This window comes from Stomoxys calcitrans, chromosome 4, assembly GCF_963082655.1.
Source record: "Stomoxys calcitrans chromosome 4, idStoCalc2.1, whole genome shotgun sequence".
NCBI lineage: Eukaryota > Metazoa > Arthropoda > Insecta > Diptera > Muscidae > Stomoxys > Stomoxys calcitrans.
In genome coordinates this window covers 65841922-65914010 of record NC_081555.1, presented here as the reverse complement: position 1 = coordinate 65914010, position 72089 = coordinate 65841922, and the positions used below count along the sequence as shown (strand labels likewise).

Here is a 72089-nt window from a genome sequence, read left to right as displayed (position 1 = left end):
GTATATATATTCTTGATCGTCATGACATTTTAGGACGAACTAGCTATGTCCGTCTGTCCATCCGTCCGTCTGTCTGTCGAAAGCACGCTAACTTTCGAAGGAGTAAAGCTAGCTGCTTGAAATTTTGGACAAATACTTCTTATTAGGGTAGGTCGGTTGGTATTGTAAATGGGCTATATCGGTCCACGTTTTGCTGCCATATAAATCGATCTGGGATCATGACTTCTTGAGCCTCTAGAGGGTACAATTCTTATCCGATTTGGCTGAAATTTTGCATGAGGTATTTTATTATGACTTCCAACAACTGTGCTGAGTATGGTCCATAACCTGATATAGCTGTCAAATAATCTTCTTGAGCGTCTAAAGTGTGCTATTCCTATCCGATTTGGCTGAAATTTTGCATGAGGTGTTTTGTTATGACTTTCAACAACTGTGCTTAGAATGGTTGAAATCGGTCCATAACCTGATATAGCTGCCATATAAACCGATATGGGATCTATACTTTTTGAGCCTCTAAAGGGCGCAATTATTATCCGATTTGGCTGAAATGATGTACAACAGCTTCTCTCATGACCTTTAACAGCTCCCCTATAAAACGATCTCCCTATTTTACTTCTTCTTTACCTATCTTACTTCTTCCACTTTAGGGGCTAAGTGAGCAATTTTTACTTGATTTGGCGAAATTTTACACAATGACTTATACTATGGTCTCCAATATTCAGTTCAATTATGGTCCGAAATGAACCATAACTTGATATTGTTCCAATTAAATAGCAATTCTTTTCTTTTATCCTTTGTTTGCCTAAAAAGAGATACCTTGGCAAGAGCTCGACAAATGCGATCCATGGTGGAGGGTATATAAGGTTCGTCCCGGCCGAACTTAGCACGCTTTTACTTGTTTTAAGTAAGACAGAAAATGTATTTTTTCTATGTAATAGCATTTGAAAATTGAATCCAACGTTTGACGTACATATGTGCTTATTATTGGCTTATTAATTTATTAAATATCAAATAAAAGGTGATGGTTTTCTTTCCTTGTGTTTTACTTGCGTTTAAAATTGTATTTGATTTATTTTTGTCAACTCATAAATAATTTTTGTCTTACTCTAAAATGACGATTTGGCGGGGAAGGCCAGAGGACTGCCGTCAATAAACTTGGTAACCTGAAAGCTTTCGGGTCGACGCAGTCCGTGTTAAGGTGGTGGGCGACGAATGCGCATGCAACCCTGTCGGCAAGTGATAGCATGTGTAGGGCATGCGTTTCCTTTGTCATTGCCCGGCGTTTGCGTCTAGACACCGGTACTTAGTGGGGACACGATACCACACATGAAACAACTTAGGGGCGTGGCATGGATAACAATTAAGGATTTTGTAAGTAGCATGGAATTCCTAATTGAGATTATCTTTTTCGAGGTTACTTTTTAGTTTTTAGAGCGCACAACAAGCTAATTACTGGCTTAGGTGTATGTCTATAGTGGCATGCGCAGATTAATATCAGCAAAAAAAAGTGTGCTCACTAATAGAGTTTAACAAAAATCTTTCCTTTTTTAACACATTTCCTTACGTAGAGAGTTTGGAATTTTGCGTTAACATGGCATTTCACTCGTCAAATTTTATTAAAGTCTTTCGTACACAACACTTAAGGAAATCATTATTCGCAAAATCTTTTCATTGTAGAAAGATTCTCTTAGAAGAAAATCAAAAATTAAAAAGTTAATTTTGATCATCTTTTCAAAAATACTTTTCTGTGCCCATATCATCGGTCAAAGCTTACAGAACTAATAAATTCCTACGAGTATCAACGCTACTTTCTACTGACTGATCGATATCGACACTTAATCACTATGAGCTCCATGTAATTCATATAAAGGTGATTTTTAAGAGCTATAGGAAAGTTTAAAAAAAACACATAATATTCAGAAAAATTCATTAAATCTTTATTTGAGTTTGAAGATTATTTCAAGCAAACGTTGATTGTGAATAATTTCTATTATAAATAGATCACAAAAATAGCCTTGCTTTTTAAGTTAGGCCGAAAAATGTGTTTTCTGATTTGTAATAGCATTTGACTGGTTTCCTAGATCGCGATTTTGGGTGTAACCACCCAAACTAGTCGGTAGGATTTCTCTAAAAGGTATGTCTTCTAGGTTGAAACTATGCTCTTAAGAATATTTGTGCGCAACAAGAAAGAAAATTACTCCACTTCATATGTCCGAAGAAGACATCCAACTATTACGAACAAACACACTTGCCCAACTGCTTCTCTAAGTAATCGTCGATTGCCATAAGTAAGTTTTCAATGTAAGCATATTTGTCTACACTGTTTGCCGCACAATCTTTATTGAAAATTTTTTTGGGAAAAATTCTATGAAATTTTGGCTTAAAGAAAATTTTATTAATGTTTTTTTAAACAATTTCAAAAATTTTTCTTAAGAAAACAATAAATTGCAATACGTTCTTCAATGAAAATTTCATTAAAATTTTATCTTTAAATATGTATGTTGAAATTAGTCTTTAAAAAATTTTAGAACAATTTCGATTAACAAGATGTTATTGAAATATATGGAAATCTTTATTTTATAAATACACTAGCTGTACCCGACTCGCTATGCTGCGACTTCATTAGCAAAACGTGAAAAATAAATTTCTTACTTACTACCATATGTATCTCCCCAGTAAATTTTTTTGAACCCCATGTAGCCATGATTGACAAATATTCACATTTTGGAAAGTTTTTTAAGGGATAGGCAACCTTTTTATACCCTCCACCATAAGATGGGGGGTATACTAATTTCGTCATTCTGTTTGTAACTACTCGAAATATTCGTTTGAGACCCCATAAAGTATATATATTCTTGATCGTCGTGACATTTTATGTCGATCTAGCCATGTCCGTCCGTCCGCCTGTCTGTCGAAAGCACGCTAACTTCCGAAGGAGTAAAGCTAGCCGCTTGAAATTTTGCACAAATACTTCTTATTAGTGTAGGTCGGTTGGTATTGTAAATGGGCCATATCGGTCCATGTTTTGATATAGCTGCCATATAAACCGATCTTGGGTGTTGACTTCTTGAGCCTCTAGAGTGCGCAATTCTTATCCGATTGGAATGAAATTTTGCACGACGTGTTTTGCTATGATATCCAACAACTGTGCCAAGTATGGTTCAAATCGGTTCATAACCTGATATAGCTGCCATATAAACCGATCTTGGGTCTTGACTTCTTGAGCCTCTAGCGTGCGCAATTCTTATCCGATCAGAATGAAATTTTGCACGACGTGTTTTGTTATGATATCCAACAACTGTGCCAAGTATAGTTCAAATCGGTTCATAACCTGATATAGCTGCCATATAAACCGATCTTGGGTCTTGACTTCTTGAGCCTCTAGAGTGCGCAATTCTTATCCGATTGAAATGAAATTTTGCACGACGTGTTTCGTTATGATATCCAACAACTGTGCCAAGTATGGTTGAAATCGGTCCATAACCTGATATAGCTGTCATATAAACAGATCTGGGGATTTGACTTCTTGAGCTTCTAGAGGGCGCAATTCCTATCCGATTTGGCTGAAATTTTACATGACGTATTTTATTTTTACTTTCAACAACTGTGTCAAATAAGGTTCAAATCGGTTCATAACCTGATATAGCTGCCATATAAAACGATCTGGGATCTTGACTTCTTGACCCCTAGAGGTCGCAATTATTATCCGATATGCCTGAAATTTTGTAGGATGGATCCTCTCGTGACCATCAACAAACGTGTTTATTATGGTCTGAATCGGTCTATACCCGATACAGATCCCATATAAATCGTTCTCTCTATTTTACTTCGTGAGCCCCAATGGGCGCAATTCTTATACGAATTGGCTGAAATTTTACACAGGTCTCCAACATATAATTTAATTGTGGTCCGAACCGGACCATATCTTGATATCGTTTTAATAGCAGAGCAACTCTTTTCTTATATCCTTTTTTGCCTAAGAAGAGATGCCGGGAAAAGAAGTCGACAAATGCGATCCATGGTAGAGGGTATATAAGATTCGGCCCGGCCGAACTTAGCACGCTTTTACTTGTTTCACTTTAACCTCATTTTTAGTGCCATATTCCTAATCTACTCCCGAAAACCTTTTATTTTGGTCCCATATCGTCGTGATTGTCTAGTATGACCACTTTGGACGGTTTTGGTTTTGGAGCGGCCCCTTGGTAATTACACCCAATATTTTACCTTCGGTAATCATATTCATGCTCTACTCTCGAAAACCTTTCATTGGAGTCCCATATGGTTCCGATATGTCCACTTTTGATTTTGGGCTTGGGACGGCTCCCTAAATACTTGGATCCAATTTTTAACATCATATTCATACTCTAATCTCGAATACCTTTCATTGGGGTCCTATATTGTTCCGATCGGCCCACTTTTTATTTTGGGCGGTACTCTTGGGGCTACGCCCTAATTACTTGGATCCAATTTTTGACACCATATTCGTTTTCTACGCCCGAAAACCTTTCACTTGAGTTCCATATTGTTCCGATAGGTCCACACTGATTTTTGGAGTGGTTTTGGGCTTTGGTACTTGGACCTAGTTTCAAATACCGTACCAATACTCTATCGTACCGGAGGCCACCGTAGCGTAGAGGTTAGTATGTCTCGTATAACGCTGAATGCCTGGGTTCGAATCCTGGTAAGACCATCAGAAATAATTTTCAACGGTGGTTTTCCCCTCCTAATGCTGGCAACATATGTGAGGTACTATGCCATGTAAAACTTCTCTCCATAGAGGTGTGGCACTGCGGCACGCCGTTCGGACTCGGCTATAAAAAGGAGGCCCCTTATCATTGAGCTTAAACTTGAATCGGACTGCACTCATTGATTTGTGAGAATTGTGCCCCTGTTCCTTAGTGGAATGTTCGTGGGCAAAATTTGCAAATTTGCATTACTTTTTATTAATGCAGTTTGTTATTGATCATTACTGATCTTCTAATCTAACACCGTGGCTCAAATTTTCTAGGCAATGTTATATTGTGACTTTCAACAACCATGACTCCGGCCCGGGTAAAGTGAGTGCAGTTTTACTTTTTTTAGATTTATCAACTGTTCGGCGATACATGTAAAAAAGGTTGAATCGAAACATTTGTAAAAATATAGGCGCAAAACGATTTCAATATTCACAGGCTATAAATTAAATAGACCCCCGTTGGGATTTCTATACAAATATTTTCTTTTAACGCACTTTAATAAATATTTATGAGCTTACAATGATATCATGAAGTAGCGAGAATTTTACGATTCTGCCCGCTGGCGTGAAGTTTTCACACCCATGAACATCATTCCCTACATTAAGGCTGAATGGGTTTATTTCAACCGTAGATGATTGCATTCATTCTATAAATTATAACGTAATTAACAACTCTAATAACTGTCAGGAAACACAAACTCCGAGGAATGAATGTGAACATTCACTTAAATCTAAGAAATCATTAACAAAAGGTGCTCATTTTTATTATGAAACCGCGTTGCTTGTTTACGCAACTTTTCATTTCCCGACCAACATCACAAAAGTAATAGGCAAAAGTGGGATGTGTTAAATGTTATAATTTCATTAATTATCTTATTAATCGTAACTCATTCCTCGAAAAAGGAAAGGATAATGAATGAGTTTTTATCACAACTTTTATAAAATTTTAGATCAAATGTTATGTTTACTTTCCTCTTAATTATAACCGAGCAAATATTTACTAAAATAGGTCTTCCCATAGTAATTAATAAAATTCGTTTGCAGTTAGTCTGCTTAAATATTTGGTTAATTCCACAAGAATTTTGGTTGCATTCCACTAGAACTCCAATACATCAAATACTTGTAAATTTTTACTTTTCATTTAACATTTAGTCCTTCTTTACCGCAGTAGTTTGAATTTGAAGGTAACTTTCGATTTAGGTTTGTTTTTATTTTGTGTTAATTCGGAAAGAGGACCCCAGATCGGTATATATAATATAATAAACATAAGCTTAAAATTGATGTCGTATTTATTGAGCTGGTGTTTACATTAACATTTGAATTTTTTGGACAAAAAGAAAACTTACTTTGAGACATTCCAAACTTTGTTTTGCATTTTAGTCTTAATAGACTTCAGCACTTTCTATGAAAACTCCGCACTATGATCTTCGTTTTAGATGTCTTCTCATTTCACACCGAAAGAATTCCAAGCACTTATTGGCAATTTTGTTAGCACGTAATCGTTATTTAATTAATTAAAACGGTTTGCTCATAACAATTATGCTTTAATTAGGAGAAGATATTAATTAATTACACAAACGCAGTTCCGTCTGTCTGACTGTCAGTCAGCCTGTCAGCTGCAACAGACAGAGGCATTGGGGCTGGCCATTATTATGCCATCGTTCTGAGCTAGTATACAATGCGAAAGTCAGACAGCCAGCAATGCAGCTAGATATTATGGGGAACTTGAAGGCAATGGAGTAGTAAGCTCATTGAGATAATGCAATTATGGAAATGCGTACACTGAACTATGATGTTGCACGCATGCACATTACTCGAAAAGTAGGCGAGCTGTGCTAATAGTACTAGACTTCATTGCCCACAACAAGGAAAATGCGAATTGCGCCACCGCTTCCGCACATATTCATCATAGTAAAGATAGTTAATGATGACAATAACAAATGTGGAAACAATGTTAGCATGCAAGCAACACATAAGTTCACCCAACATAATAGACAGTTACAGGGAATAGTTTAAAAGAGTATTTCTATAAATAATATGTTTTCAAGCGAGTTTTATATATTCCCATTTATCATTAAATCGAAGGAAAGTGCTTACGTAACTCTTGAAAAAAATTTGTTTTACTAAGAAATATATTTTCCGATATGTGTGACAGAACAATAATAACATTTTTATTGTAAGATGTTGAAATACGGATAATGATGAGGCCTAGTTATGCTCTCGTACACATACCGTAAATGTAGGAAAAATGTATCGTTAATGTAAAGAGGCATTTATGTTTATTATAAATCGTAGCATTTGACATTTCAAATAAACAAAGTATAAAGTGACCAATATTATGAACCATAACAAGTAAGAGCGTGCTAAGTTCGGCCGGGCCGAATCTTATATACCCTCCACCATGGATCGCATTTGCCGAGTTCTATGCACGGTATCTCTTTTTAGGCAAACAAAGACTATTGACTAAGAACTGTTATGCTATTGGCGCTATACTAAGTTATTGTCCGTTTTGGACCATAAAGGAATGCCGAAAATTGTGGAAGTCATTGTGTAATATTTCAGTTCATTCGGTTAAGAATTGCGCCTTGTAGGGGCAAACGAGCAAAATCGAGAGATAGGTTTATATGGGAGCTGTATCAAGCTATTAAACGATTCACATCATATCAGGCACGTATGTCGAAAGTCATGAGAGAAGCCGTTGTACAAAATTTCTGCCGAATCGGACGAGAATTGCTCCCTCTAGTGGCTCAAGAAGTTAAGACCCAAGATCGGTTTATATGGCAGCTATATCAAAACACGGACCGATTTGGCCCGTTTACAATCCCAACCGACCTACACTAATAGAAAGTAGTTGTGTAAAATTTCAAGCGTCTACCTTAACTCCTACGAAAGTTGGCGTGCTTTCGACAGACAGACGGACGGACATGGATAGATCGGACGCTCAGACGCACATTTCGAGGTGTTAAAAAAGGAATGACGGAATTAGTATTCCCCCTTTCTATAGTGGAGGGTATAAAAAAGAAGTGGTGAGATGGCTAAGATATGATGGCGATATATATGGCGCATGTAGTACAAAAACAAGCAAGAGCGTGCTGAGTTCGGCCAGGCCGAATCTTATATAACCTCCACCATGGATGGCATTTGTCGAGTTCTATGGGCGGTATCTTTTTTTAGGCAAACAAAGAATATTGAATAAGAACTGTTATACTATTGGAGCTATATTAAGTTATAGTCCCATTAGGACCATAAATGAATGCTGTACATTGTACAAGTCATTGTGTAATATTTCAGTTCATTCGGATAAAAATTGCGCCATGTAGGGGCTCAAGAAGCAAAATCGGTAGATAGGTTTATGTAGGATCTGTATCAAGCTATTGAACAATTCAGATAATAATGGACAGTTATGAGAGAAGGCGTTGTACAAAATTTCTGCCGAATTGGATGAGAATTGCGCCCTCTAGAGGCTCAAGATCCTAGATCGGTTTACATGGCAGCTATATCAGATTATGTCCCGATTTCAACCATACTTAGCACAGTTATTGGAAGTCATAACAAAACACCTCATGCACAATTTCAGCCAAATTGGATGAGAATTGCGCGCGCTATGGGCTCAAGAAGTCAAGATCCAAGATCGGTTTATATGACAGCTATACCAGATTATGAACCGATTTGAATCTTACTTAACACAGTTGTTGGAATTGATACCAAAACACAACGTACAGGCTCAAGAAGTCAAGACCCAAGATCCAACCTCAAAAAGTAAAGACCCAAGATAGGTTTATATGGCAGCTATATCAAAACATGGACCGATTTGGGCCATTTACACTCCCAACCGACCTACACCAATAAAAAGTATTTGTGCAAAATTTCAAGCGCCTAGCTTTACTCCTTCGAAAGTTATCGTGCTTTCCACAGACAGACGGACATGGCTAGATAGACTTTAAATCAGTCTCAGACGCATATTTCGAGGTGTAAGAAACAGAATTACGAAATTAGTTTACCCCATCCTATGGTGGAGGGTATAACAAGTAAAAGGGTGCTAAGTTCAGCCAGGCCGAATCTTATTTTATTCTACAAACCAAACTTCTGTCAAACCAGCAAAATTTATAGCTTCTAGGTTTACATGTTGGCTATATTAGGTTGTAAACTTATTTGGACCGTACGCACAGTTGTTGGAAGTCAAAGCAAAAGACTACATGCTCAGTTTCAAATCGGACACAAATTGCGGCTTGTAAGGGCTCAAGAAGTCAAATCGGGAGATCGGTTTATATGGGAGCTATATCAGGTTATCGATCGATTTAGACCGTATTCAACAAGTTGTTGGCAATCATGACAGAACACCACATGCAAAATTTCAGCCAAATCGGACTTAAATTGCGGCTTCGAGGGGCTTAAGAAGAAAAATCGGGAGACCGGTTTATATGCGAGCTATATCAGGTTATTGATTGATTGGACCGTACTTAGCGTAGTTCTTGGAAATCATAACAGAACACTACATGCAAAATGTCAGGCAAATCGGACAAAAATTGCGGCTTCATGGGGCTCAAGAAATCAAATCGGTTTATATGGGAGCTATATTTTAATCTGAACCGATATGGCCCATTTGCAATCCCCAACGACCTACATATAAGCTAGTGGACAAAATGTAGCGTTTGTTAACATTGTCGATTGTTCGTCTTTAAATCATAGAATAACATTTTTGAGGTTAACAACTCAAAATTCGCTCAAGATTAACAAAATATATACTTACCTTGAAAGACACTTCCATTTTTTTTTTTGGAGTCACAACACTTGGGATATGCTAGGTTACGTTATAAGTTATAACAGCGACAGTCTTAAAATATTGTCAAAGTGTATCTGATCACTTTGACAATTTTTTTCCATTGTGATAGAAAAATAAAAAATATTTGTGCAAAATTTCAAGAGTCTAGCTCCATCCAAAGTTAGAGTGCTTTCGACAGACAGACGGACTTTAATGGCTAGATCGACTTAAAATGCCATGACAATCAAGAATATACATATATACTTTATGGGGTCTAAGACGAATATTTTGAGGAGTTACATACAGAATGACGAAATTAGTGCACCCCCATCTTATGGTGGAGGGTATAAAAAACATGGTTCAAAAATAGTGTGGATGTCATGTTCCAGGGTCAAAAAATCCTTGGAATAATTCTATAATAATATTATATAATAATTAATATGGATATGGTTTCCAATAATTATGCAAAATTTGGAGACCCTAGTAGGTCCAGGGGCTGACATGGGACTTGAATGTAGGTAATTCCTACATTTAAAATTTTAAAGTGCTGCCAAATTTAGATAGAGATCCTAAAATCCTACAAAAAAACATGCCTTGATGCCTGCAATATCTATGACGGTAATGAGATATTGGAGTTAAATTTTTTTTTAAGATTTCAGTCAAGGTATAGCCGACATTTTTGGTATTGACATTATTTCTTTATCAATTGCATGTCTGATTACACTATTGGAAAGGTTGCAAATAATAAAAAAAATTATAAAGACTGCCCTTTCCTACGCTCCACAACTCAAAATTTCCGAAAAAACTAAATTACTATTAGTGATGAAAATTTTACAGAAAATTAAAAAAAAAATTTAAGTTTTGATTGGTAATTTTAAAATATTAAAGACTTAAAAATTAAAAAATAAAAATCTAAAACTAAAAAAAAAAAAAATTACCCCGTTTAGTTATTATTTTTCCATAAATTTTTAATTTGATAAGCCATAACTTAGCACCTTAAAGGCGTAGCGCCCTTTTCAAGCATTCATTTCATAGCCCGCTTCAATCATTCAATTATCTCATTCGGTTCAGAGGATATGATTTTTGCAAGAAAAAAACTCAAACCGTGCCTCTGTGCAGCGTGAAGGCACGGTTTGAGTTTGTTCCGTGAGATTGAACATCGCGGGTCGAAATCGGGTTGTCAAAATTATGCTCCCGCTCTTTACAACCTTATCTTTTGCTTGTAATAAATAACTTAACCCATTTAAAGATCTTCATTACATTCGTTAATTTATTTAATGAAACCCATTTTGGTTAATAACTTTTCTTCATAATTTATTTGTTCGTTTATGGGCACATAAACATTAAAAAAATTTTGCAAGCCTCTTCATTAATGCCTCCGTTTGGATCACATTACATCACTTTACAATCTTCTAAAAGTGTTTACTCCCTACTGCAAGGTATTTTCCGGCGTTTATTGTAGATTGAAAACATTTGTGCTTAATTAGTGACCAAGTAAACATCAATTTTCATGTTGCCAAGATATTATGCAGCGTTTGCATTCTTTTAGCAGTTTATGTTTTTTTTTTCTTGATTGCATCCCATACGGCACAGTTACACGCACTATAAACACACAGGGGTATATTGACTAACCGCTGTATTGTAGGAAGCCAACGGCTTACAGTGGTTTGACAACGAAGAAAGCTGTAGAAATATTATCGAGCCTTTGTTTAATTCATGTTGAATAATTATAATAAATAGAAAACTTGGGAATAATAAATTTTTCTTACTTCAATTTCTAATGTGCGCTAACCTCTCTGCAGTTTTTGTTCCTGTCCGATGATGTCGTCAGCAGTGTTGCCGTTTTTGGTAGGTTTTTATTCTCTTGGTAGGTTGACCTCAATTTATCGTAGGATTTTCCAACATATAGATACCAAGTTAATTGCTGAAAATACGCCGGTGATAACTCAAAATTGGTCTATGTGTCTTCGTTAAGAGTGCAGAGTAACACCATAGATGTCGAGGGGCCAAATTTTGTAACAAGGCGTCTCACTACTTAAAATTTCAGTAAAAAGGTAGGTATAATAGGTATCACTTTCAAATTTTCTAAATTCTGGGTAGGAAATGCGACTTTTGTGCGTTCAATACCTTCAATCGGAAAACAGGGCTATATGGCAGCAGCATACAAATATGGTCAAATCTGGTCCATACTCTGATGTTGAGTGGTGCATGCAACTCACTGTAACGGCGAAAATGGGTAGTAAAAGCGCATTTTGGGCATTTAAATCGGGAGATCGCTTTATCCAAATTCGGGACGGTTTTCCATTGAAATGAGGGCAAAAATACGACTTTATGAACTCAAGATTTCTAATAGGGAGATCGTATTAAATGTTGCTATATCAAGATAAACGTAATTTTTGAAGGGACAGACGGACTTACATGTCTAGTTCCTACATGAATAACGACGATCTAGTACTACTTTGTAGCGTTGAAAATATATAATGTGATGTGTAGCATATGGAATTGCAAAACTGCCAACTTTTCGTTGGGGGGTATAAAAACATATAGCGCATATTTGGCCTGTTGAGCATTTGGTCGGGTTTGGTAGGATTGTTCTTAAATTGTGGAAGGAAATGATTTTCATGAGTGACAGAATTATGTACTTATACTACATTCATTCAAACACAAAAATTTAATACACGTACATACATCATTTCACCCAAAACAACGTCAATATTCTGTTTTGTTCTGCTGGTTTAAAATTGATAGCGTTCCATGATAATATCAAACATAATATGAAAACCCACCATTAGTACCAGTCGTTCAAACAGAATTCATTTCGATGAACAATTCCACTGTGTACGATCCTAAGGTGAGCAAAAAATTAATAAGAGAATATAGCATAAAATAAACCCAGATACATACATATTTCACATCTGCCACTTAATGTGGCATATATAATGTAATAAATTTGCAAGCACCAAACTCACCTTAAATTTAAAGAACGAAGCCGAAGTATGGCGCATGCGTAAACCCATTCGAATAATGGTCAAGTGCACTATCGTGAATTAATGTTCGAATCGCTTTCATTAAGATGGATGAACTGCAAAAAGACCCCATCGCTGCTCTTTATATAGGGCAACATAGTATGCAGCAAATATTTGCCTGCGTTTCGATGCAGCAGTTTATATTTGTTTTAATAAATCAATTATTACAGTAATTAAGGATTCGTTACACAATCCCTCGTTGTCTGGTTATAATAAAATTGTTTTCACCGCAACTTTGGGAAACAAATGGATAGTTCATTTTTATATTTCCTTCAAACGACAGGCTTTCAACCTGTTGACAAAATGTACGGAAAGTAGGTTAAAGGTGTTAATTTGGGCCTTCTCATGGTTGTTTATATTGTCCCAACACAAAGAAAGGGAATATGGAATGTTAAAAAATTCCCTTGGCCAAGTTTAAAATTATGATCGACATTTTGTATGTATTAGAGTGTTGTATACACTGCCAATATCTATTCAAAGCTTAATTTATATTAAGACATAAATTATTCTTTTATACAATCAATTTGTTATAATACATTTAGGAGTGCAATGCCAAAATTTATATCGGAGATAGGTGCACCGAATTTAGTGAACTTTGTTTACATCCTCAGGTAACCCAAATTGATACAAAATACGACCAGGACAATATGTGAATTTTAGAGTTGAGTAGGAATCTGGTATACAAATTTGGCCCGGAGCCCCTGGGTGGCGACCTACCCAAAAAAAACCATCCTAGAAGACATGCTTACCAATTAAGATCAAACGAAAGGTATTTGAAAGTAGAGTATAAATCGGAGTATAAATCGCCAAAGGCGTCTGAGGGCCACAAAAAAACAACAAGTAAAAGCGTGCTAAGTTCGGCGGGGCCGAATCTTATATATCCTCCACCATGGATCGCATTTGTCGAGTTCTTTTCCCGGCATCCCTTCTTAGGCAAAAAAGGATATAAGAAAAGATTTGCTCTGCTATTAGAGCGATATTAAGATAGGGTCCGGTTTGGACCACAATTAAATTATATGTTGGAGACCTGTGTAAAATGTCAGCCAATTCAAATAAGAATTGCGCCCTTTGGGGGCTCAAGAAGTAAAATAGAGAGATCGATTTATATGGGAACTGTATCGGGCTATAGACCTATTCAGACATAATAAACACGTATGTTGATGGTCATGAGAGAATCCGTCGTACAAAATTTCAGGCAAATCGGATAGTAATTGCGACCTCTAGAGGCTTAAGAAGTCAAGATCCTAGATCGGTTTATATGGCAGCTTTATCAGTTTATGAACCCATTTAAACCTTATTTGACATAGTTTTTGAAAGAGAGAATAAAATACCTCATGCAAAATTTCAGCCAAACCGGATAGGAATTGCGTCCTCTAGAAGCTCAAGAAGTCAAGTCCCCAGATCTGTTTATATGACAGCTATATCAGGTTATGCACCGATTTGAACCATACTTGGGACAGTTGTTGGATATCATAACAAAATACTACGTGCAAAAATTCATTCAAATCGGATAAGAATTGCGCCTTCTAGAGGCTCAAGAAGTCAAGACCCAAGATCGGGTTATAGACCGATTTGAACCATACTTGAGATAGTTGTTGGATATCATAACAAAACATGTCGTGCAAAATTTCATTCCAAACGGATAATAATTGCGCACTCTAGAGGCTCAAGATGTCAAGACCCACGATCGGTTTATATGGCAGCTATATCAAAATATGGACCGATATGGCCCATTTACAATACAAACTGATCTATACTAATAAGAAGTATTTGTGCAAAATTTCAAGCGGCTAGCTTTATTCCTTCGGAAGTTAGCGTGCTTTCGACAGACAGACGGACGGACGGACATGGCTAGATCGACATAAAATGTCGCGACAATCAAGAATATATATACTTTATGGGGTCTCAGACGAATATTTCGAGTAGTTACAAACAGAATGACGAAATTAGTATACCCCCCATCCTATGGTGGAGGTTATAAAAACCAAAATGGACATGTCAGTCCAACGACACAAATTGGGTATCAAATAAAAGAGTAGACAACGAATCTGGCATATATGGTTAGAACCTAGTGTCTAGGGCCACCCCTCCAAAAAAAAACCCTACCAACGGAAATTTTACGCCAATCGAGAAAAATGGGACTCAAATAAAACTTATTTGACTGTACAATACAAAATTGATATTATTATTATTTTACCAGGTGACCAATGGGGGATCATACATTTCTGGGAGCCGCACACGCCGAAAAAGTCGTAACAGAACATCACATGCAAAATTTCAGCCAAATCGGACAAAAATTGGAGATCGGTTTATAAGAGAGCTATATCAGGTTATAGACCGATTTGGATCGTACTTGGCACAGTTGTTGAAAGTCATAACAAAACATTACATGCTCGATTTCAGCCAAATCTAAAAATCCAAAAGTCTTATCGGCAGATCCGTTTATATGGGAGCTATATCCGGTTATAGACAGAAAGTGATAACAAAACACTACAAGCTCAATCGGACAAAAATTGCGGCTCAAGAATTCAAATCGGGAGATCTCTTTATATGGGAGTTATATCAGGTTATTAATCGATTTAGACCGTACTTGGCACAGTCGTTGGAAGTTACAGCAGAACACTACATGCAAATTGCCAAATCGTACAAATATTGCGACTTCCAGGGGCTCACAAAGTCAAGTCGGGAGATCGATTTATCGATATAGCCCATTTGCCATCGATATAGCCCATTTGCAATCCTCAACGACCTACATTAATAGTAAGAGTCTATGCAAAATTAAAAGCGGCTAGCTTTACCAATTCAACCGCTATCGTGATTTCGAAAGACGAACTTCCGGACGGACATGGCTAGATCGACTCAGAATGTCGAGACAATCTTAGACGAATTTTAACAACTAACTCAGCAAAAGGATTAGTTGATAATCCATAAAATTTCAACTAGATTGTCTGTCAAGTCTTTACATACCTGCTTCAACAATTAATGTCATATATTCAATGCTCAAATTCGTTGAGAATTAACTGTTTCACATACAAATTTGGTAGTTGGTTCATACTAAGAGTTCTTTTTTGTGCGGCCTTATCATCATCAAATTTTTCGTCCATATTAATGTACAGCAATGTTGACATGTCTGTTTCTTAAACATTTCTGGAGTGGACACCCCAACAGGTCAACCACTACGATGTTCGTTATGGCAGCTCGTACGATATGATAAAATATATGATTTAGAAGTTTGCCACCACAGGATGTGGGTATACTAATTTCGTAATACTGTTTGTAACTACTCGAAATATTCATCTCAGATCGTCATAACATTTAATGTCGATCGAGCCATGTACGTCTGTCTGTCGGTTTATATAGCAGCTATATCAAAACATGGACCGATATAGCCCATTTACAATCCCAATAAAACTACACTATGTTAGTGTAGTTTTGTTGGAATTGTAAGCGTCAAGCGTCTAGCTTTACTCCTTCGAAAGGAATAAAGCTATATCGGTTCATGTTTTGATATAGCTGCCATATAAACCGATATTGGATCTTGACTTCTTGAACCACTAGAGGGCACAATTCCTGTCCGATTCGGCTGAAATTATGCACGACGTGTTAGATTATGACTTTCAACAACTGTGTTAAGTATGGTTTAAATCGGTCCACAACCTGATATAGCTGCCATATAAACCGATCTTGAATGTTGACTTCTTGAGCCACTAGAGGCCGCAATTCTTATCAAATTTGGCTGCAATTTCCCATGACGTGTTTTGTTATGACTTCTAACAATTGTGTTGTCCGAATCGAACCATAACTTGATATAGCTCCAATATTATAGTATTTCTTTTCTTTTATCCTTTGTTTGCCTTAAAAGAAATATCGGGATAGGAACTCAACAAATGCGATCTATGGTGGAGGTTATTTTTGATTCGGTCCGGCCGAACGCTTTTGCGTGTTTCTAATTGAAACTATTTGACATTTCGAAAGACAAACAAATTAGTTTCTTAACACGTTAAAATTTAAAAATTTAACTTAATTTCATACTTCAGATTCATATTCATATAATTATGGCGTAAAATGATATACAGACATAGTGGCTTAACTAATTGCATTCCTATACCTTATGAATTCAATGTTGAAATATCATGGGGTTGCAATATCATATTATCCCAAACCCTTGAATCGCAACCGCTGTGTTTTGGGCCGATATGAAATAAGCCACCGGCAACACAATAAGCTATCATCCATCCTGTGAGGATTTGTTATAAACAAATCAAAAGCCGAAAAGAATGCATGAAACACGTCAATGGCATTAAAAATTTTGATAATCTACGAGTATGTGAATGACTACGACCACTACGGAAATAGAGAATGAAGATTCGTTTTAACTAGCACTAAGACAGATCTCTTGTTGGCAATGGAAGACGAACGTCAACTTTATGTGGCGTCAAAATGCAATTGAACGATTAAATATTCACGTGATATACTTGGGTAGATGCTGTGAAGTTTAATTGGTCCAAACAAAACATCGAATAACCCCATCGACAGGGGGAATGGAAATCGAGCAACGACTCCATGACTTGAATGGGATATGTGTACATAATATAGGCAAATTGTGCTCTAAGCATCCCAATGATATTTTTCATGTTTATGATTTTATCACCAAAATCGAAAATTGCCTAAATTCTTCTGCTACTGTGAAATTGGCAAAGATACTTCAATTTTTATATTGTGGTCGCTTTTGGGTGCAGGAACTGACCCATCGGCGGTGACATTTAGTCATAAAATCAGAGCTTAATTTTGTACTGCTTGTCAACACACTATTTAAAGGTCTATCCTAGTCTTTCAAGTCCATCAAAATGTGTTTGACTTTGCGAATATCTTAGTTTTATAGTAATAGTTTCGGCGAATCAGCTATAAGTAAAGCAATTAGAAAAGGTGGTAGAGCTCAAAATCAGAAACACGAAAAGATCAACGTTATTGCTCTCTTAGATAAAAGCCTGCTGTCTACTATTATTTTAACACTTTTCCTCACATAACGTGGGTATTAAGTTAGTATTTCACAGTGAAAATTAATATTTTTTACGATACTTAAAACTTTTTACTTCTTCTTCTTATTATTTATAAATAAAATCTTCATAAAAGTGTTATGTTATAAGTTATATTTTTGTAATTTTTCAAAAAGTAATCATGAACAAGTAAGAGCGTGCTAAGTGCGGCTGAATCTTATATACCCTCCACCATGAATCGCATTTGTCGAGTTCTACGCGCAGTATCTCTTTTTAGGCAAACAAAGAATATTGAATAAGAACTGTTGTGCTATTGGAGCTATATCAAGTTATAGTCCGATTCGGACCATAAATGAATGCTGATCATTGCAGAAGTCATTGTGTAATACATCAGTTCATTCGGATAAAAATTGCATCTTGTAGCGGCTCAAGAAGCAAAATTGGGAGCTGTATCAAGCTTTTGATCGATTCAGGCCGTATTAGACATGTATGTTGAAGATTAAGAGAGAAGCTGTTGTACAAATTTTCTTCCAAATCGGATTGCGCGCTCTATGGGCTCAAGAAGTCAAGACACAAGATCGGTTTATAGGACAGCTATACCAGATTATGAACCGATTTGAATCATACTTAGCACAGTTGTTGGAAGTGATACCAAAACACTACGTACAGAGACGTGCTAGAGACTCAAGAAGTCAAGACGCAAGATCAGTTTATATGGCAGCTATATCAAAACATGGACCGATTTGGCCCATTTACAATCCCAACGACCTACACTAGTAAAAAGTATTTGTGCAAAATTTCAAGCGTCTAGCTTTTCTCCTTCGAAAGTTAGCGTGCTTTCGACAGACAGACGGACGGACATGGCTAGATCGACTTAAAATGACGATCAAGAATATATATATTTTATGGGGTCTCAGAGGCATATTTCGAGGTGTTACAAACAGAATGACGATTTTAGTATACCCCCATCGTATGGTGGAGGGTATAAAAACATGTGTATTTCGCTGTAAAAAAAACCTACTTAATATCCACCTTACCACCCACATTCAATTTGATTCGCCCAATTTCATTAAATATTTTCGTATATAACACATAGACAAATCATTATTCACAAAATCTTTTCAAAAATCATTTTTCGTGGAAGAAAATTAAAAATTCATAAAATAAATTTTAAAGTGTTTCAAATAATATTATACTCTGCTCAAATCTACGGTCAATGTCAACAGAAGTAACCAACTTCTACTAATCTAATCACTATGAGCTCTGTATCAATTGCCATACTGTATTGTGAATTATGGAATTCCAAGAAAAAACCGAAAGGGTTTTATTTGAAATAATTATTTAAAAATGTAAATTTATCTGTGTGACTATTTCGGGGTTTTAAAATTGTGTTTCAGAGTCCTTAAAACTTTTTATTTCATAGCTGATGTAATTCAAATAAAATTTTACTAATTATTCTTTGGAAAAGTTTTTCAGACCAAGAAACAAAATGCTTGTTTTAAATACATTTTTTTCTACAGATAAAATTTCAATTAAAATAATAAAACGAGAATTAGGAGAAAATTCATACAGAATTATCTCTTAGAAATTTTTTTAATGTATGCTTTTCGGAACAATTTAAAACAAACATGTAAAAGCGTGCTAAGTTCGGCCGGGCCGTATCTTATGTACCCTCCACCATGGATCGCATGTGTCGAGTTCTTTTCCCGGCATCTCTTCTTAGGCAAAATAAGGATATACGAAAAGATTTGCTCTGCTATTAGAGCGATATCAAAATATAGTCCGGTTTGGACCACAATTAAATTATATGTTGGAGACCTGTGTAAAATGTCAGCCAATTCGAATAAGAATTGCGCCCTTTGGGGGCTCAAGAAGTAAAATAGAGAGATCGATTTATATGAGAGCTGTATCGCGCTATAGACCGATTCAGACCATAATAAACACGTATGTTGATGGTCATGAGAGAATCCGTCGTACAAAATTTCAAGCAAATCGGATAATAATTGCGACCTCTAGAGGCTCAAGAAGTCAAGATCCCAGATCGGTTTATATGGCAGCTATATCAGGTTATGAACCGATTTAAACCTTATTTGACATAGTTGTTGAAAGTAACAATAAAATACGTCTTGCAAAATTTCATCCAAATCGGATAGGAATTGCGCCCTCTAGAAACTCAAGAAGTCAAGTCCCAAGATCTGTTTATATGGCAGCTATATCAGCTTATCATCCGATTTGAACCATACATGGCACAGTTGTTGGACATCATAACAAAACACGTCGTGCAAAATTTCATCCCAATCGGATAAGAATTGCGCACTCTAGAGGTTCAAGAAGTCAAGACCCAAGATCGGTTTATATGGCAACTATATCAAAACATGGACCAATATGGCCTATTTACAATACCAACCGACCTACACTAATAAGAAGTATTTGTGCAAAGCGATTAGCTTTACTCCTTCGGAAGTTAGCGTGCTTTCGACAGACTGACGGACGGACATGGCTAGATCGACATAAAATTTTGCGACAATCAAGAATATATATACTTTATGAGGTCTCAGACAAATATTTCGAGTAGTTATAAACAGAATGACGAAATTAGTATACCCCCTATCCTATGGTGGAGGGTATAAAAAGATGTTGGAAAAAAAATTCCATGAAGATTTTGGCTTAAGGAAACTTTTGATAACTTTTCGCTTAAAACTATCAGAAAAATTTTATCTTTTGAAAAAATTACACTTCGATTCGGTCTTTAAAAAATTGCATTAACCTATTCACTACGAAGAATAACTTAGGATAGAGGTGCCTTAGAAAAATTGCAGTTCGAGGAGGAATCGTAATGAAGTTTGGACTTACTTAAAGTGGACGACTGAAATTTGTTACATCAATTTTCCCGTTGTGTTTTGGGGGAAAATTAGCTTATCGAAAGCCGGCAATTTTTGTATCCCAAAAATCGAATGAAAAATTTCTCAAAATTCTTAGGAGTGAGATTCTGGAATCCTTTTTAATGTACTGTTACATTTGATGGTTTCTTTATTAAAAAAATACAAATATTTATGACAATAATTCTACTCCTATAGGCAGCAGGTGCTATTTTATGCCAAAATCATTAAATCCTGCTTTATTCGCTAAATAAAATATTAACAAATAGATTTTTTGTTGTAGGGGCTTGGGAAATAAAACTATTTATTTTTTTCAAAAGTTTTTAGTTCAATATATTATTGAGATTCTATTGCAGGATATTGTTCGGTTTTAGACCACTGTTTGTTTCTATTCAATGAATAGTAAAGCAAAAAACATGTAAAAATAAGCAAAAGTGAAGTCTAAAGATAAGGTGGCAGTCTGCCATCAGACTCAGACGTTTTCATCCATTGTAATACCACAAGAACAGAAGAAGGAAAGATGCCTTCTAGTTCCTTCCGTTTAACCATCCAGATCGCTTGAAAAAGCCCAACAACTTACGAATGTTCACATCCGCTAAATCAGACAGGTTCTCAAAGAAATGAGAACCTAAAGTGGAACTCCTACTGACTGCTAGTGCGGGACACACACACAGAAGGTGTTCTGTTGTCTTCTTCGTTGATGCCCTTACACCTTCTGCAAAAGTCCGGCAACTTTCAATCTGTCAGCATATTTTCCGATTAGACTGTGACCTGTAATGACGGACACAATCATTGAGACGTCAAGTCTAGATTAGGCCACATAGTTTTGGAATGCTCACAGTGCCCTTATTGTGACCATCTATCATTCGTTGTCCTTCGGTCTTGAAAACTTAGCTTGCATGTCGCTAGACGTATACCCATAGATTTCCTGGAATGTGTTAAGTAGTTCCTAGTTTCGCAAGATCTTCCGCTTTACATTTCCCTGGGATATCTCTGTGGTCCGGCACCCAGAACAGGTGAATTTTGAGCAGCCATCTCGTTAAGAGATCTGCGACAGTCGAGGGTTGTTTTTGTGATGCGCGGTCTAAATCCCCAACTTTTACCAATGGCTCTCTTGCAGGTATATAGAGCAAGAGTTGCCTTTCTTGCCCTTTACAAAATGTTGGCTTTCAAGTTCAATTTCCTGTCCAGCCAAACACCCAGGTATTTTGCGTTTTCTGTGAATGGAACATTCTCTCCTCCCAAGGAGACAGGTGCAACTGTAAGCAACTTGTATCTCCTGCTGAAAAGAACTACTTATGTCTTGCACTGATTTACACCTAGACCACTTCTTGTAGCCCACTTTGCTGTTGCATGTAGAGCTTTCTGAAGTATATCGCTTAGAGTGCAGAGAAACTTTCCCCTAATTCCCACGTCATCAGCATACGCTGAGACAATAATATTTTGTTATACCAGTAGGGAATAGTAAAACATATTGTAATAAAATAAAATGAAAAAAAAAATTAAAGTACAATGCAATACAATACATCTGAAGTTCTGCTGTCATAGCAAAATGTCTGCAATTGCAGACCAGCAGGTTGGCTTACTGCTTAAACGTCTGTGCAGAAAATGTTTGCTGCTCCATTTATGTAGGGCTTGTAAAGGAAAGAGTAAAATAAAGTAGAATAAAATAAAGAATAAATAAAAAAAATAAAATAAAATATATTAGAATAAAATAAAATAAAATAAAATAAAACAAAGTAAAATAAATTAAAATAAATAAAATTAAACAAAGCACTATGGGTCAAATCACCCATTTTATTTGCCGAAAATAATTGTTGTATCATGGCTAGATCATATTTGTTATACCCACCACTATAGGATGAGGGTGTACTAATCTAGTCATTCCGTTTGTAAAACCTCCAAATATTGATCTGGGACCCCATAAAGTATATATATTCTGAATCGTCTCGACATTCTGATTCGATCTAGCCATGTCCGTCTTTCGAAATCACGATAGCGGTCGAACGCGTAAAGCTAGCTGCTTGAAATTTTACACAGATACTAAGTATTGATGTGGGTCGTCGAGAATTGCAAATATGTCAGATCGATTCAGATTTAGATATAGCTACCATATTAACCCATCTCTCGATTTGAATTCTTGTGCCCCTGCAAGCCGCAACTTTCGTTCGATTGAGCTGAAATTTTGCATGCAGTGTTCTGTTATGACTTCAAACAACTATGCTAAGTACGGTCCGAATCGATCTATAACCTGATATCTCCCGATATGGCATCTTGGACTCTTACAAGCAGCAAATTTTGTCTCATTTGGCCGAAGTTATGCATGTAGTGTTCTGTTACGACTTTCAACAACTGTGCAAAGTACGGCCCGAACCGGTCTATAACCCGACACAGCTCCCATATCAACCGATCTCGCAATTTGACTTCTTGAGCCCTTACCGCCGCAACTTTTGTCCGAATTGACTGAAATTTTTGCATGTAGTGTTCTGTCATGACTTCAAACAACTGTGCCAAGTACGGTTCGAATCAATCTATAACCTGATATATCTTCCATAAAAACCGATCACCCGATTTGGCATCTTAAACCCTTACAAGCCGCAATTTGTGTCCGATTTGGCTGAAATTTTGCATGTGGTGTTATGACTTCCAACAACTGTTCCAAGTACGGTCTAAATCGCTCCATAACCTGATATAGCTTCCATTTAACCCGTCTCTCGATCATCTTTGTTCGATTCCTAGAAGTATGGAGAATTAAATTAAATTATGCCCTTCAACTAAATTTATTTTGTAAAATTTTTTAGCAATCCATGGTATTGGGTTCCCAAGTTTCGGACCGGCCGAACTTAGCACGCTTTTACTTGTTTTTTTATTAATTATCTTGCGGATCGCATGCGACTTGGCTACAGCTAGTGGTCTTTATGTAAATCCACAAAAGACCGAAATTTATCTATTCACGAAACCATTACTTATACATGTATATATTGGCTGTATATTACTAACGTACATAAAAACAACAGCCTTTTTTACATCCCTAATATTTTGAGGAAAAGAGACACTCAAAAATATTAATTTCATTCCATCCCAAATAAAAATGCTTTTCATATGCGTCTCTTGTAATTTTTTCATTCGAAATCACACTATTTTCCTATATGTTTTAAAATTATTCACTAATTTAAAAAAATATTCCGCTTAGGGTGCTTTTCCCGTAGTTCATTCAAAATCTCATTTTTGTCCAATTTTTGCCAAAATGAAAGCGCGCAAATAGACAAAAGAATGAAACTCCTTCAATACAGAAAATTTGCAGTCTGCTCTAAATGTTATTTCATTTGAGTACCATAATGTAAATTTTAATGGTATTCACAATTCTCAAGGACATCTGGGATCCTATCTGGGGCCATAAAAAAACATTTGTTTTATTGACATATGGCACCCGATTTCTCTCTCGCTTAAGCTGCTATTAGACGATTAGACATGTCGTATGAGCTGTCATTTTCTCTGTTCATAAGACTAGTCTTATGTACGTCGAATACGAATAGAACGCGCTCTAATCGACATGTATTCTCATATATATTGAACATTTTTTGTATACATGTATCTGCATGTATGTTCGATGAAATAAAGGCACGATTTAATCGAATAAGGTGCATATTTATTCCAAAATCCTTTTGTCATGTCATAATTTTCTTACGTATCACACGATGCGTACAACTTTTAGAGTTGCTGTTTTGAAATTAAATATGACATGTCTCATCGTCTATTGGCAGCTTTACCACGTCATCATTTTAAAAAAATAAACGGACGTGTTTCAATGTCGATTTAAAGGTTGATTTTTTAAGAGCCATAGGAAAGTTTTTCAAAAAAAACATATAATTCGTAAAAATGCTCGAATCATGCATTAATTATTTGAATCGATAGTACGGTTCATATAACTTAATGTTTGAAGATTATTTCACGCAAATATTGACCGTACTGCGCCCAAAATGGTCCATCCGCTTTGGACGGTACCTCACGAATAATGTTGTCTTCCAATGCGTCAATTAGAGTGGGCTTGTCTGTATAGGCTTGAGCTTTAACAAAGCCTAACAAAAAATATGCGGTCAATTGACCGGTCCCGAAGGTGAAACAAAATATTCACCGAACTCGCCTCTCAATAAGTCCATTGTTACGCGTGCTTTATGGCATGTGTTCAAACCACATGTCATGCAAGTCAAGCTCTTGTATTTGGGCAAAAAAACGTTGGATATCATTTCACTGTAGCGCTCACCATTCGAAATTACGCTACGATTCGCATTATCTTTGAAGGAGTACGGTCCAATGATGCCACCAGCCCATAAACCGCTCCAAACCGGTACTCCTTCTGGATACATTGTTAGCTGTTACAATGCTCTGACTGATCTTTACTCCAAAATCGACAATTCTTCTCATTGAGCCAAAAATGAGCTTCGTCGTAAAATGGAAGAAGCGCGCGATGAACTTTCTTAATAGAGCACGTATTTGGTAATAAAATTCAATAATTTGCAAGCGTTGTTCGTTTGTAAGACGATTCAATTATAGACCAAACTGAAGATGTTTGACAGTGAAACAAAACACGAAACGTGAAAGGACTATTTAAACCAGTGTTGCCAAGTAGATAATAGCTTAAAAATCATCCCTTACCAGACACTTGATTTTTTGTCTTATCATTTTTTAGTTAGCATTTAGTGAGAATTAATATTTGTGTGGCGAAACTAAACTTTGTAACGAAAATACAAAAAAGTCAGTAAATTTCAATGTCAATTTTAAGGGTTTTGTTATTTACTAAAATATTTTATCTGCTTGCGTTCTTTTATTTTGATATTTTAAAGCTTTTCGTGATTTTTCGAACATCTTCCAGCTTGAGATCATATCCAATGCTTTCTATTCAAAGAAATATCAATAGTTGAGCAAGTGTGTGTTATTATTCAAACCACTTTGACTGGTTAGTGGATCGCGATTTCTGTTACGCCTTTGAATCTTATATATAAAAATCAATTTGTGTTTGTTTGTAGGTTTGTTTGTTTGTTTGTAAAGGGTGATTTTTTTTGAGGTTAGGATTTTCATGCATTAGTATTTGACAGATCACGTGGGATTTCAGACATGGTGTCAAAGAGAAAGATGCTCAGTATGCTTTGACATTTCATCATGAATAGACTTACTAACGAGCAACGCTTGCAAATCATTGAATTTTATTACCAAAATCAGTGTTCGGTTCGAAATGTGTTCATTCACCGTAACGTTGCGTCCAACAGCATCTTTGAAAAAATACGGTCCAAAGATTCCACCAGCGTACAAACCACACCAAACAGTGCATTTTTCGGGATGCATGGGCAGTTTTTGAACGGCTTCTGGTTGCTCTTCACTCCAAATGCGGCAATTTTGCTTATTTACGTAGCCATTCAACCAGAAATGAGCCTCATCGCTGAACGGTGAATGAACACATTTCGAACCGAACACTGATTTTGGTAATAAAATTCAATGATTTGCAAGCGTTGCTCGATAGTAAGTCTATTCATGATGAAATGTCAAAGCATACTGAGCATCTTTCTCTTTGACACCATGTCTGAAATCCCACGTGATCTGTCAAATACTAATGCATGAAAATCCTAACCTCAAAAAAATCACCCTTTATGTTCGTGAGTTCCTTATAGACTCAGAAACGGCTGAACCGATTTTCTTGACATTTTCACAGATGGTGCATGATGACCCAGTGGTGCAAATAGGGTACTACATTTTTTGATATTTGAAGGGGGGGCGGACCCTCCCCCTAACCATAATTTTCAGAAACCCCAGATCTCGGAGATGTGTGGTGCGATTTAAGCGAAATTTTGTGTGCTTTCATATAGTACCCTAAAAATAAGAATTTGGTATCCAAATTTTGGATGGGGTGCCTAGGGGGGCTGCCCCACCCTAAAACCTACCAAACATATATTTAGATTAATCACGACAATATGGGACTCAAATGAAAGGTATTTAAGATAAGAAAACGTATCTGATATCCAATTGTCGGACCAAGTGCTAAGGGGACCACCCCAAGCCCCAAAACACCCCTAAATCGGACATATTTATCGACCATGGCAATTTGGGACTCAAATGAAAGGTATTTGCGAGTAAAATACGAATCTGAAATCCAAATGTGGGACCACGTTTCTGGGGGTCCACCCCTTTCCTAAAAAACCCCCCAAACAGGACTTATTTACTGACCATGGGAATATGGGGCTTAAATGAATGGTATTTGAATGCAGAATACGAATCTTATATCCAAATATGGGACCAAGTGTTTGGGGTTCGCCTCTCACCAAAAACATCCCCCAAAGGGGACTATTTTACGACCATAGCAATGTGGGGCTCAAATGAAAGATATTTAGGAGTAAAGCACTAATTTCATATCAATATTCGGGAAAAGTGTCTATGGGGCCACCACACCCCCACAACACCACCCAAATAGGAAGTATTTTCTGTCTATTGCAATATGAGGCTCAAATAAGAGGGTTTTTAAAGTGGAACACGAATCCAATATATATTTTCAAGGCCAACCCACTGAGTGGCCGTCCATCCCCCAAAACACCCACCAAGCCGGTCATGCTTGCCGACTATGGAAATATGGGGCTCAAATTGAAGGTATGTGGGAGTAGACCACGTATCTGATATCAACATTAGAAGCCAACTGTCTAGCGGACGTCCCACCACCATAACAGCCCCCAAATAGGACGTATTTGATCACCAAGACAATTTGAGTCTTAAAGAGAGTGGAACTAAATACTTATAGTTTTTATGGCCAATACCCCAAACCGGACATATTTGCTGACTTTTGCAATAAGGAGTTTAAATGAGATTAGAAAAGGAATTTGATTTCCAATTTTGAGACCAATGGCAATATGGGGTTCAAAAAAATTATATATAGATATATGAGAATAGAGCACGTTGGTGATATATTTTTTGGGGGACCACCAAACCCCTCAAAACACCTTTATATTAGGCAAAAAAATTTTCGACCATGGCAATATGTGGCTCAAATTAAACTTATTTGAGATTAGAAAACGAATTTGATAAGCTACTTTGGGGCCATGTGTTTGGGGGACGCCTCATCTTGTAAACTCCTCTTAAGCCAATGGCAATATGAGGTTTAAATAAATGGTATTTGAGAGAAGAGCACGATGCTGAAATTTTTTCAGGGCCAAGTATCTGGGGGACCACCTCTCCCCCGAAAACACCACTAAATCAGATATTGTGGGAATATCGGGCTGCAAAAAAGTATTTTAGGAATGGAGTACTCCTTACATCTAATTAAATTCGTAGACCAATAAAGATCATATGGAATTCAGATAAAGGCACTTATATTGTTAAACTGTTAGTCAAGCGATATACTATTTTCGTAGCATAGTATTTCACTAAAAGATCTTTACTTGTCGAAAATAAATATTCCAAGGAAACTTTGGTTCCATATAAAGTAAATGAAGGCGCAGCGGAGCGGGCCCGGGTCATCTAGTATCACATAAAATCCCACAGCATAAAATTCAATCCCATGGCAGTCGGTTCTTTGAACCGGATTCACCCGATGGAGTCCTCCGTCGGCAAAGGCTGCCGCCTCAGTGTACAACACACTGCTACCACAACAACAGCAACATAAAAGAATGTTCAAGTGCACAACAAATGTGTTTGTTGTTCTTAGCATTGATGATTAGTTTGTATCGGAATAGTGGAAAGTAACGCTTTCTTCTCTCTAGTTGTGCTAAGAAGAGATAGAGGACTTATTGAGCCCTGTTTAAAAATAAAAGCGTGCTCTAAACCGTACTCAATAGTGTTTGGGTCACGTAATTTTTAATGGAATTTAAAAAATTAAAAGAAGGTAAATTGGGTAATTTTATGCATATCACATATTGTTATGAATGAAACTCTTTAATTGTAGTAAAATTCACTTTACCTAAACTCACATTTTCAGCGTTTCTATAACAATTTAAAGTGAACCTAAAATGTCATGTCCGGCTCCTTACCAAAACGCCAGAACTGCTTTAAATAAATCGCCCAATGTATGTATAAACACACATTTTGTCAATATAAATTCTTACGAATATGATTGCAATCTTACTCAGTCTGCGAATTCGACAACACTCCTTTTTATACCAACCACCGAAGGATGGGGATATATTCATTTTGTCATTCCGTTTGCAACACATCGAAATATCCACTTCCGACCCTATAAAATATATATATTCTTGATCAGCGTAAAAATCTAAGACGAACTAGACATGTCCGTCCGTCTGTCTGTTGAAATCACGCTACAGTCTTTAAAAATAGAGATATTGAGTTGAAACTTTACAGAGATTCTTTTTTTTTTGACCATAAGCAGGTTAAGTTCGAAGATGGGCTATATCGAACTTTATCTTGATATAGCCCCCATATAGACCGATCCGCCGTATTAGGGTCTTAGGCCTATAAAAGCCACATTTATTATCCGATTTTGCTGAAATTTGGGACTGTGAGTTATGTTAGGTACTTCAACATCCTTCTTCAATTTGGCCTAGTTCGGTCCAGATTTGGATATAGCTGCCATATAGTCCGATCTGGCGATTTAGGGTCTTAGGCCCATAACAGCCACATTTATTATCCGATTTTGCTGAAATTTGGGACAGGGAGTTGTGTTAGGCCCTTCGACATCCTTCTTAAATTTGGCCCAGATCAGTTCAGATTTGGATATAGCTGCCATATAGACCGATCTCTCGATTTAAGGTTTTGGGCCCAAAAAAAGGCGCATTTATTAAACGATTTCGCCGAAATTTGGGACAGTGAGTGAGTTGTATTAAGTCTTCAAAATCATTCTTTAATTTGGCCCAGATCGGTCCAGAGTTGGATATAGCTGCCATATAGACCGATCTTTCGATTTAAGGTTTTGGGGCCATAAAAGGCGCATTTATTGTCCGATTCCGCCGAAATTTGGGACAGTGGGTTGTATTAAGACTTTCAAAGTTATTCTTTAATTTGGCCCAGATCAGTCCAGAGTTTGATATAGCCGCCATATAGACCGACCTGAGTTAGGCTCTTCGACATTTATCTGCAACTTGGTCCAAATCAGTCCAGATTTGGATATAGCTGCCAAATAGACCGATATCTCGATTTAAAGCCTTGGCCCCATAAAAGGCGCATATATAATCCGATTTAACTGAAATTTGACCCAGTGACTTATGTTAGGCTTTTCGAAATCCCTATCGTGTTTTGTTCGTGTTTTAGATGTAGCTACTAAAAAGATTAAAATTTTGTTTTACACAATTGAACAATGACTTGTACTTATTAGTATTTGGTCTAAGTCGGAACATATTTCGATATAGCTGCTGTAGGGCATAAGGTATGCATTTTTCACCGGATTTTGACGAAAAGTGGTTTACATATATACCCTTGGTGGTGGGTATCCAAAGTTCGGCCCGGCCGAACTTAACGCCTTTTCACTTGTTTTAACACGGAGCGTTGCTCCTTACTGACTGCTATAACATCGTAACACATCACCACCAATACTAGTAGTGGGTTTGTTGTTGTATTTGTATGAAAGTAAAAGATCGCAAGTTGTTATGATATTTTACTATCTGCCACAGGCCTTTGCTAGTAACGCCGGAGTACGAAACAAATATCACCTGTTGCAGTTCTCTGATTTAAACCTCAAGATAAACGTGGTAGCACTGACTATCTAAAATCTCAACGAAACGCAACGACGTATTTTCAAAGCTATACACCATTATTTTTTAATTGTCGATACCGACATTGGAAGGATTCCACCATTTATGAGTAGCAATAACGCCAATCCGGCCTATTATAAGGTACATGTTAAGCATTTGCATACAAATTACTGGTGGAAATCAATTCTTTTCGTAATGGGGTTATTTTCGTGGAATTGCCCATATACGAAAATGTTATGCCACAGCTGCGTACTGGGATTTGTTGTTTCAGGTTATTGTTTTTTTGAAATTGTTAGAGCCATTAAAATGGCGGACATTTCATCTTTAATGTGTAGCTAGTGGAAATTCAAATGATTTCTTTGATGGTGATGACAACACAATTTCATACTATGTCTTTGAATCAGCAAATTATACCGTCTCATCTGGTATTTTGTATTTAAAACCAAAAGTTTTGCTGGGGCATTACAATTACAAATTTGTAGTACATACGTGCATTATATACCAATGCACTTTCACATACATTTGTGCAACATGCACACTCTTGAATAGCAAAACAGCTAAGACACTTTTATTTTTATTGTAAACAATCGTCTGTAGACCTCTTTTTGCCAGTACCCACCATTCTTGGTGTTTGTTTGTTTATTTTCCTTAAATAATAAATGAGGAGAATTTTTAAACCGTTTTGGGATGACGGCTTAAACGTAATAGAGATACGAGTACGAGTGTTATATAAAATTTAACTGAAAATCCTTCTGAGCATTCACTTGCGTCAACACTGACATCACCTTCATGCTCATGCCATGACTTAAGGCAAACTTTGGGCAATTCTGTGAATAAACTGCCTATACATACATGCCTTCAAATAAAACATGCACTATGGCCCAAAGATAGCTTTTGAAGCTATAGAATTTTCATCACAGTGGGACCAATTGGAAAATAATATGATTGATATTTCAACTTAAATATAAGTCGTATGTAAGTCTAACCCACCAAAAATCAAAATGTAATACACCAACAAGTAAGAATGTGTTAAGTTCGGCCGGGCCGAATCTTGGAAACCCACCATCTTGATTTCTACTAAAAATTTCCACAAATTAACTTAGTTGAAAGGAAGAAAGTAACCGACTTAAACAGAAAGTTAAAGTCTCGTATAACTGCTATAAAAAAAGACTTTACCTGTGAAGATAAAGTCGTCGCCTAAAGTCTTGTTGCAAAGTGTTATAAAACTAATTCTGACCAAACGGTCAGAAACTGTCATAAAAACAAGTAAAAAGGCGTTAAGTTCGGCCGGCCCGAACTTTGAATACCCACCACCTCGGGTATATATGTAAACCACCTTTCGTCAAAATCCGGTGCAATACTAATACCTTATGTCCCATAGCAGAAATATGTGGAGGGGCTTAACTTAACTCTTTGTCCCAAATTTCGGCAACATCGGACAATAAATGCGCTTTTTATGGCCCCAAAACCTAAAACCGAGAGATCGGTCTATATGGCAGCTATATCCAAATCTGGACCGATCTGTGCGATAATGCAGAAGTATGTCAAGGGGCTTAACTTAACTTACTGTCCCAAATTTCGGCGACATCGGACAATAAATGCGCCTCTTATGGGCCTAAGACCCCAAATCGGAGGATCGGTCTATATGGCAGCTATATCCAACTCTGGACCGATCTGAGACAAATTGACGGAGGATGTTAAAGGGCCTAACACAACTCACTGTTCCAAATTTCAGCAAAATCGGATAATAAATATGGCTTTTATGGGCCTAAGACCCTAAATTTGAGGATCGGTCTATATGGCAGCTATATCCAAATCTAAACCGATCTGAGTCATATTAACGGAGGATATTGAAGGGCCCAAGACAACTCACTGTCCCAAATTTCAGCAAAATCGGATAACAAATGTGGCTTTTATGGGTTTAAGACCCTAAATCGGAGGATCGGTCTATATGGCAGCTATATCCAAATCTAAACCGATATGAGTCATATTAACGGAGGATATTGAAGGGCCTAAGACAACTCACTGTCCCAAATTTCAGCAAAATCGGATAATAAATATGGCTTTTATGGGCCTAAGACCCTAAATTGGAGGATCGGTCTATATGGCAGCTGTATCCAAATCTGGACCGATCTGAGTCATATTAACGGAGGATATTTAAGGGCCTAAGACAGCTCACTGTCCTTAATTTCAGCAAAATCGAATAATAAATGTGGCTTTTATGGGTTTAAGACCCTAAATCGGAGGATCGGTCTATATGGCAGCTATATCCAAATCTAAACCGATCTGAGTCATATTGACGGAGGATGTTGAAGGGCCTAACACAACTCACTGTCCCAAATTTCAGCAAAATCGGATATTAAATGTGGTTTTTATTGGCCTTAGACCCTAAATCGGCGGATCGGTCTATATGGGGGCTATATCAAGATATAGTTCGATATAGCCCATCTTCGAACTTAACCTGCTTATGGACAAAAAAAGAATCTGTGCAAAGTTTCAGCTCAATATCTCTATTTTTGAAGACTGTAGCGTGATTTCAACAGACAGACGGACGGACATGTCTAGATCGTCTTAGATTTTTACGCTGATCAAGAATATATATACTTTATAGGGTCGGAAATGGATATTTCGATGTGTTTCAAACGGAATGACAAAATGAATATACCCCCATCCGTCGGTGGTGGGTATAATAATGTTAAAGCTGATTTATTGGAAAACGACAATAAATAACAAGTGAAAGCGTGCTAAGTTCGGCCGGGCCGAATCTTATATACCCTCCACCATGGATCGCATTTGTCGAGTTCTTTTCCCGGCATCTCTTCTTAGGCAAAAAAGGATATAAGAAAAGATTTTCTCTGCTATTAGAGCGATATCAAGATATGGTCCGGTTTGGACCACAATTAAATTATATGTTGGAGACCTGTGTAAATTGTCAGCCAATTCCAATAAGAATTGCGCCCTTTGGGGGCTCAAGAAGTAAAATTGAGCGATCAATTTATATGGGGGCTGTATCGGGCTATAGACCGATTCAGACCATAATAAACACGTATGTTGATGGTTAGAGAGGATCCGTCGTACAAAATTTCAGGCAAATCGGATAATAATTGCGACCTCTAGTGGCTCAAGAAGTCAAGACCCAAGATCGGTTTATATGGCAGCTATATCTAAACATGGACCGATATGGCCCATTTACAATACATACCGACCTACACTAATAGGAAGTATTTGTGCAAAATTTCAAGTGGCTAGCTTTACTCCATCGGAAGTTAGAAATTGTGACTTTTACAGCCTTAAAGGTCGAAACGCATAAAAGATATATATGGGAGTCCTATCTAAATCTGATTCGATTTTGATGAAATTTTGCACAGTTATTAGGATGTCAATTAAAACATGCTAAATTTGGTAAAGATCGGACCGAAATTGTGGCTCCTACAGCTTCAAAAAGGCATATCGGATGAAAGATATGAAAGGGAGCTATATCTAAATCTGGACCGAATTAAAATCAATAGCGTTCGTCCTTGGACCAAGAAAGAGACTTATGCAAAATTTTGTGAAAATCGAATAACAAATGCGACCTGTACCTTGATTACAAGAATACATGGACAGACAAACAGACGGGCAGTCGGGCCGACGGACATAGCTAAATCGAATCAGGAAGTGATTCTAAGCCGATCCGTATACTTATCAATGGGTCTAGCTCTCCTCCTTCTTAGCGTTGCAAACAAATGCACAAATCTATAATACCCTGTACCACAGTGGTGGTGCAGGGTTTAAAAAAAACATATGAAATAAAAAGCAATTAAAAAATAAAATAATGATCAAATACCAATAATTTTTTGTCGGATTTATTTTCTATATCTGAAAAGAGGTAATGTGTATTAAATGGTAATGTGAATTAAAAGTAATTAAACATTTTTAGAACGCATTTGGGTTTAAAAAAATCAAAAACACCAATTTATAAGAGCTCTATTTCGAATTTATTTTATATTGGCCAAATAAGGTCTTTTGAAAAGACCTAATATGCATTTTAGGAAAGTATTTGGACTCAAGAAAAAACCAAAAATACTAGTTTTTTCCGCTAGGTCGTAAGGGCCCCACAAGAGGCCGATATCCGGCATATACGAGCTCAGAGTATGAGTTCTATGCCGATTTTTTTAATTGTTGTCTTAAGGTCTTGTATTTGGACTCAAGAAAAACCAAAAATACTCATTTTTTAAGCAAGACCGTAGAGGCCGATTGCCGGCATATAAGAGTTCTATATCTACTTTATTTTTTATTATCGAAATAAGGTCTTGTGAAAAGATCTTATATTCACTTTAAGAAAGTATGTGGACCTAAAAAAACCAAAAATTCTATTTTTTCCGCTAGGCAGTTGGGGTCCCAACCCAAGGCGACCTAATGAAAGACCTAATATGCATTTTTAGCATGTATTTGGACTCAAGGAAAACCAAAAAATAATGGGTTCTTAGACAAATATTTCGAGGTGTTCCAAACGAAATGACTAGATTAGTATAACCCCATCCTATGGTGGTGGGTATAAAAAAGGAAATTATTTCTTGGTAAAAGTCAATATGAAAAACATATTTATGCTCAACATATCTGTATATTTAAAGACAAAATTAAATGATATATTTGTTGGCAAGATATTAACATTTCTTTTCGAAGTATTCACCTTTAAAAATCAAAGCAGACTGCTAGCGTATATATTCTTGATCGTCTCTACGTTCTAAGCTGATCTAACCATGTTCGTCCCACCGTCCGTCTGTCAAAATCACGATAAAGGTGGAACGTGTAAAACTAGCGGCTTGAAATTTTGCACAGATACTTAATATTGATGTAGGTATTTGGGGATTTCAAATGGGCCATATCGGCTTGGATTTTAATATAGCTCCTATATAAACCGATCTTCCGATTCGAGATCGGTCTATATGGGAGCTATATCGGGTTGTAGGCCGATTTGAACCGGGCTTGGCATAGTTGTTGGAAGTCACAACGAAATACTATGGCAAAATTGTAGCTAAATTGGAAAAAAATTGCCAGTTGTAAGGGCCCAAGAAGTCAAATGCCGATCTTTAGATGGGGGCTATATCAGGTTATAGACGGATTCGGACCGAACTTGGCGCAGTGGTTGTGGCTTCCAAGTGCTCAAGAAGTCAAATCGGGTGATCGATGTATATGGGAGCTATATCAGGGTTTAGACTGATTGAAACCGTACTTGGCGTAGTTGTTGAAAGTCAAAACGAAAGTTAGCCAAATCGGATGAAAACTGCGACTTATGTGAGCTATATAAGGTTCTTGACCGATTTAAACTGTGCTTGGCACAATTGTTGTGGTTTAAAAGTCTTATTAAGCATTTTATTTGCAAATATATATTTGTTTTTTTTTTTGCTTAACGAAAAAAAATAATTTTGAATAATGGAATAGAAGCGTTTTCGCAATTAATACGATTCAAATACAACATACCAACGCTCGGCCCTTGAAGCCATCACACCTAATATGGTTGAAGAGTTGTCTAACTAAAGACGAAACTCGTCCCATAGTGGTTGGTGTGCGTTGCTATTTTTGGCTTTCCTTTTTCATTTGCAAACCTCGATCATTGAGCTCGTCTCGAAAGAGAAACAAAAAAAAAAATTGTAAAATTTAATGATCTCGCCCTAACAGGCAAAAAACTTGAAAGGTGAAAAGATTCGGCAGAGCCCGGCCAGGATTCAAACCTGGGCACACGAAGCAACAGCGAAAGCTGTTGCCATGGTCTAGCGTTCGAAGCCATCAATACAACTTCCAACAGATGCACAGAATCATGAGTACTACGGAAGTAGTGTAAATAACACAGAAAAAAAGTCTGTCATTACACAAATAAAGCACACGCATTGGGAAAAAGTACAGCTAGTAGACAGGGTTGCGGAGCGTGGTTAATGTGGTAATTGTATCATAGATGCGTTTTCGCAATTAATACGATTCAAATACAAAATACCAACGCGCGACCCTTGAAGCCACCACACCTAATATGGTTAAAGTGTCTTCTAACCAAAGACAAAACGCGTCCCATAGTGGTTGATGTGTGTTGCTATCTTTGGCTCTCCTTTTCCATTTGCAATCCCCGATCATTGAGCTCGTCTCGAAAGAGAAACAAACAAAAATTGTAAAAAAAAGGAAAAAAAAACTTGAAAGGTGAATAAAGATTATTTACTTTTTGAGTTTCAGCCAAGCTAAAAATACAAAATTTGATTGCTTAATAATGCTTGCACTTCACTGTTCATTCGCATTTATAAAAAAGTTATCTTAAAGATTTTTTTAGTTTTAAGATGTGTTATTGTACGTATCCTCCGACTCGTTTTTGCCATTTTTATCCAATTTGGATATAAATTTGCTGCAAAAATCCATGGTTTCTTGTAGTTTTGATTTAGATAGAATGTCTGAAATGAAAACAAAAAAACAATCAGATGAAATACCTATAACATAATCAAAATAATTTAAATAGAAATGTTGTAAAATTTATATTTATATGCTGCTTTGGATATTCATTTGCTACAAAACGTCATGGTTGTCACGGTTTACCACGAATGTCTTAAATTGAAATTAAAATAATAAAACTTATCTTAATAGAATTTTCCTTAAATGACGCTTTCAGCTATTAGTTGTATTCGATGCATCAAAAATCAAAAATATATGTATGCTTGGGCCCGAGCCCCCTCCTAAATGATTTTGTCTATAGAAAAAAATAAATTAAATTTATACTAAACACTAAATTTTAGTAAATCTTTTTAAAATTACAAAATTTTATATTTATAATATTCCACAGACAGAATTTTGATCAGTCCTGGACCAATTTAAATTTTTTCTTAAGTAAAACATTTTAATGTATTTTTTTCTCAAAGAATTTTTTTTTTTAAGATAAAATTTCAGCGTAATATTTTTAAAAACAAAACTTCATCACAATGTTTCCTAAAGACACGGGACGAGCCCCTATCGAAATTATTTTTTTAAAGACAAAATATCATTACTATTTTCCCTTAACACAATATTTTAATAAAAATTTTTCTAAAGACTATACTTTAATGATTATTTTCTAAAGACTATATTTCAGTGAAAATTTTTCTCAGCCTACCTCGAAATTTTTTCATAAATCCAAAGTTTCAATAATATTTGTTTGTGCCTGCTCAATGCATTTTACGACACCACATTTTGTCTAAACATTTTTAAAGTTTTTTTTTATTAAGCTTTTTTGTTTCAAATAGAAACAAAAACAGAATGAAATATCACGAAATGATTTTTTCTATGTAAGGATAAAATTTGAAAGACTTTCTTTCTAAAAGCAAACATTTAATGAAATAATGTCTAATAGCAAAATGTTGCTTAGGCCCTCGCGTCCTCCAAATAACTTTTTCTGAAAATGAAAGGTTTCGATAAATTTCAATAACATCTTTTCAAACGTAAACATTTTCCTAAAATGTTTTCTATAGACAATTTTCAATAAATATTTTAAACAAATTCTAACCCATAACGCTTCAACCTCGATTCGATTAAAAAAATTTTTTAAAAAACAACAAACAACAACAAAACAAACAAAATCTTCTTTTAATATATTATAACTAATTGGCGAAGAAAGGTGGATTTAATTACATCGACATAAAATAGCAGCTGTTGGCTTATCACCATAAATTTTTATACCCACCACCGTAGGAAAGGGAGTATATTCATTTAGTCATTCCATTTGCAACACATCGAAATATTAATTTCCGACCCTACAAAGTATATATATTTCGGATCGGCGTAAAATTCTAAGACTATTTAACGATGTCGGTATGTCTGTCCGTCCGTCTTTTGTAATTACTCTATAGCCTTCAAAAATTGAGATATTGAGCTGAAATTTGACACAGATACGTCTTTTTGATGCACGATGGTTAAGTTCTTGAACGGACCATATTTAGATATATCGGATCATATTTAGTTATACAATAGCTGCCATATAGACCGATCTGCCGATAAAGGGTCTAATCCCTATAAATGCTTTAATTTTTATCCGATTTCCCTGAAATTTGAAACAGTGGATAGCTTTAGGGCTCCCGACATCTGACCCAAATATGGTACAGATCGGACTATATTTATATATAGCTGTCCTATAGACCGATAAATGGTAAGAAGCCCATAAAAGCTTTATTTATTACCCGATTGCTTTGAAGTTTGAAACAGTGAATTAACTTAAGCCTCCTGACACCTGATCTAAATATGGTTTCGATCGAACTATAATTGGATATAGCTGCCATGTAGACCGATCTCCCGATAGCCCATAAAAGATCTATTTTTTATCCGATTTCGCTGAAATTTGAAAAAGTGTGTTGTTTTAAGTCTCCCGGCATGTGCCCCAAAAATGAATCGGATCAGACTGTATAGAATAGCTGTCATATAGACCGATGTTCCAATTAGGGTCTTAATCCCATAAAAGCAGATTTATTGTCGGAAAATGCTATTTGTATATGAATTCTTGGGACCTGAATAAAATGCGATAGAGACCAGCCACTATTAAAATATAACTACGGATATAGTAGTGGAGTTATAATAAAATACAATAGGATGATTGTTATATCCTTGTTTAATTTGGTCCAGAAAGGGTCCAGATTTGGTTATAGGCGCCATATAGAACGATCTTCGATTTAAAACAGCGCATTTATTATATATGGTTCAGATCGGTTTATATTTTGATATAGCTGCCAAAAAGACCAATATTTTGTACTACAAAATTGAACTGTGGCTTATATTTATTAGACCACTCAATATACCTGTCGAATTTGGGTGCTTAAGTTATCCAATTTTCACCGGATTGGGACGAAAGGGTTTACATATGTACCCGAGGTGGTGGGTATTCAAAGTTCGTCGCTGCCGAACTTAATTCCCTTTTACTTGTTTTAATATAGAGACCATCAATGCAAAAAGACACTAAAATAAATTCCAGAAATTACACTCCTAAGAATTTTGAGAAAAAATTTTGTTGCATATTTTTGAAATTAAAAAATTGCCGAATTTTGACAAGCCAATTTCCCCCAAAATCATTAGAATCTATTGAAATCTATCAATCAATAGCAAGCAGCGTTGATTCTATTAGAAATTTATTCAAAGTTTTTAAAAGGTACTTAAAATTTTTTTAAATTTACTTATAGAATTATAGATTTTTTTCCAAAAAATTATTTTTACAACGAAAAGATTACAAGTAAAAAATCATAAAACTAGTTTGAGAACAAATTAAAATGAGCGCAAAAGAAACAATTTCATCAACATATTGAAGCTGATTCGCCAAAACTAAGATATACGCAAAGACAACCACATTTTGAAGGTTGTGAAAGATATGGATCGCCCTATAAATAGTGTGTTGGCAAGCAGTACAAAGTTTAGCTCTGAATTTAACAAAATGACACAGCCTATGGGCCAGTTACTGCAGCCAGTAGCACTAAATTAAAAAAAAAAAAGTTTGAGGTATCTTTATCAATTTCACAGTAACAGAAGATTTTTTGAAAAAATGTGGGGTAGCCCCCCCCCCCTTCCCCCCCCCCCCCCTCCCAAAAAAAAAAAAAATAAAATCCTGGCTACTTTTAGCATTCATTGTAAATTTATTGTCTCGAAAACCCAAACCAGATATGGGCGAGATAGTTCAATAAATAAATATAGCCCCTAATTTGCTTCATGAGCCTCCAGATAACACATTCTTATCGTTTTTGACGATTTTTGTTGTATGCCATACTTTTGTAGGCCAAATACCTCAAACTTACTGACATCAAGTCCCCAGATCTGTTTATATGACAGCTATATCAGGTTATGAACCGATTTAAACCATACTTAGCACAGTTGTTGGATATCATAACAAAATACTTCGTGCAATAATTCATGCAAATCGGATAAGAATTGCACCCTCTAGAGGCTCAAGAAGTCAAGACCCAGGATCGGTTTATATGACAGCTATATCAGGTTATGAACCGATTTGAAACATACTTGGCACAGTTGTTGGATATCATAACAAAACACGTCGTGCAAAATTTCATTTCAATCGGATAAGAATTCCGCATTCTAGAGGATCAAGAAGTCAAGACCCAGGATCGGTTTATATGGCAGCTATATCAGGTTATGGACCGATTCGAACCATACTAGGCACAGTTGTTGCATATCATAACGAAATATTTCGTGCAAAAAGTCATTCAAATCGGATAAGAATTGCGCCCTCTAGAGGCTCAAGAAGTCAAGACCCAAGATCGGTTTATATGGCAGCTATATCAAAACATGAACCGATTTGGCCCATTTACAATACCAACCGACCTACACTAATAAGAAATATTTGTGCAAAATTTCAAGCAGCTAGCATTACTCCTTCGGAAGTTAGCGTGCTTTCGACAGACAGACGGACGGACATGGCTAGATCGACATAAAATGTCGCGATGATCAAGAATATATATACTTTATGGGGTCTCAGACGAATATTTCGGGTAGTTACAAACAGAATGACGAAATTAGTATACCCCCATCCTATGGTGGAGGGTATACAAATCAATTTGTGTTTGTTTGTAGGTTTGTTTGTATGTTTGTGTGTTCCTTTTAGACTCAGAAATGGCTGAACCGATTTTCTTGAAATTTTCACAGATGGTGCATAATGATCACGTGGTGAAAATAGGATACTAAATTTTTTGATATCTGAAGGGGAGGCAGACCCTCCCCTTACCCTAATTTTCAGAAACTCCAGATCTCGGAAATGGGTGGTGCTATTTAAGCGAAACTTTGTGTGCTCTCATATAGTATCCTAAAAATAAAAATTTGCTATCCAAATTTCGGATAGGGTACCTAGGAGGGCTGCCCCACCCTAAAACCTACCAGACATATATTTAAACCAATCACGACAATTTGGGACTCAAATAAAAGGTATTAAGGATAAGAAAACATACCTGACATCCAATTGTCGGACCAAGTGCTAGGGGGACCACCCCAAGTCCCAAAACACCCCTAAATCGGACATATTTACCGACCATGGCAACATGGGACTCAAATGAAAGGTATTTGCGAGAAGAATACGAATCTGATATACAAATGTGGGACCACGTTTCTGAAGGTCCACCCCTTTCCCAAAAACACCCCCCAAAGAGGACTTATTTATTGACCATGGGAATATGGGGCTTAAATAAAAGGTATTTGAAACATCCCCAAACGGGACAAATTTACGACCATAGCAATATGGGGCGCAAATGAAAGGTCTTTGGGAGTAAAGAACGAATATGATATCAATATTCGGGAAAAGTGTCTACGGGGCCACTCCACCCCCACAAGTATTTTCTGACTATTGCAATATGAGGCTCAAATAAGAGGGTTTTAAAGTGGAACACGAATCCGATATATATTTTCAAGGCCAACTCACTGAGTGGCCACCCATCCCCCAAACCACCCCAAGCCGGTCATGTTTGCCGACTATGGAAATATGGGGCTCAAATTAAAGGTGTTTGGGAGTAGACCACGTATCTGATATCAACATTAGGGGCCAACTGTCTAGCGGACGTCCCACCACCATAACAACTCCCAATTTGGGTCTTAAAGAGAGGGGAACTAAATATTCATAGTTTTTAGGGCCAATTCCCCAAACCTGACATATTTGCTGACTTTTGCAATAAGGAGTTCAAATAAGATTAGAAAACGAATTTGATATACAATTTTGAGGCCAATGGCAATATGGGGTTCAAATAAATGATATAGATATATGAGAATAGAGCAAGTTGTGATATATTTTCAGGGCTTAGTGTTTGGGGGGCCAAAACACCCCTAAATCGGGCATATCTACCGACCATGTCAATGTGGAGCTTAAATAAAAGTTTTTGGGGGGTAGAGCAAGAATTTATGCCCATTTTCGGAACCAATTTTCTGGGGGTCTACCCCTTTCCAAAAATACGCCACAAACAACAATTTTTTAGTGACCATGGTAATATGGGGCTCAAATAAAGGTATTTGGGAGTAGAATACGAATTTGATATCCAAATGTAGGACCATGTATTTAGGGCATCACCCCTTTCCCAAAACACCCCCCAAAGGGATAAAATTTTTCGACCATGCCAATATGTGTCTCAAATGAAAGGTATTTGAGATTAGAAAACGAATTTGAAAACCTATTTTGGGGCCATGTGTTTGGGGGACGCCTCATCCTGTAAACTCCCACTAAGCCAATGGCAATATGGGGTTTAAATAAATGATATTTAAGAGAGGAGCACGATGCTGATATTTTTCAGGGCCAAGTATCTGGGGGATCACCTCTCCCCCGAAAACACCACTAAATCAGACATCATGAGAATATCGTGAGTACACCTTACATCCAAACTTAAATTCGTAGACCAATAAAGATCATATGGGATTCAGATAAAGGCACTTATATTGCTAAACTGTTAGTCAAGTTAGCATGGTATTTCACTAAAATATCTTTAATTGTCGAAAATAAATATTCCAAGGAAACTTTTGTTCTATATAAAGTAAAAGAAGGCGCAGCGGAGCGGGCCCAGGTCAGCTAGTTCGTCATAAAATACAATCTTGTCCCCTTCAAAGTCATCCGTTCAGATATTTTTCCAATTTTTCTGTTTTTCCAATTCTTGAAAAACTTCTGAAACGCGTTTTTGGGTTACACAAAACTTAATACAGTTTCTTTGATAATTTTTTTCGAAAAGTTAAAAATCAGAGTGCACACCAAAACACGACTAAACTTGTTATCTGTTAAAAACAAACTGACAATCCAAAGTGGCTGATATTAACAACATATATAACAAAAATGTTCACCAACCAAATAAATAAGCATTGATTGCGGAGATCAGGCCTTGCGGGTGCAAAAAGGTCAATGATGTCAGGACTCAAAGTCGCCACCTTTCCCCGCATGGTTATAAAGCATCTAGCACCCACACGAAAAATGGTTCAGAAAGGTCAATTATAAAATCGCGCCATAAAAAAATAGCTTTCGTATAAACGAATCTTCCCCCTCGACTTTTTGAGCCCCAAGATTACTAAAATTTGACCTAATATTTTAGGTATGTAAAGTAAAAATTTTATTCCCAATGTAAATTTCTTCCCCCTCTCAATTTTCATCAAATTATTAATATTCAGAGTACTGTTTTCATATAACCCGTTTTATTTCTCCATTGAGTCTGTGTACACAGATGAGGAAAAACTCTGGAAATAGGAGAAAATGGAATTTCCGTATCTCTTTACTTACACACGCTAGACGAACGCACTGTACGACATAAAACATATTCATAAGCGTGCGATTGCAGCCAAACGAAAATAGAATGCCCGTCCAGTGCCAACTACGTCACAAAGAATTTTCTATTGATAAGTCATATGGGCGTGAAGATAAAAATAATAATTTCATATTTCCGTGGGCACGCATGCCGCTCGCTTGAGGTTGACGAGGTCAAATGCGCATGCAGTCGTGGCCGAGTGGTTAAGGCGTCTGACTCGAAATCAGATTCCCCCTGGGAGCGTAGGTTCGAATCCTACCGGCTGCGTCAATTTCTACAGAGCATGAAATTTTTTTACCCTGTAACTTATGCCTTGCCAAACATTGGTTGATATGTAAATTTTTCCATAAAAATTTCCATTGTCCCACCAATATCAAAACTTCAGTTTTTCAAAATGTGTTAACCAGCTTTCACTATATTTCAAATATCAGCTTACATAGCTAAAATTAATTAGATACGTTTGGTTTTTATTGAAATTAATTCAACTTGTTTGTAATACCCAGGAGGAGAAGAGAATTAGATTAGTACGATCGGTACAGAATCATCTCATGATCTTAATTAGCCTCTCTATATTAAGTAGTCCAGGCTAAAACTAGTAAGGGTTCCATAAATATGGTATGATAACAGCGCTTCAAAGCCTTCAAATAGAAGGACCGTATACCTTCAAATATTAGGCTTGGTATTATTCCTTCTGAGGTACCCCTTAAATATATGGCAAACTTGTGAGTGACTTGTGATGTATTTATGCAGTAATTCTGCCCTTCATAATGCCAAGTATTTACAGGGAAAGGCAAGTACTTACTACGCTTTTACTATTCTTTTGTTTCTCATAGTAGTTCTCATAGTTTTCCGGGGGCGGGTTACTGGTCCAGCGCCCCAACCGCATGGGTTTTATTGGATTGCACATGTATGTATCGGATTTGATCCACGTAGACACGTCGACACAAAGAGCAAAAGTTATAAAGGAAGAAATTGTACAAAATTTTAAGAATATTTTTTAAGAAATACTTTAAAAGGGGCTTTAAAAGTCTAAATCGGGTGACATATATATGTATATGGGATCTCTATAAGAATCGGGTAACAAATGACGGAGTTATTGCAATATCATACCAAATCGGACGAACATATATATGGGAGTCATACATATCAAACGATTTCTTCTAATTTCATTTCAGTGACAAATTTGAAGACGATAGGATGAAAATTGCGCCTTGTAAAGGGTGATTTTTTTGAGGTTAGGATTTTCATGCATTAGTATTTGACAGATCACGTGGGATTTCAGACATGGTGTCAAAGAGAAAGATGCTCAGTATGCTTTGACATTTCATCATGAATAGACTTACTAACGAGCAATGCTTGCAAATCATTGAATTTTATTACCAAAATCAGTGTTCGGTTCGAAATGTGTTCATTCACCGTAACGTTGCGTCCAACAGCATCTTTGAAAAAATGCGGTCCAATGATTCCACCAGCGTACAAACCACACCAAACAGTGCATTTTTCGGGATGCATGGGCAGTTCTTGAACGGCTTCTGGTTGCTCTTCACTCCAAATGCGGCAATTTTGCTTATTTACGTAGCCATTCAACCAGAAATGAGCCTCATCGCTGAACAAAATTTGTCGATAAAAAAGCGGATTTTCTGCCAACTTTTCTAGGGCCCATTCACTGAAAATGATTTGCAAGCGTTGCTCGTTAGTAAGTCTATTCATGATGAAATGTCAAAGCATACTGAGCATCTTTCTCTTTGACACCATGTCTGAAATCCCACGTGATCTGTCAAATACTAATGCATGAAAATCCTAACCTCAAAAAAATCACCCTTTACTTTGTAAACAAATTAACATGAACAGACAGACAGGCGGACATAGCTAAATCGAATCAGTAAATGATTCCGAGTCGTTCCGTATGGTTATCAATAGTTCTATCTCTCTTCCTTCTGGATGTTACAAACAAATTCACCAAGTTATAATACCCCGTGCCACAATAGTGGTGTAGGTTATAAAAATGTGCACAACTAATAATACGAAATCATACTGTAATGTATTAATAAACTATTGCAGTATTTTCAGTTTGTGTTTCTTTTGGAGACAGGGGTGCTTGGCCCTATATTTATAGCAAGGTCTTAGGTAAGGCCAACAAATGCACAAATTTTATCCCTATATTTATTAGGAGTTATCCTTTTGTTGAAAATACACTGCAACTCACTTGAATAGTAAAGGGTGATTTTTTTGAGGTTAGGATTTTCATGCATTAGTATTTGACAGATCACGTGGGATTTCAGACATGGTGTCAAAGAGAAAGATGCTCAGTATGCTTTGACATTTCATCATGAATAGACTTACTAACGAGCAACGCTTGCAAATCATTTTCAGTGAATGGGCCCTAGAAAAGTTGGCAGAAAATCCGCTTTTTTATCGACAAATTTTGTTCAGCGATGAGGCTCATTTCTGGTTGAATGGCTACGTAAATAAGCAAAATTGCCGCATTTGGAGTGAAGAGCAACCAGAAGCCGTTCAAGAACTGCCCATGCATCCCGAAAAATGCACTGTTTGGTGTGGTTTGTACGCTGGTGGAATCATTGGACCGTATTTTTTCAAAGATGCTGTTGGACGCAACGTTACGGTGAATGAACACATTTCGAACCGAACACTGATTTTGGTAATAAAATTCAATGATTTGCAAGCATTGCTCGTTAGTAAGTCTATTCATGATGAAATGTCAAAGCATACTGAGCATCTTTCTCTTTGACACCATGTCTGAAATCCCACGTGATCTGTCAAATACTAATGCATGAAAATCCTAACCTCAAAAAAATCACCCTTTACATACTCAATTAATACACTAATCTTTATTATTTTCTCAAAATTGTAGAGAAAGTGGAAGAAAAGTATGTCGTTTTTTTAAGTTGTCTAATTTCGAAATGAAATTTTAAATATCTGATTCCAACAAAAACAAAACAAAGTCATAAATTTAAGTAAAATATTTGAGTCATTTGAATAGAACATCCTACATTTTACTAAAAGTTATTGATGAACGTTCGTTAAATTATAGTTTTAGCAAAACAGAGTTAAAGGACACCCGAAAATTGCAGGATGGCTCGAGGTTTGTCCTCGAGAGGTAAAGAAGAAGCCAAATGTTGACCTATAACTAATTTGTAGGCCATTGCACTATGGTCTCAACCTCCTGTTTTTCTGGCCAAAAGTATTTCAGTATTCTACTTGTAGTTGTAAAGCTGGTATAACTTTGAAACTAGAAAGCTGATCGTTTTGCAATCTTTTAACGGTTTGGAATAGAGGGTATAAGCTTTCAGAAAATGCATGAAATGGCCACCAGGTAAATAGCAAAGGGTGTGCTTTTCTGGGTTATAGTTGACCCCAGGATATTTCTTTGATACATAAATGCACATAACTTTCGATCTACCGCTCCGATTTGATCGAAGTTGTTTTTTTTTACGAAAAAGGTTTTGCTGTTAGACAGCCCGTCCGATCGCCAATGTATATGAACAATAAAAAATAAATATTTTTTTTTATGCTAAATTTGTAATGCTTTGTTAAAACATAAAAAAGTACAATTATAAAGACGAAAAATAGAAGAATTTTTTTCCAAAAGTTTTCTAGATAGATTTAATCTTTTCATCTTACCATCAAATATATGATAAGAGGATATATTTAAGAGTCAAAAAAAAAACAAATGGAGTTTCTATTGAAATGTGTATATAAAAAAAAAAAAACTTTACTGTAATTTGTAGTTTTTTTACAGCATATTGGGTTGCCCAAAAAGTAATTGTCGGTAATATAGTAGTAATATAGTCGGCGTTGACAAATTTTTTCAGCGGCTTGTGACTCTGTAATTGCATTCTTTCTTCTGTCAGTTATCAGCTGTTACTTTTAGCTTGCTTTAGAAAAAAGTGCGCGAAATTTTGTTTACATTTATTTGTTTGGCGTCAATTTTAATATGGGTACCACATGTATTGAAAGAAATTCATTTAACAAACCGAATCAACGCTTGTGATATGCACCATAAACGCAATGAATTCGATCCGTTTTTAAAACGAATCATAACTGGAGATGAAAAATGGATACAACAACGTTAGTCGAAAACGATCATGGTCCAAGCATGGTGAACCAGCTCAAACCGCTTCAAAGGCTGATATCCACCAAAAGAGGGTTATGCTGTCTGTTTGGTGGGATTGGAAGGGTGTGGTATATTTTGAGCTGCTCCAAAAAAACAAACGATTAATTCGGATGTTCACTGTCAACAATTGGACAAATTGAATACAGCCATCAAGGAGAAGCGACCAGAATTGGTCAATCGTAAAGGTGTCATATTCCACCAGGACAACGCTAGACCGCACACATCTTTGGTCACTTGCCAAAAACTGAGTGAGCTTGGCTGGGAACTTTTGATGCATTCACCATATAGCCCTGACCTCGCACCATCAGACTTCCATTTATTTCGATCTTTGCAGAACTCCTTAAATGGTAAAACTTTCGGCAATGATGAGGCTATAAAATCGCACTTGGTTCAGTTTTTTGCAGGTAAAGGTCAGAAGTTCTATGAGCGTGGAATACTAAATTTGCCAGGAAGATGGGAAAAGGTTATCGAACAAAATGGCAATTATATATTTGATTAAAGTTCATTCTAAGCTTTTTTAAAAATACATTTACTTTCTTTTAAAAAATCCGCAATTACTTTTTAGGCAACCCAATATAACAAAAACAAATTATATTAAATTTGAAACAGACACAAGTTTATTCAGCATATTATAATATTAAGTGTACATTATCTTTGTACTTCATCCACTGTTAACCCATTTTTCAATGTGAAGTCTTCTAAATCCTCATAACTTTCTTCTTCTTTCTTTTGTTTCTTCATTTATGAAACCTTTTGGAAGTGGTTTGCAGTTTTCCCCTCCTAATGCTGGCAACATTTGTGAGGTACTATGCCATGTAAAAACTTTTCTCCAAAGAGGTGTCGTACTGCTGACGCCGTTCGGACTCGGCTATGAAAAAGGAGGCCCCTTATTATTGAGCTTAAGCTTGAATCGGACTGCACTCATTGATATATGAAAAGTTTGCCCCTATTCCTTAGTGGAATGTTGATGAGAAAAAATTGCAAGAACTAATTTGGACTTTCAATTCACTACACAGCCAAAAAGGCCAATCTGAGATCGAAGAGTTTATTTAAAAGGGACTATCGAAAAGGACTTTTTCCGACTCAAAAACAATTTTGAAGACTTGGGGTGGAAATTTCAGAACGTAAATTTTACTTCTCATATGGCTTTAGTACTTTAATCTTAAAACTAACAACAACATGTTGAGGTCCTGAAGAGAGCACCATGTTTTTCGGATTTAAATAAGTTGGAAAACAGTATTCTTTGATGGAAAAAAGCAATCCTGGTTCAGCACAAAAGGCGACAGGAAGATGTGGAAAAAACTTTGTTCTCAATTTAGAATATTATAATGATAATATTTGACTTCAGTATGTTCTGTTCAAAGGACCCAAATATTTTACTTGAATTTATGATTTTGTTTGGTTTTGTTGTATTATCCTTATTTATATGAAGGGACACAACTTTTTTATATTTTCTTTTGAAATAAAACAACTTTTTGTAGATAATTTTGAGTAAACAATTTAGATTTGTGTATTAGTTGAGAATCTTATATATAAAAATCAATTTGTGTTTGTTTGTTTGCTTGTATGTTTGTGTGTTCCTTATAGACTCAGAAATGGCTGAACCGAATTTCTTGAAATTTTCTCAGATAGTGCATAATGACCACGGTGGTGAAAATAGGGTACTACATTTTTTGATATCTGAAGGGGGGCGGACTCTTCCCCCTTACCCTAATTTTCAGAAACGCCAGATCTCGGAAATGGGTGGTGCGATTTAAACTAAATTTTGTGTGCGCTATAAGTACACTAAAAATAAAAATTTGGCATCCAAATTTCGGATGGGGTACCTAGGAGGGCTGCCCCACCCTAAAACCTACCTAAACATATATTTAGACCAATCACCAATGAAAGGTATTTAAGATAAGAAAACGTATCTGATATCCAGTTGTCGGACAAGTGCTAGGAGGACCACCCCAAGCCCCAAAACACATATTTACCGACCATGGCAATATGGGACTCAAATGAAAGGTAATAGCGAGTAGAATACGAATCTGATATCCAAATGTGGGACCGCGTTTCTGGGCGTCCACCCCTTTCCCAAACCACCCCCCAAACAGGACTTATTTACTGATCATGGGAATATGGGGCTTAAATAAAAGGTATTTGAGTGTAGAATTTGAATCTGATATCCAAATATGGGACCAAGGTTTTGGGGGGCGCCACTCCCCAAAAACATCCCCAAAGGGCACAAATTACGATAGCAATATGGGGCTCAAATGAAAGGTCTTTGGGAGTAAAGCACGAATTTGATATCAATATTCGGGAAAAGTGTCTATGGGGCTACCCCACCCCCACAACACCACCCAAATAGGAAGTATTTTCTGTCTATTGCAATACGAGGCTCAAATAAGAGGGTTTTAAAGTGGAACACGAATCCGATATATATTTTCAAGGCCAACTCACTGAGTGGCCGACCATCCCCCAAAACACCCCCCAAGCAGGTCATGTTGGCCAACTATGGAAATATGGGGCTCAAATTAGAGGTATATGGGAGTAGACCACGGACGTCCCACCACCATAACAACCCCCAAATGGGACGTATTTGCTCACCAAAGCAATTTGGGTCTTAAAGAGAGAGGAACTAATGGTTATTAGAGCCAATACCCCAAACCGGATATATTTGCTGACTTTTGCAATAAGGAGTTTAAATGAGGTTAGAAAACTAATTTGATATCCAATTTTGAGGCCAATGGCAATATGGGGTTCAAATAAATGATATATGAGAATAGATGAGTGTTTGGGCTACCACCCCAATGCCCAAAACACCCCTGCATCGGGCATATTTACCATGTCAATTTGGAGCTTAAATGAAAGGTATTGGGGGGTAGAGAAAGAATTGATACACATTTTCGGGACCAATTTTTGGGGGTCTACCCCTTTCGCAAAATACCCCACAAACAACAATTTTTTAGTGACCATTGCAATATGGGGCTCAAATAAAAGTATTTGGGAGTAGAAAACGAATTTGATATCCAAATGTAGGACCATGTATTTACGGCATCACCCCTTTCCCAAAACACCCCCAAAGGGAAAAACTTTTTCGACCATGGCAATATGTGTCTTAAATGAAAGGTATTTGAGATTGGAAAACGAATTTGATAACCTATTTTGGGCCATGTGTTTGGGGTACGCCTCATTCTGCAAACTCCTCTTAAGCCAATGGCATTGATATTTTTCAGGGCCAAGTATCTGGGTGACCATCTCTCCCCCGAAAACACCACTATATCAGACATCATGAGAATATCGGGCTGAAATGAAGTATTTTAAGAATGGAGTACACCTTACATCCAAACATAAATTCGTAGACCATAAAGATCATATGGGATTCAGATAAAGGCACTTATATTGTTAAACTCTTAGTCAAGTTAGCATGGTACTTTATTTAAAGCCCTTTAATTGTCGAAAATAAATATTCCAATGAAACTTTTGTTCCATATAAAGTAAAAGAAGGCGCAGCGGAGCGGGCCCGGGTCAGCTAGTGTGCTATATAATTAAGTGACAGTGCACAGAAATAATTTAGACCTTACTTTGACCGATTAAACATGGTATAGACTTTTAAAAATCTTTTCAAATAAGGAAAATATTTTTGACATTGAAATTCATTTTTTTTTTAATTGGTGTTGGAAGGCATGCGCGCTTAGCGTAGAAGGCATACGATAAACATATTTTCAATTGTACGAATTGAATTGTAATTTAATAATACAAACTGTGAGTATCAATTTCTGGGATCTGTTTCGTCAGCTTTCACACATATGTAATGCAAAGAAGTGGGAATGAGCCAAATATATGTCTAGTTTCTATCGTAGACAGACATAAAGTGGCGTGGCTCACAAAGGAAAGGTAATTTTTTCTTCCTTCTTTTAGTAAATAGAAATTAAAAAAAACTAATACTTTAAATTAATATATTACATGTTTTATAAGCAATTTTATCCAATTAATTTTTTTTTTATTAATTAAAAAATTTTTAATATTTTCTTATATTTAATTTATAAAAATATTTTTAGAGAATCAGTCACTGCTTTAATTGAATATTTTAGGCTTTTCATAAATCCAAATCACAGAATTGCCAATCAATAATTGAAATTCGTTTCTGTCCGATTTCAGCGCTTTTTTTAATTGACTACACAAATTTCTTAATTGAACCATGTTTTTCTTTTTATCTGTGTTTATGTGAAATTACATTTTTGTTAACAAGAGCTAAGCCCGGTAAAAGCCTTATCCTTATACCCATTGTTTAGTAATTTAGTTTTTCAAATGTGCAAAAAATTCTAGCATTCTTTCCAATAATTTTTCTTTTTCAGTGTCCCTAACATTTCACACAACTGTTGTTTGTTGCTATCTAAGCGACTTCGTAAGTCCTTCAAATGACCTTTATTTACCATTTTATATAACCAGGCCATAATAGACTCTTGCAAACACAATTGCCCTTACAAAAGTGTAAAAAAAGCATTCTTCCACTCACAGGCACGAATATCACCCATACGTTCACGCCATTTGAGACTACGCCAGGAAAGTTATAAAAACTTAACATTACCGTTACTTGGCTGACAAAGAAGTTGTCTATCCCCTTTATGGGTACAAAAAGTCCCAAAGCCAAGAGAGCCCAACTTTATAGCGCCAGCACAATGTGCAGCCTCCTTCACAGCAGAGCAGGGACCGAGGACGACGGAATATTCATCAGACACTCACTGTTCTGTATCTTCAGTCTCATTGTTACTTGCCATAGCAAATACAAATGGCTGAAGCCCATGTCGTGACTGCACTAGGAGCAGAACACCCGATCGTCCTCTATGTATCATGCCGTGCCCACGCGGTTCTTATTTAAATTGCAGTAAAATATTTAAGTTGGCTGTTTTGTTTCATTCCTGCATCCGGAAAATGTCGCTGCCGATGTGGCTGTTGCATTGCGATGCTCACAAGGACATTTGAAGGATACATTCGAATGCGAACAATTCATGGAATACGAAAATAGAACATTGACAAGCAACGATTGGTTGGGGAGATGGCCTAAAAGTTTGTGAAATTAGAATGATCTAAATAGGAGATGGGGGAAATAGAGAAGCATAATATAATTCCCGACAATTTGTTTGGCAGAAAAGTATCGTTAATTTAAAGTTTTAAATTATACAAATTTACAATTAGACAAAAATTAAATAATAGAAAATATTTCAACTTACATATTTTATAAGCAATAGGAAATGAAGTGGGTAGTTCTTTGATCAACTTTTCCAATAAGGATAGTAAGGATTATGTGGCAGTCTGACATCAGACTCACTTAGACGTTTTCGTCCATTGTAATAACACAGGAACAAAAGAAGGAAGATGCCTTCTAGTTTCTTCCATTGAAATCCAGATCGCTATAAAAAGCCCAACAGCTCGAGAATGTTTACATTCACTAAATCAGACAGGTTCTCAAAGAAATGAGAACCTAAAGTGGAACTCCTTCTGACTGCTAGGGGACACACACACACAGAAGGTGTTCTGTAATCTCTCTTACTCCTGCTGCAAAAGTCGTTACTGGCAACCGTCAGTCTGTCAGCATGTCTTCCTATAGGCTTGAAATGCTTACAGCTCCCACTTTGTGGCCATTTATCATTCGTTGCCCTTCGGGCCTAATCCCGAAAATGTAGCTTACATGTCGCTAGAGGCAAACCCACAGATTCCAGTATCCCTGGAATTTATAGGGTAGTTCCTAGTCTCAAGCTCATCTGCTTTACATTTCCCTGTGATATCTCTGTGGCCCGGCACCCAGAACAGGTGAATTTTAAACTGTTCATGCCACTCGTCGTTATGACATTATATCTTAGCCATTACACCACTTGCAAGGATATCCACTTGATACACACTGCAGAGGTCGGGAAGCCTTTTCAATATGACCAGTTCCAGGTCTTAAGAGTATACCCCAAAGCCCACCTGGTCCTCTGGAACTATCCGTATAGAACTCTATATAACTTCTATTACCCGGGGATATCGCAGTTCCAATCGGTTCTATCAGGAATGGTGGTACTGTACTTCATGTCAAAACGAGGTTTTGGCAGGGTGTAATCCACACTGCCTGGAACATCGGACATTGTATCAAGGACAGCATAGTGACGAAAAGGAAAGCTTCCTTACCCTCACGAAAGTGGTCGCTGCAGTTTGCCTAGCCACAATGTCCAGAGGCATTAGATGTAGCATTAAATTAGGTGGATCAAATGAAGTCATCCTCAGTGAGTCTGTGAACAGTTGTTGTATTTTTGAAACACCGTCCACAGAACACAACACCATAGGCATTATAGGTCTGGCAACTGCAGTATATACCCAGTGCATGACGCGCGTTCTAAATCCCCAACTTTTGCTAATGACTCTCTTGCAGGTGTATAAGGCAAGAGTTGCCTTTTTTGCCCTTTCCAAAATGTTGGATTTAAAGTTAAATTTTCTGTCCCAAGTATTTTGCGCTTTCTGTAAATGGAACATTCTCTCCTCCCAAGAAGACAGGTGCCACAGTAGATAACTTGTATCTCCTGCTGAAAAGAACTACTTCTGACTTGCGCAGATTTAAGCCTAGACCACTTTCGGAAGCACATTTTGCTGTCGCATTTAGAGCTTCCTGAGGTATATCACTTAGAGTGCTAGGAAACTTTCCCCTAACCGCAATCGCCACGTCATCAGCATACGCGACCATTTTTCTCCTTTTTCTTCCAGAGACTATAATACTTCTCTGCTGACCCATCTTTTTAAATCCACAGATCCCAAACCTGCCGTAATGCATCTCTTAGTAAGTAAGTTATTAATAACCTTTCTTACTGTAGAGTTGTACCGGTTTTACATTATCGAAAACACCTTCATTGTTATGAAATGCTACCATTATATATTCCTTAACAGCGAGAGAACCCTCTATATAGCCGACTAGGTCGTGAAGAGCTATTTCAGTGGACTTTGCCTTTACTATATGCAGGTTGTTGCCGCGATAGGAGGTCTCAGGGGTTCCTTGCCTTAAGATGAGTTTCTATCATAAAGGATGGCAGACTAATAGAACGAAAATCTTTCGCCTTCCTGTGATAGGGTTTTCCTGTTTTCGGAAAGAAAATGACCTTTGTGTCCCTCTATCCTACAGGCATATACGACATGCTGATTCAAGCAGAGTATATCTCCCTAAGCCAATGAACCAGTCTATCGGACACAGCTTGTAACTCAACCGGTGACATATCATTAGGGCCTGTCGACTTAAAGGAGTCGAAACTTTTTATAGCCCAAAGGATTTTCGGCTCAGACATAATAAGCTCCGACGAGTGCATACCAGTGACAAGCTCTTCTGGAGCCACATTGTCCGTTGAAGAATTTTCCGGAAAATGTGTATCAATGAGGAGTTCAAGTGTTTCCTCACTAGACATTGTCCAAACATTCTCTGACTTCTGAATATACCCCAACGTAATAGGTCAGAATCGAGGACAGAATCTTCCTTAGCCTAGAAGCCTCAGATGCATCCTCTAAAGAGCTGCAGAATTCTATCCAGTATATTTTCTGAACTTTTCTCAGCTCGCCCTTATATTTTTTTTAGCTCAGCCTTTTAGATGTCCCAATCGTGTTGTGCTCTTGGGGCTTTTGCACTGTTGAAGAGTTTTCTACAGTCCTTCCTTAGACCAACCAGCTCTGGGGTCCACCATGGCGGTCGCTGTTTTCCCCTTGGCTTGGCACTAGGACATGCTGACACAAGCGAGTCATTCAGGGCCTTCGTGAAAACAATACCAGACTGTTTTTATTACCGTTTAGATGTTCAAACATTAAATACTGTTTCCTTAAAAGAATAAAAATGTATTATTAACAATCAGCTGATTGTGTTTCCTGACATCAGCAAACTTATTTTTGGTTTATATTTGGCATCATCAGCTTATTGGGTGAAAAAATATGTATTTGATGAAAATTGCGGGCTGAATCTTGAGAACCCACCAGCAAGGCTTCTGCTAAAAATTCACACAAACTTGTCATAGTTGTAGGGGCATAATTTGACTTTGCGCATCGAATTCCTGCAAATCCGTTCGGTAGAAATCTGATCGGAAGATGCAGTTATATTAGATATCTTTATTCGTTTGACCGCTTTCGTGATTTCCACAAACAAAGGAAAGTGAGTGGGGCGCATACGGCTAGATCGACGTAGAATATCAAGATGATCATGGGATATAAAAAAAAAGTTCTATAATTTTTATGCGTAATCAATGTAAATTCAACCAAATAATTTTAAACATCCCCATAAAAAATATCTTACTTGTGTATTTTTTTAGTTATTATTTTCTTTAAATATTTGTTGGAATGTCGCACGATTTGCTTTTTGTGCCATTTTACTAACAACTGCGGCTCACATTTAAACTTTCCGCATTTGCTATAAAATCATTGCATCATTAAGTATAAATTCATATTACATGGAATTTATCTCATATCGTATGGATGTATGTACGATATACTATAATAGATGTTGCCTTTAAAACTCTAATCAAATCAATTAACTCCTATCGACAACTAACGATTATTTCCTAGAAGTGTTCAACAAAATAAGTGGCTTATTTGCACATATCAAGACAAACAGCTAAATATCACATCATACGTTTGGAAACAATTTGAAAGGCAGATATTGACATTCATTAGAAAATCAGCACTGACAAATCAAAAATATCAAAACATCTGAACACCTTTTCCTTCTGTGGCCAACTGATGGCAAACCAATTAAATTGAAGTTGTTATAAAATTCAAACTGTGTTTGCAATTAAAAAAAAACTACAATAGAAGTTTTTACTCATCTCTCATTTGGCCACAGAATCTAGACGAAAAAATTATGAGCTGCTGATGTCTGCGAAAAACAAGTGCAGCTGATCTTTACAGAATACAAATACGGCGCAGTGACAACATAATTACGGTGCCAACAACTATTCAGATGCATTGGAATCATGGCGACCCAGACAGATGGGCCGATAGACCATTGGCCGCGTTATTCTTAAATGTAAAAATGAGCCACAAGGAACAAATTTCTCAAAACTTGACAACCTTACAAAATAACAGCAACATCAATGTCAGCTTAAAAATGTATATAATGTGCAAATGTAGAGCAGCAACAAAGTATCCGAATCATTGGATTTACAGGAAGTAAATGAGTTTTGAGAAAACAAAGAAAACTAATAAAGCGGTGTAAAAGTACCCATCACCACAATCATGTTCATGCCTTAACGATCGTTTACATTTTATAATGTAAACTATTGGGCGATCTAAACACTAAAAGGTAACCTCGAAAAAGGGAATTATTAGGGAAAGAATTAGGAAATCCGTGCTACTTACAAAATCCTTAATTGTTTTCCATACCACTCCCCAAAGTTGATCCATGTCTCGTATTGTGTCGCCACTTCAGTACCGGTGTCTGTTGGAGGCGAATACCGGGCAATGACATAGTTCATGCTCCAACGTTTCATCATCTTCCCCACTTGCCTTGCACATATTTCTCTTACTACACCGATTTTGCATAAGTGAGCTCGTAGTCCTATGTGTTCCATTAAGATACCGTAAGCTATACTGACCTCCTTCTTACTTCCTATCAGTAGTAGCCTCGTCTTCTCATGATCCGGATCTCCCCATAAGATTTTCGCCGTCCTACCGATCGTTTCGCTGTTCCGCATTGTTACATGCGTTCGTCGACCACTCCCTTAACTCGGACTGCGTTGACCCGAAAGGCTTCGGGATAACCAAGTTTATTGATGGCATTCCTCTGGCCTTCAGTGTCAAATCGTCTGCTCTTTCATTCCCCATTACTCCGCTATGACCCGGCACCCTAAGGGTGCGGATTGCGCCATCCTATGATACTCCTCCTGAAGAATACAAAATTTGTGTAGCATCTGACGAATTGTATCATGCTAATGTGTTTGCATGTATCAAAAATAAGCTTTCTTTGAAACTGAGAAATTTTTTAGTTTTGCTCTTGTTTGCAAGAAAATTATGTTACATACGCGAAAAACTTGTTCCGATTTTCACCATATACTGCAGCAAAAGGCACACTAAAAACATTGATATTGTGGGAGGGGAATCGAGGAATTGGATAGACGTTACAATATTTTGTGCTGTGTGATTTGGTTTAAATTGCAATTGCACGTGCTGGGAATGACACTACCACCAACAGCTAGCAAAGGTTAGTGGTAACCAATGGTGGCGAATGTTACTCAGTCTAACATTGATGCTGGAATTACTGTGTTGTTTGCAGCTTATGTTTGGACTCAAAAAAAAAAAAAAAAAAACAAGTAAAAGCGTGATAAGTTCGGCCGGGCCGAATCTTTTATACCCTCCACCATGCATCGCATTTGTCGAGTTCTTTCCCGGCATCTCTTCTTAGGCAAAAAAGGATATAAGAAAAGATTTGCTCCGCTATTAGAGCGATATCAAGATATGGTCCGGTTAATATTATATGTTAGAGACCTGTGTAAAATATCAGCCAATTCGAATAAGAATTGCGCCCTTTGGGGGCTCAAGAAGTAAAATAGAGAGATCGATTTATATGGGAGCTGTATCGGGCTATAGACCGATTCAGACCATAATAAACACATATGTTGATGGTCATGAGAGGATCCGTCGTACAAAATTTCAGGCAAATCGGATAAGAGTTGCGCTCTCTAGAGGCCCAAGAAGTCAAGACCCAAGATCGGTTTATATCGCAGCTACACCAGGTTATGAACCGATTTGAACCATACTTGGCACAGTTATTGGATATCATAACAAAACACGTGGTGCAAAATTTCATTCTAATCGGATAAGAATTGCGCACTCTAGAGGCTCAAGAAGTCAAGACCCAAGATCGGTTTACATGACAGCTATACCAGGTAATGGACCGAATTGAACCATAATTGGCACAGTTGTTAGAAGTGATGCTAAAACACTATTTCAGTCAAATCGGTTGAGAATTGCGCCCTCTAGAGGCTCAAGAAGTCAAGACCCAAGATCGGTTTATATGAAAGCTATATCAGGTTATGAACCGATTTAAACCATACTTGGCAAATTTATTGGATATCATAACAAAACACGTCGTGCAAAATTTCATTACAATCGGATAAGAATTGCGCACTCTAGAGGCTCAAGAAGTCAAGACCCAAGATCGGTTTATATGGCAGCAATATCAGGTTAAGGACCGATTTGAACCATACTTGGCACAGTTGTTGGATATCATAACAGAACACGTCGTGCAAAATTTCATTACAATCGGATAAGAATTGCGCACTCTAGAGGCTCAAGAAGTCAAGACCCAAGATCGGTTTATATGGCAGCTATATCAAAACATGGACCGATATGGCCCATTTACAATACCAACCGACCTACACTAATAAGAAGTATTTGTGCAAAATTTCAAGCGCTAGCTTTACTCCTTCGGAAGTTAGCGTGCTTTCGACAGACAGACGGACGGACGTGGCTAGATCGACATATAATTTCACGAAGATCAAGAATATATATACTTTATGGGGTCTCAGACGAATATTTCGAGTAGTAACAATCTGAATGACGAAATTAGTATACCCCCCATCCTATGGTGGATGGTATAAAAATGATGTAAGAAAAGATTTGCTCTGCTATTAGAGCGATATCAAGATATAGTCCATTTTGGAAAACAATTAAATTATATGTTGGAGACCTGTGTAAAATGTCAGCCAATTCGAATAAGAATTGCGCCCATTGCGGGCTCAAGAAGTAAAATAGAGAGATCGATTTATATGGGAGCTATATCGAGCTATAGACCGATTCAGACTATAATATACACGTATGTTAATGATCATGAGACAATCTGTCGTACAAAATTTCAGGCAAATCGGATAATAATTGCGACCTCTAGAGGCTCAAGAAGTCAAGACCCCAGATCGGTTTATATGGCAGCAATATCAGGTTAAGGACCGATTTGGTTGAGAATTGCGCCCTCTAGAGGCTCAAGAAGTCAAGACCCAAGATCGGTTTATATGAAAGCTATATCAGGTTATGAACCGATTTGAACCATACTTGGCACAGTTGTTGGATATCATAACAAAATACACGTGCCAAAATTCATTATAATCGGATAAAAATTGCGCACGCTAGAGGCTCAAGAAGTCAAGACCCAAGATTGATTTATATGGCAGCTATATCAGGTTATTAACCGATTTGAACCATACTTGGCACAGTTGTTGGATATCATAATGAAACACGTCGTGCAAAATTTTATCCCAATAGGATAAGAATTGCGCACTCTAGAGGCTCAAGAAGTCAAGACCTATGATCGGTTTATATGGCAGCTATATCAAACCATGGACCGATATGGCCCATTTACAATACCAACCGACCTACACTAATAAGAATTATTTGTGCAAAATTTCAAGCGGCTAGCTTTATTCCTTCGGAAGTTAGCGTGCTTTCGACAAACAGACGGACGGACGGACAGACGGACGGACATGGCTAGATCGACATAAAATTTCACGTAGATCAAGAATATATATTCTTTATGGGGTCTCAGACGAATATTTCGAGTAGTTACAATCAGAATGACGAAATTAGTATAACCCCCATCCTATGATGGAGGGTATATCAAGTAAAAACGTGCTAAGTTCGGTCGGGCCGAATCTTATATACCCTCCACCATCCATCGCATCTGTCGAGTTCTTTTCCCGGCATCTCTTCTTAGGCAAAAAAGGATATGAGAAAAGATTTCCTCTGCTATTAGAGCGATATCAAGATATGGTATTGTGGTCCAACAATTAAATTACATGTTGGAGAACTGTGTAAAATGCCAGCCAATTCGAATAAGAAATACACCCTTTGGGGGCTCAAGAAAATAGAGAGATCGATTTATATGGGAGCTGTATTGGGCTATAGACCGATTCAGATCATAATAAACACGTATGTTGATGGTCATGAGAGGATCCGTAGTACAAAATTTCAGGCAAATCGGATAATAATTGCGACCTCTAGAGGCTCAAGAAATCAAGATCCCAGATTGGTTTATATGGCAGCAATATCAGGTTATGAACCGATATGAACCTTATTTGACACAATTGTTGAAAGTAAGAATAAAATACTTCATGAAAAATTTCTGCCAAATCGGATAGGAATTGCGACCTCTAGAAGCTCAAGTCAAGACCCAAGATCGGTTTATATGGCAGCTATATCAGGTTATGGACCGATTTGAACCACACTTGGCACAGTTGTTGGATATCATAACAAAACACTTCGTGCAAAAATGTATTCAAATCGTATAAGAATTGCGCCCTCTAGAGGCTCAAGATATCAAGACCCAAGATCGGTTTATATGCAGCTATATCAGGTTATAAACCGATTTGAACCATACTTGGCACAGTTATTGGATATCATAACAAAACACGTCGTGCAAAATTTCATTCCAATCGGATAAGAATTGCGCACTCTAGAGGCTCAAGAAGTCAAGACCCAAGATCGGTTTATATGGCAGCTATATCAGGTTATGAACCGATATGAACCTTATTTGACACAATTGTTGAAAGTAAGAATAAAATACTTCATGAAAAATTTCTGCCAAATCGGATAGGAATTGCACCCTCTAGAAGCTCAAGAAGTCAAGACCCAAGATCGGTTTATATGGCAGCTATATCAGGTTATGGACCGATTTGAACCACACTTGGCACAGTTGTTGGATATCATAACAAAACATTTCGTGCAAAAATGCATTCAAATCGTATAAGAATTGCGCCCTCTAGAGGCTCAAGATATCAAGACCCAAGATCGGTTTATATGCAGCTATATCAGGTTATGGACCGATTTGAACCATACTTAGCACAGTTGTTGGATATCATAACTAAACACGTCGTGCAAAATTTTATTCCAATCAGATAAGAACTGCGCAGTCTAGAGGCTCAAGAAGTCAAGCCCCAAGATCGGTTTATATGGCAGCTATATCAGGTTATGGACCGATTTGAACCATACTTGGCACAGTTGTTGGATATCAAAACAAAACACGTCGTGCAAAATTTCATTTCAATCGGATAAGAATTGCGCACTCTAGAGGCTCAAGAAATCAAGACCCAAGATCGGTTTATATGGCAGCTATATCAAAACATGGACCGATATGGCCCATTTACAATACCAACCGACCTACACTAATAAGAAGTATTTGTGCAAAATTTCAAGCTGCTAGCTTGACTCCTTCGGAAGTTAGCGTGCTTTCGACAGACAGACGGACGGACGGACGGACATGGCTAGTTCGAAATAGAATGTCGCGACGATCAAGAATATATATACTTTATGGGGTCTCAAACGAATATTTCGAGTAGTTACAAACAGAATGACGAAATTAGTATACCCCCCATCTTATGGTGGAGGGTATAAAAAAACCACACACACACTTAAAAATGGTCCCGCTAGAATTTATTAACGACTAGCTGACCCGGGCCCGCTCCGCTGCGCCTTCTTTTACTTTATATGGTACACAAATTTCCTTGGAATATTTATTTTTGACACTTAAAGAGCTTTTAGTGAAATACCATGCTACGAAAATAGTATTGTATATCGCTTGACAAACAGTTTAACAATATAAGTGCCTTTATCTGAATCCCATATGATCATGGTCGAAAAATTTTTACCCTATAGGGGATGTTTTGGTGGAGGGGTGATGCTCCTTATACATGGTCTTACATTTGGATGTCAATTTCGTATTTTACTCCCAAATACCTATATATGAGCCCCATATTGGGATGGTCCCTAAAAAATTTCTGTTTATGGAGTATTTTGGGAAAGGGGTAGACCCCCAGAAAATTGGTCCCGAAAGTGGGTATCAATTCTTGCTCTACCCCCAATAACTTTCATTAAATCTCCACATTGACATGGCCGGTATATATGGCCGATTAGGGTGGTCGCCCAAACACTAAGTCCGGAAAATATATTAGCAACGTGCTCTATTCTCATATATCTATATATCATTTATTTGAACCCCATATTGCCATTGGCCTCAAAATTGGATATTGCAAAAGTCAGCAAATATGTCAGGTTTGGGGTATTGACTCTAAACACTATTACTATTTAGTTCCACTCTCTTTAAGACCCAAATTGTTTTGGTGAGCAAATACGTCCTACTTGAGAGTTTTTATGGTAGCGGGACGTTCCCTAGACAGCTGGACCCTAATGTTGATATCAGATAGGTGGTCTACTCTCAAATACATTCAATTTGAGCCCCATATTTCAATAGTCAGCAAATATTACCGGCTTGGGGGTTGTTTTGGGGGATGGGCGGCAACTCAGTGAGTTGGCCTTGAAAATATATATCGGATTCTTGTTCTACTCTAAAAACCCTCTTATTTGAGCCTCATATTGCAATAGTCAGCAAATACTTCCTATTTGGGTGGTGTTGTGGAAGTGGGGTGGCTCCATAGACACTTTTCCCGAATATTGATATCAAATTGGTGCTTTACTCCCAAAGACTTTCATTTGATATTGCTATGGTCGTAAATTTTTCCACTTGGGGGATGTTTTTGGGGAGAGGCGGCCCCCCAAACACATGCTCCCATATTTGGATATTAGATTCGAATTCTACACTTAAATATCTCTTATTTAAGACCCATTTTCCCCCAAATAGGACTTATTTACTGACCAATAAGTCCTGTTTGGGGGGTGTTTTGGGGAAGGGGTGAACCCCAGGATACGTGGTCCCACGTTTGGATATTAGATTCGTATTCTACTCCTAAATACCTTTCATTTGAGGCCCATATTGCCATGGTCGGTAAATATGTCCGATTTATGGTTGTTTTGGGGGTTGGAGTGGTCCCCCTAACACTTGGTCCTACATTTGGATATCAGATACGTTTTCTTATCTTAAATACCTTTCATATGAGTCCCATATTGTTGTGATTGGTCTAAATATATGTTTGGTGTGTTTTAGGGTGGGGCGGCCCACCTAGGGACCTCCTTTTTATAGACGAGTCCAAACGGCGTGCCGTAGTGCAACACTTCTTTGGTGAGAAGTTTGTACCGGTTATTATCACGAAACCGGGCCTTGCCATGTGATGATACAACATGTTGTTTTTATTTTCTGAGCTGAAGGCAACTGCTGATATTGCTCTTTTTTTTATGCCACCACCGAAGGTGGCAACACATCGAAATATCCATTTCTGACCCTATAAAGTATATATATATTCTTGATCGTCGAAAAAATCTAAGACAATCTAGCCATTTCCGTACGTTGAAATCACGCTACATACTTAAAAACTAGAGACCTGAAACTTGTACAGATACTTTTTTTGTCCATAGGCAGGTTAAGTTCGAAGATGGGCTATATCGGACTATAACTTGATATAGCCTCCATATAGACCGATCTGCCTATTTAAGGTCTTAGACCCACTAAAGCCACATTTATTATCCGATTTCGCTGAAATTTGGGACAGTAAGTTGTGTTTGGCCTCCAAAGGTCCAAAGGCCTTCAAAAAGGTCTTGGGTCCAAAAAGGCGCATTTAGTGTTCGATTTTGCACAAGTTTGGGACAGTGAGTTACGTTGGGTCCCTCAACATCCTTGGTAAATTTAGACCAGATCGGTCCAGATTTGGATGCAAATGCAAATTTTATCATAAACATTCCATTAAGAAACAGGGGCAAACTACTCACATATCAATGATGGCCGTCCGATTCAAGTTTAAGCTCAATGATAATGGGGCTCATTTTTATAGCCGAGTCCAAACGGCGTGCCGCAGTTCGACAACTCCTTGGGGAGAAGTTTTTACATGGCTGCCATACCGTTTTTCAAATGCCACCGCTGAAAAGTTTTTCTGAAGTACTCGTTAGGATTCGAACCCATGCGTTTAGCGTCTTAGGCGGACATGCTAACCTCGGCGTTACCTTTGCATATAGCTGCCATACATTGAGTTATGTTAGGCCACTTGACATCCTTGTTTAATTTGGCTCAGATCATTTCAGATTTGACTATAGCTGCTGTACAGACCGATCTGTCGATTTAGGTCCCTTAAAGACGCCCTTAAAAGGCGTGATTCGCCGAAATTTAGGTCAGTGAGTTGTGTAAGGCTCCTCGACATTAGATGGGAGTACACTAATCTAGTCATTCCGTTTGTAACCTCGAAATATTCGTATAAAGCCGGATCGATTTTTTTCAAAAAAATCGTATAGCAAAAACGTAAACCACATACAATTCTAAGAAGTTTCTCTGAGGAAACCATGTAACAAAAATAAAATCCTAATCCGCGCTTCTCGACTTCAAAATGTTTTTCCTGTTCTTTCGATATTCAATATTTGATATTCTTGGGATCAAGGTACGGGTCGCATTTGTTGTTCGATTATCGTAAGAAATCAAATCGAGTGATCGATTAATTATGGGAGCTATTTCAGGTTCTTGACCGATTCAAACCGTACTTGGCATAACAGAACACTTCAGCCAAATCGTATGAAAATGAAGGCTTCCAGGGGCTCAAGAACTCAACTTGGGAGATCGATTTATATGGGAGCTACATCTAAATCTGAACCGATTTGGCCCATTTACAATCCCCAACGACCTACATCAATATTAAGAATCTGTGCAAAATTTACGCGTTCGACCGCCATCGTGATTTCGACAGACGGATGGACGAACATTTTGTTGAAATAATCTTCAAACATTAAATTATATGGTCTGTACTATCGATTCAAATAAAGACTTAAGCATTTTTCCGAAGTTTGTGTGATTTTTCTTTTTTGAAAAACTCTGCTATAGCTCTTTAAAAATCAACCTTTATATATTTAAACAAATAAATAAACTTTACATTATGGAATATAATAAACCAAGGCATGAGAGACCACACCAATGAAGTTCTTTAAATTTGTTATTAAAATCTTCCATTGTGTTCACAGTCCTATTTGCGGCAAACGCTTTCCTCAAGTGTACCTCACAGTTGGCATTTGTAAGCTGCTGATAACTGTTTCTCGTGTTTTCGGCTTTAACATCGCAAAAGAGTAAATGGTGCATTTTGTCGAACTACGATGCGCTTTTGGGTGAAGAAGAATTTTCAGCAACAAAAACGTAACCAGCCAGCAAGCAAGCTTCGAAGCCTTTTGCCGCCTACACGCTCAGCAGTATTCACGCAAGATCAGATTGCAAATAATGCAAGTATGAAAAATTTGTTTCGGTTTCTGTTTCTTTCCCCAGTTTCCAGCTTAGGTTGGCGTAGTTTTTCAGGAAACGTGCGTAGCATTCAAACAGACAGTTGCTGATGGTGGCTATGGAGATGGCAACTGGTAATGGAATGAAATCATGTGGAGGCGTCATGTTGCGGTTTTTCAATGGATGTCAAGCTAAAAATAGTTATGTAAGTAAAAGACCATTTCAAAACAGTATCTTGGAATTTTACGCTTTTTCCAAAGATTCCTAGATTTAATTCTACGGAGGAACAGTAATTATAGTCAATGTGATAACACTCAAATCAATCTTATATGTTGGATAAAGACTTGAGAGATAGATCCAGAAAAATTAGTCTGTAGTAAACACTGTCTCCTAATATTTAATTAAAAATTTTAAGCTTTTGAATAAATCCATTCAAAATTTTTGAACTTTTAAAAAACAATTGAGGCATTTGCCTCAATTTAAAAAAATTTGCCAATTTTAGGCGTAATTTCTTTTTTTTGTTTACAAGCTTAAACAAAATAGTAGTAGTTATTTTATCTGCTGTTATTTTAATTCGATCAAAAATTAGCAAATTGTACAAAATATGAAAAAATTTTATGTTATATGCTTGTAAAAGTGAAAACAAGAACTATTATATATATGTTTGAACTATCGACGACATATTTGGGTTATTTGTTATACCCCCCATAGGATGGGGGGTATAATAATTTCATCATTCTGTTTGTAACTACTCGAAATATTCGTCTGAGACCCCATAAAGAACATATATTATTGATCGTCGCGACATTTTATGTCGATCTAGCCATGTCCGTCCGTCTGTCAGTCCGTCCGTCCGTCTGTCTGTCGAAAGCACGCTAACTTCCGAAGGAGTAAAGCTAGCCGCTTGAAATTTTGCACAAATACTTATTATTAGTGTAGGTCGGTTGGTATTGTAAATGGGCCATATCGGTCCATGTTTTGATATAGCTGCCATATAAACCGATCTTGGGTCTTGACTTCTTGAGCCTCTAGAGTGCGCAATTCTTATCCGATAGGAATGAAATTTTTTGCACGACGTGTTCTGTTATAATACCCAACAACTGTGCCAAGTATGGTTCAAATCGGTCCATAACCTGATATAGCTGCCATATAAACCGATCTTTGGTCTTAACATCTTGAGCCTCTAGAGTGGGCAATTATTATCCGATTGGAATGAATTTTTGCACGAAGTATTTTGTTATGATATCCAACAACTGTGCCAAGTATGGTTCAAATCAGTTCATAACCTGATATAGCTGTCATATAAACAGATCTGGGATCTTGACTTCTTGAGATTCTAGAGGTCGCAAATCCTATCCAATTTGGCTTAAATTTTGCATGACGTATTTTATTCTTACTTTTAACAACTGTGTCAAATAAGATTCAAATCGGTTCATAACCTGATGTAGCTTCCATATGAACCTATCTGGGATCTTGATTTCTTGAGCCTATAGAGGTCGAAATTATTATCCGATTTGAAATTTTGTACGACGGAACCTCTCATGACCATCAACATACGTGTTTATTATGGTCTGAATCGGTCTATAGCCCGATGCAGCTCCCAAATAAATCAATCTCTCTATTTTACTTCTTGAGCCCCCAAAGGGCACAATTCTTATTCGAATTGGCTGAGATTTTACTCAGGTCTCCAACATATAATTAAACTGTGGTCCAAACCGGCCCATATCTTGATATCGCTCTTATAGCAGAGCAAATCTTTTCATATATTTTTTTTTACCCAAGAAGAGATGCCGGGAAAGAACTCGACGAATGCTATCCATGGTTGAGGGTGTATAAGATTCGGCCCTGCCGAACTTAGCACACTCTTACTTGTTTAAATTAAACAAGTAAAAAGGCGTTAAGTTCGGATGGGCCGAACTTTGGATACCCACCACCTCGGGCATATACGTAAACCACCTTTCATCAAAATCCGGTGAAAATTGCATACATTTTGTCCCATAGCAGATATATCGAAATATGTTCCGATTTGGACCAAATACTAATAAGTACAAGTCATTGTTCAATTGTGTCTAAAAAAATATTAACATAAGTTACTGTGTCAAATTTCAGTTAAATCGGATTATAAATGCGCTTTTCTTGGGGCCAAGACTTTAAATCGAGATATCGGTCTATATGGCAGCTATATTCAAATCTTGATCGATCTAGACCAAATTGCAGCAGTATGTAGAGGGGCTTAACTTAATTCTCTGTTCCAATTTTTGGCATAATCGGACAATAAATTCGCCTTGTATTGAGAGTTCGGTCTATATGGCAGCTATATCCAAATCTGGACCGATCTGAATGAAATTTAACAAGTAAAAGCGTGCTAAGTTCGGGCGGGCCGAATCTTATATACCCTCCACAATGGATCGCATTTGTCGAGATCTTTTCCCGGCTTCTCTACTTAGGCAAAAAAAAGATATAAGAAAAGATTTGCTCTGCTATTAGAGCGATATCAAGATATGGTCCGGTTTGGACCACAATTAAAGTATATGTTGGAGACCTGTGTAAAATGTCAGCCAATTCGAATAAGAATTGCGCCCTTTGGGGGCTCAAGAAATAAAATGAGAGATCGATTTATATGGGAGCTGTATCAGGCTATAGACCGATATAGATCATAATAAACACGTATGTTGATGGTCATGAGAGGATCCGTCGTTCAAAATTTCAGGCAAATCGGATAATAATTGCGACCTCTAGAGGCTCAAGAAGTCAAAATCCCAGGTCGGTTTATATGGCAGCTACTGGGTGATTTTTTTGAGGTTAGGATTTTCATGCATTAGTATTTGACAGATCACGTGGGATTTCAGACATGGTGTCAAAGAGAAAGATGCTCAGTATGCTTTGACATTTCATCATGAATAGACTTACTAACGAGCAACGCTTGCAAATCATTGAATTTTATTACCAAAATCAGTGTTCAGTTCGAAATGTGTTTCGCGCTTTACGTCCGATTTATGGTCTACATAATCGACCAAGTGAGCAAACAATTAATGCGATTGTGACCAAGTTTCGCACTCAGTTTACTTTATTGGACATTAAACCAACCACACGAATGCGTACAGTGCGTACAGAAGAGAATATTGCGTCTGTTTCTGAGAGTGTTGCTGAAGACCGTGAAATGTCGATTCGTCGCCGTTCGCAGCAATTGGGTTTGTGTTATTCGACCACATGGAAGATTTTACGCAAAGATCTTGGTGAAAAACCGTATAAAATACAGCTCGTGCAAGAACTGAAGCCGAACGATCTGCCACAACGTCGAATTTTCAGTGAATGGGCCCTAGAAAAGTTGGCAGAAAATCCGCTTTTTTATCGACAAATTTTGTTCAGCGATGAGGCTCATTTCTGGTTGAATGGCTACGTAAATAAGCAAAATTGCCGCATTTGGAGTGAAGAGCAACCAGAAGCCGTTCAAGAACTGCCCATGCATCCCGAAAAATGCACTGTTTGGTGTGGTTTGTACGCTGGTGGAATCATTGGACCGTATTTTTTCAAAGATGCTGTTGGACGCAACGTTACGGTGAATGGCGATCGCTATCGTTCGATGCTAACAAACTTTTTGTTGCCAAAATGGAAGAACTGAACTTGGTTGACATGTGGTTTCAACAAGATGGCGCTATATGCCACACAGCTCGCGATTCTATGGCCATTTTGAGGGAAAACTTCGGAGAACAATTCATCTCAAGAAATGGACCGGTAAGTTGGCCACCAAGATCATGCGATTTGACGCCTTTAGACTATTTTTTGTGGGGCTACGTCAAGTCTAAAGTCTACAGAAATAAGCCAGCAACTATTCCAGCTTTGGAAGACAACATTTCCGAAGAAATTCGGGCTATTCCGGCCGAAATGCTCGAAAAAGTTGCCCAAAATTGGACTTTCCGAATGGACCACCTAAGACGCAGCCGCGGTCAACATTTAAATGAAATTATCTTCAAAAAGTAAATGTCATGGACCAATCTAACGTTTCAAATAAAGAACCGATGAGATTTTGCAAATTTTATGCGTTTTTTTTTTTTAAAAAGTTATCAAGCTCTTAAAAAATCACTCTTTATATCAGGTTATGAACCGATTTGAACCTTATTTGCCACAATTGTTGATAGTCATAATAAAATACGTCATGCAAAATTTCAGCCAAATCGGATAAGAATTGCGCCCTCTAGAACCTCAAGAAGTGAAGTCCCCAGATCGGTTTATATGACAGCTATATCAGGCTATGGACAGATATGAACCATACTTATTACAATCGGATGAGAATTGTGCGTTCTATTGGCTCAAGAAACCAAGATCCAAGATCGGTTTATATGAAAGCTATACCAGATTATGAACCTAATTGAATCATACTTAGCACAGTTATTAGAAGTGATACTAAAACACTATGTGCAAAAATTTTTGTCAAATCGGATGAGAATTGCGCCCTCTAGAGGCTCAAGAAGTCAAGACCCACGATCGGTTTATATGACAGCTATACCAGGTTATGGACCCATTTGAACCATACTTAGCACAGTTGTTAGAAGTGATACTAAAACACTATGTGCAAAATTTCAGTCAAATCGAATGAGAATTGCGACCTCCAGAGGCTCAAGAGGTCAAGATCCCAGATCGGTTTATATGGCAGCTATACCAGGTTATGGACAGTCATTAGAAGTGAAACTAAAACACTATGTGCAAAATTTCAGTCAAATCGGATGAGAATTGCGCACTCTAGAGGCTCATGAAGTGAAGACCCAAGATCGGTTTATATGGCAGCTATATCAAAACTTAGACCGATATGGCCCATTTGCAATACCAACCGACCTACACTAATAAAAAGTATTTGTGCAAAATTTCAAGCAGCTAGCCTTACTCCTTCGGAAGTTAGCGTCCTTTCGACAGACGGACGGACGGACGGACAGACGGATGGACATGGCTAGATTGACATAAAATTTCGCGACGATCAAGTATATATATACTTTATGGGATCTCAGACGAATATTTCGAGTAGTTACAAACAGAATGATGAAATTATGGTCCTATGGTGAAAGGTATAAAAAGGATGTCGAAGGGCCTAACTTCACTCACTGTCCGAAATTTCGGCGACATTTGACAATAATTGCGCTTTTTATGGGCCCAAACCTTAAATCGAGGGATCGGTCTATATGGCAGCTATATCCAAATCTGATCCGATCGGGGCCAAATTAAAGAAAGATGTCGAGGGGTCTAAGCCAACTGTCCCAAATTTTAGCAAAATCGGATAATAAATGTGGCTTTATTGGTCTAAGACCCTAAATCGGAGGATCGGTTTATATGGCAGCTATATCCAAATCTGAACCGATCTGGACCAAATTGACGAAGGATGTCGAGGGGCTAACATAACTTACTGTCCCAAATGTCAGCAAGATCGGATAATAAATGTGGCTTTTATGGGCCTAAGACCCTAAATCGGAGGATCGGTCTATATGGCAGCTATATCGAAATCTGGACCGATCTGGGCCAAATTGACGGAGGATATCGAAGGGCCTAACACAACTCAATGTCCTAAATTTCAGCAAAATCGGATAAAAAATGTGGCTTTTATGGGCCTAAGACCTTAAATCGGCGGATCGGTCTATATGGGGGCAATATCAAGATATAGTCCGATATAGCTCATCTTCGAACTTAACCTGCTTATGGTCAAAAAAAAAGAATCTGTGCAAAGTTTCAGCTCAATATCTCTAGTTTTAAAGACTGTAGCGTGATTACAACAGACAGAAGGCCGGACATGTCTAGATCGTCTTAGATTTTTACGCCAATCAAGAATATATACACTTTATAGGGTCGGAAATGGATATTTCGATGTGTTGCAAACGGATTGGCAAAATGAATATACCCCCATCCTTCGGTGGTGGGTATAAAAACATTACGATGCATTACGGCAGGCTTGAGATCTGTGGATCTAAAAAATGGGTCAGCAGAGGAACTCCTCAAGGAGGTATACTATCTCCTCCACTTTGGAATATAGCCATTAACAATATATTATTGTCTCTGGAAGAAAAAGGCGAGAAAGTGGTCGCATATGCTGATGACGTGGCAAATGCGGTTAGGGGAAAGTTTCCCAGCACTCTAAGAGATATAATTGAGGAAGCTCTACGTGCAACAGCAAAGTGGGCTACCGAAAGTGGTCTGGGTATAAATCCGTGCAAGACAGAAGTAGTTCTTTTCAGCAGGAGATACAAGTTGCCTACAGTGGATCCTGTCTCCTTGGGTGGAGAGAATGTTCCATTTACAGAAAGCGAAAAATCCTGCGTGTTTTGCTGGACAGGAAATTGAACTTCAAATCCAACATTTTGGAAAGGGCAAGAAAGGCCACTCTTGCCCTATACACCTGCAAGAGAACCATTGGCAAAAGTTGGGGATTTAGACCCCGTGTCATGCATTGTGTATATACTGCAGTTGTCAAACCTATTTTGCTTTATGGTGTTGTGGTCTTGCAATTAAGGAAGTGGTGGAATGGCTAAG

At 37.3% G+C, this 72089-nt stretch overlaps 1 non-coding gene across 1 annotated transcript; it reads left to right on the top strand.

Annotated features, from left to right (window-relative positions):
- Positions 1–43511: 43511 nt before the first annotated feature.
- Positions 43512–43593, top strand: Trnas-cga (transfer RNA serine (anticodon CGA)). The gene has a single exon. It is a non-coding gene; the product is annotated as a tRNA-Ser (tRNA).
- The last annotated feature ends 28496 nt before the right edge of the window (positions 43594–72089 follow it).